The sequence below is a fragment of the Salvia splendens genome, chromosome 4 (assembly GCF_004379255.2).
Source record: "Salvia splendens isolate huo1 chromosome 4, SspV2, whole genome shotgun sequence".
NCBI lineage: Eukaryota > Viridiplantae > Streptophyta > Magnoliopsida > Lamiales > Lamiaceae > Salvia > Salvia splendens.
In genome coordinates this window covers 4,494,925-4,567,013 of record NC_056035.1, presented here as the reverse complement: position 1 = coordinate 4,567,013, position 72,089 = coordinate 4,494,925, and the positions used below count along the sequence as shown (strand labels likewise).

The window sequence follows — 72,089 nt, the reverse complement described above, 5'->3', positions numbered from 1 at the left end:
CGGTTTGGGAGAAAAACCGAACCAAAACCCGAATGCACACCCCTAACTTAATATACTCCAATATTTAATGATGGTCAAAATTAAATTAGATTTGTGGTAATGCTTCACACAAGTATGTCTTGCGCTACATTGCTGGTGGGGGTGCCTGCATTTCATGCCTACCCACATGCTCCTCCATATATTCTGCTTCCCACTTTTATCTTTTTTTTTTCTTTTAAGAATCTAAACTATTCTTTATAATTCAAAATATTTATATACATGTATTTAAATGGAATATATATTGGCTAAACTTCTTGCTCAATCTTATAGTATGAACCAAAACTCAATGGTTGATGAAAATTTTGAAAAATTAGCTAGGCTTAGTTATTAAAAGGAAGTGAGAAAATAATTAATCATAATCGATCTTGAATTAGATCTGATCAAGCTATAATCAAAACTGGAAAGTTGGCGTAGGAATACATGTAATTTGCTAAATTGTTAAACGTAGTGATAATGTTAAAAATATAACATTTGGTGATAGAGTAGGTATAGGATACGACTTGGCTCTGGTAAGTGTGTGTATGTGTGTGTGATTATTATAATTAAGTACTGTAGGTTTTTAATTCTCAGTGTTTTGGATATAGATTCCACATAACACTCCCATTAATTTGAGATAATGTTATATTTATATAACATTATGATCAATTTGATTTATAATTTTATACAATATTTTTTTAATTTGGCCTACCAAAAAAATTGAATAATTAATACAATAATAGTATCGAGATATGTTAATATTTCTTTTTAATTATTTGGATGAATTGTGTCCTTATAAAAGCAACTTTAATTTTGGAAAAACACCATGTTTAACTAAGGATCGAAAAATTGCCGTACCCATCTTATTTAGGGCAAACCAACAAAAGTTGATGTCACCTATCGATCTTAAGCTTTACAAAAAACCTCAAAACACAATTTTGTTGGAAATTTTAGGCCTCGTATAATGATGGGATACGAACTAAACAACTAAACAATAATTGCGAGCCCAATAGCAGTGACGGCCCATCAGCCCAAAACCCAAGGAAGAGTATCAGTTCGGCACAACCAAAGAGTTCGGTCACAGCCTATAGCTCGGTAAAAGCCGACCAATCGAGCTCAACTCTCAGATCGGCAAAAGCTGATCGGCAAAGTTCAGCAGTTCGGTCTCAGTATTCGACCGAACAAGGAGATAGTAACCCAAGGAAGAGTATCAGTTCGGCACAACCAAAGAGTTCGGTCACAGCCTATAGCTCGGTAAAAGCCGACCAATCGAGCTCAACTCTCAGATCGGCAAAAGCTGATCGGCAAAGTTCAGCAGTTCGGTCTCAGTATTCGACCGAACAAGGAGATAGTGAACCCATGCAGGATCTCCACGACCTCCATTACACCCACGATCTATTTAGTGGTATTAAGCAGTTATCAACCCCTCTACCAGGGCTGCAAACCACGATCTTAGTTCGAATGTATAAATAGAACTTAGATCAGATAGACCAGGGTTAAGTTCTCTAGATCCTGAATCTCATATAGCAGATCAGTATTGTAATCTGTAAGCTAGATCAAGCAATACAAATTTGCCCTCTATTCTTCCCGTGGACGTAGATTTACCTCAGTAAATCGAACCACGTAATTTTCAGTGTTGTGATCTTCATTTATTACTTGCATTTATTCCCATCAAAAATTCGCTAAATCATCACTGGCGCCGTCTGTGGGAAAACAGAAAACCAAAACTGTGATAAAAGCGAGTTTTTGATCCTCTTCCACCAAAAAATGCGTACCAGATCACATAATACCCATACTTCCGTCCGTGATGAACGTGAGGAAGCTAGTCCAGCCCGTAGGTCTGGAAAACAGCCTCTGGAGAAATCTGCCTCCAGTTCTCACGGTGAAAGAACAAACCACTCAAAAAGTCATCGCACCGAGCCTCCCCAGCAGCTCGATTTGAATGAGGCTGTCAAGTTGTTCTTGGCTGAGAAGCAGGATGAATTCTTAACATTCCTGCAAAAGAGCCAGAAGCCGGAGAAGAAAACGGCGGATTCTCCCTCCCCCTCCAGACATGAAAGTCACTACCGCAGTAGTGTCGTATCTTCCAGGAGAAAGAATCCTCACCACCGATATGTTCCTTCTCCTCCTTGTTACCGAAATCACAGGAGAACTCCATCTCCACCATACCGTAGAGATGTCGGATTCGCTATGTATGGAGCGCTGAAGACTCCATTTTCGGATGATATCACCAGAACTCCGTTGCCACAGAATTACCGAACTCCGTCAGTGACTTATGACGGGTTAGTGGATCCTCATGATTTCCTGGGACGCTATCAGTATAATATGGCGAACCAAGGTCTCAATGAGGTTCATATGTGTAAGCTGTTTCCTGAGCTGCTCATCGGGAACGCAAGAAGGTGGTTTGATAGCCTCCCTCAAGGCAGCATTAGATCTTACAGAGATCTAATGGATGCTTTTCATAGGAGGTTCTTCCAGAAAGCTGAAACCCGAATCACTTCGGCTCAGCTGCTTTCTATACGTCAAGGTCGCGATGAAAAGATTAGCGACTTCATGACAAGATTCCACAAGGAATGCCTACAAGTAGATGATCTCAATGATCTACTTGTCATTTCGGCATTCCAAAATGGAATTCTGCCAGGAGCTCTCCACAGAAAGCTCGTTGAATGCAGTCCGCAAACAGCTCAAGAGATGTGGGACATTGCGGACCAGTTTTCTCGTGCTGATGAGGCAGACCGTCGAAAACGGTCTTTAGACAGCTCTTCCAGAGGAGACAAGAGGAAGCCCGATCATAGCGATCAGGGACATCCTCGCCGAACTCCTTTTGAAAGAATTCAAAGGGCACCGGTACAAGACAGATTGGGACCACGTTTCAATCCTGAGAAACCACCCGCTCAGTTCGTACCATTGAACAAGTCGAGAGCGGAAATTTTCGAACTGCATTCTGATATGTTCGAAAAACCAAAGCCGATGACGAAATCGGCCACGCGCCGAAGTCAGGATAAATATTGCTCCTTCCATCAAGACCACGGTCACGATACCGAGGAGTGCCGAAATTTGGCAGCAGATATTGATGTTCTTGTGAAAGCAGGGACGTTAAAAAAAAACCAAAGCAAGCCGCCGAAAAAGAATAAGAAACAGAGAAGTGCGAACTGCGCTCCTCAGGATCCTAAAAGGCAACAGGATCCCGAAGACGATGACGAGCCGCAATATGATGGAGTAATCCAGACTATTGACGCTCTCCCAGCCGGGAAGACTAAATCGTCTCTAAAATCAGAGCGCAGAGGCTTCAATCGAGAGGAGCCAACACATAAAAGGCTGAAGAAGGAGGAAGTAATTACATTTTCAGATGCAGATCCCGTCCCGGCCATTTCTCCTCATCAAGACGCCATTGTCATTCAAGCTGGAGTGGCAAACAAACTGATCCACAGAGTGTTTGTGGATACAGGAGCGTCGGTTAGCATTCTTTTTAAAGAATGTTTTGATAAACTGGAAGTGGATCCAGCTCGGCTCAGTCCGGCCCCACTTCCTCTGAAAAGTTTCGCCCAGGAGGACACCCGCCCTGAAGGTATTATCAGTCTTCCGATTACGGTAGGAAGAGCGCCTACTAGCTCCAGTACGGTGATCGAGTTTTTTGTGGTAAAAGCTCGATCCCCGTATAACATTATACTGGGAAGAGACTGGCTCAACACAGTTCGGGCCATTTGCTCTACTTATCACCTCACAATCAAGATCCCCACTAAAGGAGGGATAGCAGTCATCCGAGGTGATCAAAAGAGAGCAAAAGAATGTTTGCAGATTGCGCTTAAAAGTGCCGAACAATCAGATCGGCACCATCAAGCATAGCAATCACAGCAGCCGGAGTCAGAGGCAGGCGAAATGAACGAAGTCACACCGGAGCCGAACTCGATGAAAGTTCAGTTATACGAAGATGATCCATCCAGAACGGTCAAGATCGGTTTCGCGGGAACACCTCTACTCCGGGAAAAGACCATCCAGCTCCTCAAAGAGTACAAAGATGTCTTTGCGTGGTCTCCGTTGGACATGACTGGAGTGTCTCCCGAGGTAATTACACATCGGTTAAATATTGATCCTTCAGTCCGGCCTATAAAACAGAAGCAAAGACTCTTTGCGGCAGAAAGAAATCAAGTCATCCATGACGAAGTCCGCCAATTACTGAAAGCGGATGTATTATTTGAAGTAAAATATCCTTCTTGGGTGGCCAATCCTGTGATGATCAAGAAAAAAGAAGGAGGATGGCGGATGTGCATAGATTTTACGGATCTAAATAAGCATTGTCCTAAAGATTGCTACCCCCTTCCCAACATAGATAAAAAAGTAGAAGCTCTGATAGGCTTCGAAATTTTCTGTTTTCTTGATTTGTATAAAGGATACCACCAAGTTTTAATGGATGAGAATGATGCTTCAAAAACGGCTTTCATTACTGACTTCGGTATTTTTGCTTATAAAAAGATGCCATTTGGTTTAAAGAATGCCGGAGCCACATATCAAAGGATGGTAGATAAGCTATTTCGGCACCTGATCGGAAAAGAGGTTGAAGTATATGTTGACGACATAGTTGTTAAAAGCAGAAGCACTTCGGAGTACGAAAACAATCTCAAATCCACTCTCGACGTGCTCAAAAAAGCCAACCTCAAACTCAATCCCCAAAAATGTACCTTTTTGGTAGATTCGGGAAAATTTCTGGGTTGTTGGGTTTCAAAGGAAGGACTCAAGGCAAATCCCCTAAAGGTTCAAGTTGTTCAGAACATGGCAATGCCGAAGTCCATACATGATGTGCAAAGGCTAACTGGATGTCTAGCCGCACTGAATAGATTCCTTTCCCAAGCAGCCGAAAAGCAAATGCCGTTCTTCAATGTTTTGAAGAAGGCACCAAAGTTTGAGTGGGGAGCCGAACAGAAAAAGGCTTTTGACGAACTCAAAAGTTATTTAACCGAACTTCCTACTCTCTCTGCTCCAACAGATGCCGAAGTGATATTCTTATATTTAGCAGCATCAGATCAAACCATTAGCGCGGTGCTTGTACGAGAAGAAGGCCTAAAACAGCGTCCTATCTACTTTACAAGCCGAGCATTAAGAGGTCCCGAAACAAGGTATCAACCTCTGGAAAAAATTGCTCTGGCATTAGTAAATGCAGCAAGGAGACTGCGGCCATATTTCTATGCTCACAAAGTATGCGTCTTAACCGATCTTCCACTTCGGCAAGTTTTGACTAAGCCAGAAGCATCAGGCAGAATTGCCAAGTGGGCCATAGAGTTGGGAGAACATTCAATAGAATATCTACCTCGGAAAGCCATCAAGGGACAAGCCTTGGCAGATTTTCTTGTAGAGGCAAAGTTCGATCAGGCAATCCCTATTATTGCCGAACAGAAAAATCCTACCAATGATGAACTAACACAGCCCCAGAAACCCGAAGTAGAGCCGCCGGACTGTTGGATTGGATTCGTAGATGGAGCTTCGAATAAGACAGGAAGTGGAGCTGGTATTCTACTTATCGCTCCCGACGGACACGAAGTAACTTATTCACTTCGGTTCTTATTCCCAACCACTAATAACGAAGCCGAATACGAAGCCCTTCTTGCCGGACTTCAGTTAGCGCAACGTCTACTTGTCAAATCTCTCAAAATCCATTGTGATTCACAAGTCATAGTGAATCACATGCTGGGTACAAGTGAAGCCCGTGGTGAAAGGATGAAAAAATACTTGGACAAAGCGCAAAGTATTAGCCGAAATTTCTCTTATTTTCGGATAATCCGCATTCCCAGAGCGGGAAATAGCCGAGCAGATACTTTAAGTAAGTTGGCCTCATATCCGAGCTCAAAGGTGGAGGAATTACCGCACAGAAGCATTGATGAAGCTGAAGTACACTCAGTAACCAGTTCACCAAACTGGATGACGCCAATATTAAAGTATCTAGATCAAGGACAACTGCCCGAGGATAAGAGAGAAGCAAGGAAAATCACATGCCGAGCACGTCGGTATGAACTTCATGAAGGAGTCCTATATAGAAAGTCCTACCTTCAACCGTTATTGCGATGTGTAGGACCCGAAGAGACGGATTACATCCTTAGAGAAGTTCATGAAGGATCTTGCGGTAGCCACATCGGAGCTAGAGCATTAGCTAAAAAAGTTCTGAGATGGGGATATTATTGGCCAACTTTGGTACAAGAAGCAGTACAGCTAGTTAAGAAATGTACGAAATGCCAAATCCATGCAAATATCCCAAGGACGCCGCAGACTGATCTATGTGCTATGCAAAGCCCTTGGCCTTTTATGCAATGGGGCATAGACATAGTAGGACCACTACCACAAGCTCCCCGGCAAATGAAATTCTTGATCGTTGCCGTGGATTACTTCACAAAGTGGGTGGAGGCTGAACCATTAGCTACGATAACAAGCTCAAAGGCATTAGATTTTGTCTGGAAGAACATAGTTTGCCGATTTGGCATACCCCATATCCTCATTTCAGATAATGGGACTCAGTTTACTGACAAAACATTCAAGAATTGGTGCCAAGAGTTGAATATTCAACAGCGGTTCACTTCAGTCTCTCACCCACAAGCAAACGGACAAACGGAAGTAACAAACCGTACTTTGGTGAAAGGATTAAAAACTCGGTTAGAACAAGCCAAAGGACAATGGGTAGAAAATCTTCCTCAAGTCCTATGGTCTTACCGAACTACACCAAAAACCTCCAACGGTGAAACTCCGTACAGTCTAGTGTACGGCACTCAAGCCGTAATTCCGGTTGAGATCGGCATACCCAGCCCCCGAACCCTTCATTTCTCAACAGAACTGAATGACGACGGACTGAGAGCCGAACTAGATCTTGCCGAAGAAAGAAGAGAATTGGTCTTCATAAAAGAAGCCAAGTACAAGGAGCAAGTAACCCGGTATTATAACCAAAGGGTGAAAAAGCTGCAGTTTCAAGTGGGAGATCTCGTATTGAGAAACAATGAAGTAAGCCGAGCAGAAAAGCTGGGCAAACTTGAACCCACATGGGAAGGTCCGTATCGGGTGTCAGAAGTCCTGGGAAAAGGGTCTTATAAATTAACTCACATGTCAGGAGAACAAGTACCCCGAACATGGCATATTTCCAACCTCAAGAAGTTCTATTTGTAAGAGACAAGGTCCGGTCAGTCTTGTGTCTAGTTCGGTCCTAGGGTTATGTGCTTTCATATTTTTATTGTTCTTTATACTTGTCGTTTTTTAAAAGATTAAAATCTTTTTCGTCCTTTTTATTTGTCTCTCTATGTGCGTTTTGTCTCTTACAAATGTTACTGAGGTATATTGTTCCTTAAAGGCTGATCCCCTTTTTTTAGATCATGTGTTAAAGACAATTGTGAGTCCAAGCTTCTAAGGAAGATACAAGATTCCACAATTCAGCTTAAGAAACAAGCAATTCGTCTGAAACGAACTGCAATAAGCCGAAAACCACTCCGGTTAACTAGGGAAAGTCCAATCCAAGCGATAAAACTCGCCAAATAAGGACACTAACTAAGTCCGGTCAAAGAAGAGTTTACTTCATAAGACCGAGGACGAGTACAATAAATGAAATAAAAAATCGCTGAACTGTAAATACGCAGTGATAGAAGCGAAATGAAAAAATTTCATTTACTAAGTCTTGTGGGGCATACAATTCCGCTGCCCTACGAGAATGCGTTACACCATTACAAAGGACTATTCTACTGTCTACGATTGCTAAAGTTGAGCCACCTATCCGAAAAATCCTCATGATGCTGAGTTCGGGCGTTCCGAGCAGTTGAAGAATAAGTAGGTGGACGAGATGCTCTGATCGACCTACCGCCTCTTCCCTGAGTCCGGGAAGTTCTAGCACCTCGGCGGCGAAGAGTCTCTTCACGAAGCATTCGCTGATCTTGCTCACTCATATTCACAACTCCTCTACGAACTTCAGGGCGCTCTTGTCTTGACGTTTCCGGTTGCTCCTGAGTCCGTTGCTGATTTGGAGTAGAATTTTGAGTAAGTGGATTAGAGGTTTGAGTTGGAGTGTGAGCATCTGTTAGCGGGAAACGGCTAAGGAATCTCTCGATTGAGGGACGCCGGGAAAGAATGATGTCGTACAGAGAAGCCAAGCGCCGCAATGATTTCACAACTTGTTGGCAAGCCGAGCTCTCCAGCACATTGTTCTTCCGGAGTACATGAAGCTTCTCCCACAGTTCATCAACTTGATTCTGAACTTCAGATATAGTCATTCCCCCGCGCCCGCAGATGAAATCTTCATATGCAGTCCTCTCAGCGATGACAGTATTCAGCTCGGCCTCCAGATCTTTCTTTATGGACTCTAAGTCCTTATTGTTGGACTCCAGCTCCACTAAACGAGCCAAGAGTTCATCATACTTCATCTGGTCATCTATAGCTTTTTTCTCAGCTTCATTTAAAGCCAAAGAGTATAGCCGCTTCCAGTGAAGTACCTCCAGCTCCTTAGAGTTAAGAATACGAAGCAGCTATGTCAGTTCGGCATTTCAGTTTACCGAGCAGGCAGTAAACCACAATAGGAGTAAAAGAGATTAAGAAAAGCTATAAGGAAGACACGAGTGTAGAAAGAAGAATTTTTTTTCATTCACAAGAAAAAATTTACACAAGGAGGGCTTCAAGGCCATTTTACAAATAGAAAGAAAGAAACTAAACTAAGAGAAGGGAGACGAAATCATACTCCGCCAGTTTCGTCTCCGGCTTCCCTGTGGGTTTCAGCTTCTTTCTCCTTGTCGACCTCGGTCTCAGCCTCGGCCTCCCTCCTCCCTCCCTCCTGCTCGGCGCCCCCATCGCCGATCTGCTGCACCTCTTGCTCGGCGTGCCCGTCGCCGGTCTGCTGATCCTTCTGCTCGGTCTCCTTGCCGGCCTCATTTTCCTGCTCACCCTCTTCTTTGAAAATTGAAGCGGGTGAAACAAGCCCCAAGGAGGCAAAGATGGCCTCCATGTTCTCGTCACGGTCAGCACGGCAATTACGGACTCGTTCAGCAGAAAGCAGGACCGATGAAGACGCAAGCTCCTCAAGGAGCGGCAGACTCTGGAGACGCGCTGCAATTTCTCGGCCATACAGCGGCAAGACGACTTCGGGTTCCTGCTCAACATTATCGGTCATCAATTTCAGCAGATCACCGATAAGGGCCGAAAATTGATTGCTCAAAAAGAGTTTCTCCGTGTAAACACGGAGAGCCTCCCCCTGAGCAACCACGGCAGCCGCCTCCCTCTGTTTCGACCGCTCTCTCTGGATGATGAGCTGGTCTTTGGCACGCTGGGCTTCATCCTGAGCCGAGATCATAGCGGCCCTTGCCCCCTCAAAGTCTGCCCGAGCCTGTTCGGCCTGGTGACGAGCAGCATTCAAATTCCTCTGCATCTCATCATAATCGCTGGACGCTTTAGAGAGTTCAACTGTGACGAGTTTGCAGAGCATATTGTTCCTCTGAAAATGGAAAAAGGAAAAAGTCAACAGAGGGGCCACAAAAAAAATATAGGAAAGAAGCAAAGCCAGAAAATCAAGAAGAAAATTCACCTCTACAAAGTCCTTTGGCCATAAAAAGGGCTCAGAGATATGTTCCGAAGTGGCCGTAACCACTCCGGATCCATAACCCCCCTGGACAATGTCTCTCTCTGGCGCTTTTGGGGGTTTCTGAGTCTTCGCCTTCCCCCTTGCCGAGGTCGAACCCGGCTTTTTTGGATCCGAAGACTGACTCGAAGAGGTCTTCTGCCTCTTCGGATTCTTCTCGGCATCAGACGCCAAGCTGGCGGTTTTCTGTTTCTCCAGCTCCTTTGATTCGGAGGATTTGCGACCAAGCTTGCTTAGCATGTTCACTGCCAAAAAGCAAGAAAACAAAGTTAGTTTTCGCCGCTAAAGCAGTAAAGCATAAAAAAGAAATCCTCACCCTCAGTCTCTTCGTCCGAAGACGAGGAGTCGAACACGAAGTCACCCTTGACGAGCTCAGATTCCAAATACTGTTTCCTAATCATGGGAATCTTATTGAGCCCGCCCTCGAGCTCGTCCAACGGTTCTACCCGAGGATGAGGAATTACGGACTTCGGCCCTCTCCAGGAAAAGTCCGGAGCCGCTGTCCTATTGTAAAAAAAGAAGCGATTTTTCCACATCGGCCATTTGGTTTTACAGAAGGCTCTAAAGGGCTGTAAAGGGATCAAGTAAAACCAGGATCCCTTTCTCTTAAACTGAAAGAAATTAAGGATTGCCCTCAGAGACAGATCCTTTTCTAGTCTACGCAGCTCGGCAGCAAAGGCCGATAAGTGCCTCCAAGAATTTGGAGTCACCTGACCTAAAGGAAGTTGGAAAAAATCAAGAAGCTCTACAAAGGCGGGGGGAAGAGGGAAACGAAGCCCGCATTCTAAGCAGGCTTCGTAAACGGTGGCATAACCCTCCGGCGGCGAGTTAGCCCTATGAGTGTCGTCGGGAATCACCACTAACCCCCCAGGAAGAAAATATTTTCTGTGTAAGGATATCACAGTATCCTTACTCAAAATGCTGTAAAAATATTCTACCGTCTTCTCCCCGGACTTTTTCCGGCCAGAAGATCCCTTACCCCCTTCCTACCACTACCTGATTCAGAAACAGTTTCAGAAGAAGAAGACATGATTCTTACTCTTTGATGGTCGAAAGTCTCTGAAGAAATTCTTGAAGAAGCGGAAGAAAATTTTACGAAAAAGAGAGAGAATGCAGAAGAAATAATCGCAAAAGTGTTCCAATGATGAAGAAAGGAAATATTTTTCAAATTCGTCGCACCGTTTCAAATCCCACTTTTTCTGGATTCTCTGGCCGGATTTGCTGTCACATTTAATGCAGACACGTGCAGAGCACGTCCCCTGACGTCAGCCTCCCCCTTACACTTATCCAAAATGCCGAAGTGATTCACTTCGCTTTTCGGGGGGGTGGTGATGGGATACGAACTAAACAACTAAACAATAATTGCGAGCCCAATAGCAGTGACGGCCCATCAGCCCAAAACCCAAGGAAGAGTATCAGTTCGGCACAACCAAAGAGTTCGGTCACAGCCTATAGCTCGGTAAAAGCCGACCAATCGAGCTCAACTCTCAGATCGGCAAAAGCTGATCGGCAAAGTTCAGCAGTTCGGTCTCAGTATTCGACCGAACAAGGAGATAGTAACCCAAGGAAGAGTATCAGTTCGGCACAACCAAAGAGTTCGGTCACAGCCTATAGCTCGGTAAAAGCCGACCAATCGAGCTCAACTCTCAGATCGGCAAAAGCTGATCGGCAAAGTTCAGCAGTTCGGTCTCAGTATTCGACCGAACAAGGAGATAGTGGACCCATGCAGGATCTCCACGACCTCCATTACTCCCACGATCTATTTAGTGGTATTAAGCAGTTATCAACCCCTCTACCAGGGCTGCAAACCACGATCTTAGTTCGAATGTATAAATAGAACTTAGATCAGATAGACCAGGGTTAAGTTCTCTAGATCCTGAATCTCATATAGCAGATCAGTATTGTAATCTGTAAGCTAGATCAAGCAATACAAATTTGCCCTCTATTCTTCCCGTGGACGTAGATTTACCTCAGTAAATCGAACCACGTAATTTTCAGTGTTGTGATCTTCATTTATTACTTGCATTTATTCCCATCAAAAATTCGCTAAATCATCATATAAAAAAGAGCAAAAATTATATAATTTTTTAACAGCAAACAATATACTAGTATTAATCTTTAGAAAATCAGTTTTCAATGCATTTTGCTGTTGTAATATTAGTTGGTGATTCTTTGTGTAATTAATGTTAGTAAAATACACCCCATGTACTCTAAAACGAATGTTACTTTTATGTATTACAAAACATTCAAGTTTAAAAATAGCGAGCGATAAAATGACATTATAGAACTGTTCAGGATATAAACACCGATCATAATAAAATAGGTATGTAACTTTTTCTATGCAACTGCCGCTTTTCTCTGTTATCTAAGAAATTACAGTTTTGTGACAATAAAATTCATTTGCACATTTTAATTCAACAAATCTTGAAAAATATAGTGCCTAGTCATAATTATTGGAATATTAATCCAACGTGAACTCATATACACTTGTACAGTACTCCACTCCCTTGAATTTATCAGGAATTTTCATGTTGTTGCATTATCATATTATAAGTAACAATCGAAATATCCAAATATATAGTATAATTTATTGACAAAAGGAAAAATAAATAAAAGGTAACTGTGCACTCCAAATCACCCTAAAAAGGTTTAATTAAAACTACTCATTTATACATGGAGTAGCAAAATAAACTTGATGAATAAATATAAATGAGAGACACATCCATTAATTAGTAGACAAAAAGCCGAAATTCTGGTAAATTGTCAAGTTTTGGAAACCCACTTAGGAAAAATAATTTTTGCATGAATTTGTCGAATGGTTTCCCATTTTCACAAAATAAAATCAAAAGTGATGTACAAATCAGCTTCATCTTTGAGGGCACCCGCAACGCTGTGCCGCCCCCGTTCCTATGCCGTGCCGCGTTCCGTTCCGGAGGAACGCGGAACGAAACGTTCCGCCACGCGCCTAGGCGACGTGGAGGCCTCCCATTTGACGCGTGAAGCCCACTCGCTGCCCCGCGAGTGGGCTTCGTCCCGGTGACGCAATAATTCAATTTTTTTTTTAATACGAATTAAATAAATAAATAAATAAAAATTTTTGCAACGGTAATGTGACCGTTTTTTTATATCCGTTTTATATTATTTTTTATTTTTTATTTATTTATTTACTCTATAAATACTCCTATTTCATACCCATTTCAATCACAAACACAAATCTATTCCTCTCTATTTCAACCCCAATTTTCATCTCAAATCAACTCTCGTTTCCTTCTCCCAAATTTAATCAAACTAAGATCATTTTGAACAAATGCGTCAAATATTGCAACAATCACTTGAAGAAGATCGACGACGGGAGGCCGAAGAAGCCGCGCCGCCCCAACGACGCTCCCGTACGTACATCCATCGTAACCGGGAGGAAGCCGCTGCAAGGTTAGTACGCGACTACTTCTCCGATAACCCGGTTTGGGGAGATACGTACTTCCGTCGCCGTTTCCGCATGGGGAAACCTTTATTTCTCCACATCGCGAATACTTTGGCAGCCCGGGAAGAGTTCTTCCAGGAAGGATACGACGCGGTCGGCCGTCCCAGCCACACGACGCTGCAGAAATGTACTGCAGCAATCCGCCAGCTTGCCACTGGACAAACGGCCGACATGTTCGACGAATACCTCCACATCGGAGACAGCACTGGGCGAACGTGCTTGCTCAAATTCTGCAAAGGCGTCCGGGCAGCCTTCACCGACGAATTTCTCCGGAGGCCAAGCACGACCGATTGTCAGTTCCTGCTCGACCTTCACGAAACAGTGCACGGATTCCCCGGGATGCTCGGCAGCGTCGATTGCATGCACTGGCAATGGAATAATTGCCCGGTGGCGTGGAAGGGGTCCTACACGAGCGGCCACAAAGGCACCCACCCAACCGTTATACTTGAGGCCGTTGCCGACTACCGCCTTTGGATCTGGCACGCGTACTTCGGGGTCCCCGGGTCGAACAACGACGTAAACGTGCTCCACCAGTCCGACCTCTTGACCGAAGTTTTGGATGGTAAAGCGCCGGCCATCAACTTCGTCGCCAACAACCGGCTTTATAAAATGGGGTACTATCTCGCCGATGGCATCTACCCGAAGTGGCCTACCTTCGTGAAGACGTGCAGTGGGTCTGCGAACCCAAAGCAGGCTCTTTTTGCGCAGAAGCAGGAGGCTGCTCGCAAGGATGTGGAGAGGGCGTTCGGGGTTCTCCAAGGCTTCAACATCATCAAAGCCCCGGCTCGTACGTGGTTCATGGAAAACATGGTCGACATCATGTATACGTGCATAATCTTGCACAACATGATTGTCCAAGACGAAGGACCCGAGGCGGGAAATTGGTTCGACGACGAATCCCTCGGAAGCTCAACCGCAAGTAGTCCGCCTCGAAGTGGAGCGCATCCGTCTATACAAGAACGGTTATCTATTCGTGCAAGGACACGCGACTCTAGTGCCCACACCCAACTCCAACATGATCTAATTGAGCACATTTGGGCAAATTTTGGCGGATGAAATTATTAAAATTGTGTACTTTTATTTTTTTAGAATTTTAATTGTGTGCTTTATATTTTTTTAAGTTTAAGTTGTAATTTTTTTTAATGTTGTGTGTTTTTTAATAAAGTGTGTTTGTTTTTTAATAAAGTGTGTTTTTTTAATTGAATTTAGTTGGAAATAAAAAAATGAAATTGAATGAATAGTAATTTAAGGAACGGTTAAGGAACGGAGGGTTGCATGTTCCGCTCCTTAGTTAAGGAATGAAGTAAAAAAGTACAGTGGAGCCCTCAAATAGTGGTTTAAGGAACGGTATAGGAACAACGTTGTGGATGCCCTGAGGAATTAAAGAACCTGACGTTGCTTTCCCCACGCCATCGGCAATCTATTTCCCACTAATGTTATAAATTCCGATTTCTAAATTTCAGCATCGTTGATTAATTTAATTATTTACTTGATGGAAATAAATTCGATTTTATTTTGAAATTATAGTACTACTACTAATAATTATTCAGTCAAAATTTTCAAATAGTACGAATTTGTAATTATGTGTATGGAATATCTGTAATCTAATTTTCAAAATATTTTGTTCTATCAATCATACTAAGTAGTGGTGTGGCTTGTCATATCATTACCAAACTCGTTCGTTAAATAAAAAATTGTTTTTGTTAGAGATGATTCAATGTTTTTCTTGAGATTGACACGACATATGTTTTACATATATTAAAAGTGAAATGTCACTGTCCACATGCATGTTTTCACTTAGTAATAGTACTGTAGTATTTAATTTTCAAACATATATACTGTATATAATAATATTTTCCTGTGTTATTTAGTTTGGAACTGTGATATTTAGTTTTGAACTGTGATGTGTTATATAGCCGATTTCATTAGATTCCAATATTTCATACGAATTTATTACTACTAGTACTAAACCATTTGGATGGGCAATTTAAGTTTATACTTTATAGTTATAAAAAAGTGAGATGTTTTAGAAAATTAAAAGATAAAAGGATCAATTTTATACTCTATCCATCTTGGGTTGTCCTAAGGTAATTGAATCATTTTATATTTTGGCAAAAACTTTATCACACCAAAAATAAATATTCCCTACGTAAGTGAAATGTTGTCCAGTTTTTCCATTTTTGTCTGTCCGTGAAATGTTGCTCACTTTGTTTTTTCGATTTTTGGTAAATTGTTCTCACTTTCTACTAACTTTTTACACTCACATTCTATTATAAAACCAATATATAAATGTGGGATCATCATTTCACTAACATTTTCAACTTACTTTTTTTTATATTTCTTAAAAAACCCGTGTCAAGTTATATTTGGACAATATTTCATGGACCGAGTGAGTATATCAAACTAACCATAGAGTATATATAACTATAACGTTATTAGAGCATCTGCAACGGTGGACGGACGCCGTCCGTCCGTCCGTCCGTGTCAGCGAGCAGCTGACGTGTCGCGCAACGATTGGGTAACGGCATAGCCGTTGCCTTTGAATTTTTGTTATATAAAAAATCTGTTTTTAATTAAAAATAAAAAAATATTTTTTCACTCCCAAAAAAAATATATCCGCTTTTTACTGTTTTTCCACTTTTTAATTTTGTTTATTTTTCCCCCAAAAAATAAACATTTTCATTTATAAATACCCCCACTTTCACACCCAAAAATTCACACCACACTACACAATTCTCATCTTCATTCTCCCATATACATTCTCATCTTCATTCTCTCATATCCATTCTCAATCTTTCTTCCACTCCTACAGCATAACAATGTCCGGCCAAAGCGATAACCCCCGGGCTCCCACGGTTGGAACCCCGAATGGTTAAGTTCACAACCGTTTCCTAGTCCGGAAATGAAATATTCGTTCCCTCCTCAAACACAAAGTTCGGGCGTTCCGGGTGGCTACCTGCTATACCCAATCGACGACTAAAATGCCCTCGAAGGGCAATACGGGTGGACACCCGAGCCTAGGTCGATCGTCCCCTCACAAACTCCGACTCCTCCTACTCGCGGTGTCCGCACACCGTACACTCCGGCGGAGATGGATAAATTGTTCACGGCCGCGATGAACTCCTACCAATCCATCAACTACAAGCCGTTCAAGTACCACAATGTTAGGCAGGACACGCGGACGCACCCGAAGTATAGGGGAGGCCTAACATCCTCCTCTAGCGGCTCCTCCATACGGTCAAGGTCGGTATCCCTAGCCGACGCCGGCTCCGAAGAAGTGGCTAGCCAACTCGCAGGAGCTAACTTGGGTAGCCCCGACGCCGGACCGAGCGGTTCCCAACGCCGACCGCTAGAAAGGAAGAAGGCGGTGGCCAACCGTCGTCGCGCCGCTACTCCATCCGGCAATGCTCCCGAACCCGCTCCCGTTCCCTTTGCGCCACCTCCACCCTCGAACAACTCGTTGTGGATCCTCTTAGGCCAACTCCATATGGCCGATAGGTCAACTATGACCCCCGTGCAACTTCAAACGCACGAGACCATGATATTGGGTCTCAAAAAACAATTGGGGTTAGTGCCGACGGATCAATAGTCTTTCAAGGGGTTATTTTAGCCTTTAATTATGTAATTTTCAATTTTTAAGAGTTTAATTATGTAATTTTTAATTTGTAGTAGTTTAATTATGTAATTTTTAATTTTTAGTATTTTAATTATGTAATTTTTATTTTTTAGGATTTTAATTATGTAATTTTTATTTTTTAGGATTTTAATTATGTCTTTTGTATTTTATTTATAATTTGTAATATTATTTCGGTTTTTGTAAGAATTTTAATGTTATGGAAAAGTTTTGATTTAAAATGAATTGTGATAGTCCTTACGGAAGAGCACATCTGTGGGTGTTGTGCTCTTGCCTAAGAGCACACATAAATAGTGGCGCCGGACCCACAACCGTGCTAGTTGGCAAGATGTGCTCTTAGGTGCACAAACAGTGACACTATCTATCCAAATCAGATTCACAATCGTCACCAGTCAAATAAATAAATCACTTTTTAAAATCAACACTAAAATTAGTAAAAATAAATAAAAGAGGGAACATCTTTTTTGGTCCATGAATTTTGCCAAAGTATCATTTTAGGTCCGTGAACTTTGAAAATATCATTTCAGGTCCGTGAACTTTGAGTTAATATCATTTGAGGTAGTTTTTACTATTTCCAAGTTTTTTTGGCCGAAAATACCCTCAATACCTTAAAGTGTATATATTTTTAATAAATTTATCATATACTCATATTTTTTTATATATATCTTTACAATATATTTTTGATAAATTAAATGATAATATTGAAGGTCAAATTATATTTAGAAAATTTGTCAAAAATATATTGTGAAGATATTTATAAAAAATATTTATTCAATTTTATATTATTAAAGAAAAAGTTCTTTATGCGATTTTTAAAAAAAATTAATTAAAAAATTGAAGAATCAATTTTACTTGTATGTCACAAAATAAAGTGATAATATTTAAGGTCAAATTATATTTAGAAAATTTGTCAAAAAATATATTGTAAAGATATTTATAAAAAAAATGTGAATATATGATAAATTTATTAAAAATATATACTTTAAGGTATTGAGAGTATTTTCATCCAAAAAAACATAGAAATAGTAAAAAGTACCTTAAATGATACTTACTCAAAGTTCACGGATTTAAAATAATATTTTCAAAGTTTGCGAACCTAAAATGATAATTTGATAAATTTCGTGTACCAAAAATAGACGTTCCTTCTAAATAAAATGGTCATGGGGAGTCACACGGAGGCACGTGACTACTGCTCGCTTCTGCAACCAGATAGAAAATAATTTTAAATTATTTTCATATTTATGAAATTTTGTTTTCATGTAATGGGCCAAGTATGGGCCGAGGCTCAACAAATATTCTTTACTTACCTTTTCAGCTTTTATTTTATTCCTCTTTATTAATTAAATAATCTTATATACTTACGTCTCTTCAGCAATACGAAGAGTCCGGCGCTGGGCCCACATGTCCACGTCAGACGATATCTTGAGGGGGTGATCTTAAGATTTTCTGACGCCATAAATCTGCTTTATACTTTTTGTCCCACCTAAATAATTTTATTTTCAAAAATATAAATTGAAAGTTTGAAAATGTCTCTATTAAATTTATGAAAGAAATTTATATTTAAGTTTATAACTTTTCTTTAGTTTGTTTAATAGTATTAATTTTAATCTATCATATATATTTTTGTTTTTACAATAAAAAATTATTGCATTTGTCCCACACCATGAGTTACATTTGGTATGAGTACAAGTTTTAATAAATGTAAAGAAAAATAGGTTGAATAAGTTAGTGGAATATACATTTCATTCATATATTAGTTTTATAATAAAATGTGAGTGGAATAAGTTGATAAATTAAGGTGTATTTCTCATTTACCTTCTCAAAAAGGTAATTATACCCTCTTAAAATTAATGAACTTCATGGAAAGAATATAAATTAAAATGACAAACAAAAATACTTTTAAATTTTTATACAAAGAAGAGGTAAAGATACCTTCTAAAATAAAAGAAGCTATAATACCTCTCCAAAATTCCATTTTCATTGAACCATAAGATTTTATGAATAAGAGATAAACATTGTAGTTATTTTTCTTTACCTCTCCATTTACCATTTTGCTTGGAGATGCTCTTACTAATTATGGTAAATGTGAAATGTTATTTTTATTATGGGACGGATTAAAATAGTCAAACATGACTCTTATTGTGAGACTGATATAATAGTAATCTTTTATGCCACCTAAAATTGAACAACTTATACTGAGGGAGTACTTTACATAGCCCCTGTTCGGTTGCTTGTATAAAATAGTACTATGAGATAGAGTATGACTAAATTAATATAGGCAAGAAATAGAGGGGAAGAGAGAGGATGTGAGATAAAATAGTAGGAGGGTAGGGGCTCCGATGAATAGTCTGTATTTCACAGCAGAAAATTAAATCATGTGGACGGGCCCCGCCACGGGCCTATATTTAGTATTGGGCCGACATAATGTCTAATTTTGGCAACCGAACGCAAAAATAGAGTACTATGTTTGTATTGGATAAATCTCATATTGTTATAATACCTCATCCTTGGTAGTATATTTTTATTTATGTGTTAAATTTATTACTACTACTTATTTATATTGTACATTTTCAATATATATAACTACAGTACATATATCATAATTTTACGATATACTACCAAGACTACTAGCAAGGAATACTCATTAATTAGTCACTGTTGGTAAATTGAATTTGTATATTCCATAAGCCTTGCCACATTAATCTCTTAATCATATTCTAGCACTTAAACCATGGACTCTTGTATCAAGTTTTGTGGCACCTCCAAGTCAGTTTAGATTTGATTCACTCTACCAAGTGAATCTTTTACATAGGAGGGATTTTGTTATTATTGTGCCACTTAGAGCATCTCCAGTGTACGGATGTCCCACTCGGACATCCACTAGGACTTCCCAAAAAACCTCATGCCACGTCACTAGGACTTCCCATCCCACTGCTACGTTACTAGGACTTCCCCTGCACAATCCGCTCTTCCCATCGCCCTTCCCACTAGGACTTCCCGCAAAAAAAAAATCACAATTATTTAATTACGTAACGGAATTGTAATTTTGACACGGAATACGGGAAAATTACATAGTCATACATAGTCATACAGAAAAAGGAAAAATACATAGTCATACAGAAAAAAAACATAGTCATACATTCTCGGCTCACTCCTCGTTGTCCTCATCGCCCGTGCCGCCCCCGTCGTCCCCTCCGCTAATCTCGGCGCCATCATCTCCAATGGGTGGCATCCCCAAATCGCGCCGACATCCATCGATCACATCCTTCCACATCCTTTTGTACACCGGATCGGTCGTGCTATGCCACCTATGCATGGTCCGGACCAAGTTAGTCGTTATCTGCGCGCGGGAGAGACGGTCGTACTCTTCTGGGGGAGCAGGGGCCTCCGATTGGACCTCGAACGACCCGCTACCGCTGCTGCTTCCCCTAGCCATCCGCTGCGCAGTCTTTTGCACAATTGGGCGACGACGACGGCGGGAGTCTCGTTGAGGAAGTGGGGACACTTCATCGGCTTCTGGGAGCTCGTGCGAACCCGCACTGCTGCTGTATTCACCGGAAGCGTTGATCTTCGTCCGCTTGGGCCAGCCCGCTTCGACACCCCCATAAAACTTTTGGGAATCCTTCACCACGAGATAGGCCTCCCACTGGTCGAAATCTTTGAACTTCAAGGCTCTGTCGGGGTACTGCGCCAAGGCACGGTTCTTCACATCCTCCTCGGACATACCGCTGGTTGCCTGGCTGAGGTTGTTTTGGTAGAGGCCGACAAATCGACTAAGCTTAGGCCTCAACCGACCCCACTGTTTCCGGCATTGTTCGGGAGTGCGAGGCTTCGCCCCAGCCGGTTTGTGTGTGAGGTAGGCTTCAGCGATGCGATGCCACAGTCTGTCAATATGCTGTTTAGCACCGACATAGGGATCATCGACTACTGAAACCCAAGCCTTCGCAAGCGCGACGTTTTCCCACACGCTCCAGACCGTCCTCTTTCCCGTCTCCTCCTCAGCCTCCTCCTCTGCCACCGTTCGCGAGGAAGAGCCCGTGGTTTTCCCCTTGCCCTTGCCCCTGCCACGGCCCTTAACACAAGTGGTGCGAATGAAATGAAGTTCAACGAGTCGTATATATAGAGTTTTAAAAAAATAAATAAATAAAAATACCGGACGTCCGACCCGCACCACAATGGCGGACGTCCGTCCGCCCGTCGCTCTAACGTCCGAGGACATCCGACGTCCTTACGGGACGTCCGTATCCGACCAAAAAACGCCACAATGGAAGACGTCCCGGTCGCCCGTCGCGGAAGTCCGACCGGACGTCCGCCATTGGAGATGCTCTTATATTCATAATTTTCAGCATTGTTGCAAATTAAAAGTAATTGAAGATATATGTGCATGTTTATGATTCCTCAACGGCATTGAACAGTATGTCAACATTATACTGTATATAACACGTTGGTTTTACTTGTATATATATTATATGCTTTGGATAGCTATAATTGTAGATTAAAAAGAGAGTAGTACTTTTTTTTGGAGGGTGGTGGACAAAAGAGGAAAGGTCAGCTCCTCGTGAAGTCTAGCATTTAGGGCAAGAAAATTGTGGTCCAAATCAAGAGATGCAAGAATTGGAGAATAAGTAACAAAAATACGATTTAGACAGTCAGCCCTCTTTCTGTTACAATTTCCCCCAAAAATGTTTCCTTCATTTTATTAAGGTTGATCTCAATCATGATATATGTGTTCCACGTAATTATTATTACAATAAATTTATCTTATAATTGGCTAGAAAATGTCCTTAGATATCCCTTTTTAACTGGTACGAACTTAAGAATAAACATATTCTTTTCATCCCCTATCAAATGTTTCATAATTTTTTTATATACAGTATTATATAAATCTGAATTTAAATAAGTTTGACCCATCAATTTGAAAACGACACACTCTCCAATGAAATTTGTCATCAATCTTCTGAAATTAATTAATTGTTTGTTACCCACCAAACAATGAATCAAGAGGATATTGCATACCCCACTCCCAGTTTATATATAAATCGTCCCCCAATTATTAGTAGTCACAATTTATGTGAAAATGCAATCTCCCCAAAGAGGAAATGAATTGCATACCCCACTCCTAATTGAAGAACATGTGACTGGATTTGTTAGATTCTTTACAAATTAGGAAGGAATAAATGTCAAAATAAATGGGATTGGGAAATGGCTCAATAACCGTGCACCAGCTTTTATCTCACTAAAAGCTAAGATTCTTGATGAATCGGCGAATTTTTGATGGTGATGAATGCAGGAAGATGCAGATCACGACACAGAGATTTTACGTGGTTCGATTTACTGAGGTAAATCTACGTCCACGGGAAGAAATGAGGGCAGAGTTGTATTGCTTGATCTGTTTTCTACAGCTTACAATACAGACTTGCTATTTTGTATTTGATCTCTAGAAAGCGAGAGAGTCTAACCCTATCTATCTGATCTAGGTTCTATTTATACATTGAACCAGATCGTGGCATGCAGCACCATTTACTAGGTAGTGGATGTCGTGGAGATCGTGGCGATCTTGCATGGGTCCACTATCCTGCATGAGTTAATGACTGCTTGACACCACTAAATAGATCGTGGGTGTAGTGGAGGTGGAAATCCTGCATGAGTCCACCATCTCCTAGTTCGGTCGAATACTGAGACCGAACTGCTGAATTATTGCCGAGCAGCTTTTGCCGATCTGAGAGTAGAGCTTGATGCCGACCTGAGAGCAGAGTTTGATTGGTTGGCTTTTACCGAGCTGTAGGCTGGGGCCGAACTCTTTGGTCATTGCCGAACTGATACTCTTTAGTCATGCCGAACTGATACTCTTTCTTGGGCTTTAGGCTGATGGGCTTTACTGCTGTTGGGCTTGTTTAGTACGTACTCCATCACTACCCCCCCCCGGAAAGCGAAGTGAATCACTTCGGCATTCTGGATAAAGGTACGGGGTAAGTTGATGTTTGTCCTCGGTCTTATGAAGTGAATTCTTCTTTGACCGGACTCGTCTTTGGTCTGATGAAATAAACATCTTTGACCGGACTCGTCTTTGGTCTGATGAAATAAACATCTTTAACCGGACTCGTCTTTGGTCTGATGAAATAAACATCTTTGACCGGACTAAGCTTGTGTCCTAATTTGGCGAGTTTTATCGCTCGGATCGGACTTTCCGTTGTCCTAATTTGGGGATCGGACTTTCCCTTGTCCTAATTCGGCGAGTTTTATCGCGTGGATCGGACTTTCCCTTGTCCTAATTCAGGCAAGTTTTATCGCGAGAATCGGACTTTCGTTGCAGTTCGTTTCAGACGAAGTGCTTGATTCTTAAGCTGAATTGTGGTCTTGTATCCTCTTCAGAAGCTTTGACTCACAATCGTTGGCTTGTTGCAGCTCGTTTCAGACGAACTGCTTGTTTAAGCTGAATTGTGGTCTTGTATCCTCTTCAGAAGCTTTGACTCACAATCGTTGGCTTGTACATGTTCTAAGAAGGGGATCAGCCTTCGAAGAACAAGATACCTCAGTAACATTTGTAAGAGACGACACGCACAGAGACAGACAAAACATACAGACAAAAACGCACAGAGACAAATAAAGACCAAGCAAACCAAATAAATCACATTGACCGAACAGGACTCAAGACTGACTGACCGGACTGTCTCTTACAAATGGAACTTTTTGAGGTTGGAAACGTGCCATGTTCGGGGTACCAGTTCTCCTGACATGTGAGCCAATTTGTAAGACCCTTTGCCGAGGACTTCTGACACCCGATACGGACCTTCCCATGTGGGTTCGAGCTTGCCCAGCTTTTCTGCTCGGCTTACTTCGTTGTTTCTCAAGACGAGATCTCCCACTTGAAATTGCAGCTTCTTCACCCTTTGGTTGTAATACCGGGCTACTTGCTCCTTGTACTTGGCTGCTTTTATGCATGCCAATTCTCTTCTTTCTTCGGTAAGATCTAGCTCGGCTCTCAGTCCGTCGTCATTCATTTCTGCTGAGAAATTTAGAGTTCGGGGACTGGGTATGCCGATCTCCACCGGAATCACAGCTTCAGTGCCGTACACAAGACTGTACGGAGTTTCACCGTTGGAGGTTGTGGGTGTAGTTCGGTAGGACCATAGGACTTGAGGGAGATTTTCTACCCATTGTCCTTTGGCTTGTTCTAACCGAGCTTTTAACCCTTTCACCAGGATACGATTTGTTACCTCCGTTTGTCCGTTTGCTTGTGGATGAGAGACCGAAGTGAACCGCTGTTGAATATTCAGCTCTTGGCACCAATTCTTGAACGTCTTGTCGGTGAACTGAGTCCCGTTATCCGAGATGAGGATGTGGGGTATGCCAAATCGGCACACTATGTTCTTCCAGACGAAATCCAATGCCTTCGAGCTCGTTATCGTAGCTAATGGTTCAGCTTCCACCCACTTCGTAAAGTAGTCCACGGCAACGATTAGGAATTTCATTTGCCGAGGAGCTTGAGGAAGTGGTCCCACTATGTCTATGCCCCATTGCATGAAAGGCCAAGGGCTCTGCATAGGGGATAGATCGGTCTGCGGCATCCTTGGGATATTTGCATGGATTTGGCACTTCGGGCAGGTCTTGACGAGCTGCACTGCTTCTTGTACCAAGGTTGGCCAATAATATCCCCATCTTAGAACTTTTTTAGCTAAAGCTCTAGCTCCGATGTGGCTGCCGCACGATCCTTCATGAACTTCTCTGAGGATGTAGTCCGTCTCTTCTGGTCCTACGCACCGCAATAACGGCTGGAGGTAAGACTTTCTAAAGAGGACTCCTTCATGAAGTTCGTACCGAAGTGCTCGGCACGTGATCTTCCGAGCTTCTCTCTTATCCTCGGGCAATTGTCCTTGATCCAGATACTGCAAGATCGGCGTCATCCAGTTCGGCGAGCTGGATACTGAATGTACCTCAGCTTCATCAATGCTTCGATGCATTAATTCTTCCGCCTTTGAGCTCGGATCTGAGGCCAACTTACTTAAGGTATCTGCTCGGCTATTTTCCGCTCTGGGAATGCGGATTATCCGAAAATAGGAGAAACTTCGGCTGATGCTTTGCGCTTTGTCCAAATACTTCTTCATTCTCTCGTCACGAGCTTCACTTGTACCCAACATGTGATTTACTATGACTTGTGAATCACAATGGACTTTGAGAGATTTGATGAGCAGACTTTGCGCTAACTGGAGTCCGGCCAGGAGGGCTTCGTACTCGGCTTCATTATTAGTAGTGGGGAATAGGAACCGAAGTGAGTAGGTTACCTCGTGTCCGTCGGGAGCGACAAGTAAAATACCAGCTCCACTTCCCATCTTGTTTGAAGCTCCATCTACGAATCCGCTCCAGCAGTCCGGCGGCTCTACTTCGGATTCCGAGGGCTGTGCTAGTTCGGCATTGGCAGAATTCTTCTGTTCGGCAATAACAGGAATTGCTTGATCAAACTTTGCTTCTGTAAGAAAATCTGCCAAGGCTTGTCCCTTGATGGCTTTCCGAGGTAGATACTCGATTGAGTGTTCTCCCAGCTCTATGGCCCATTTGGCGATTCTGCCTGATGCTTCTGGCTTGGTCAAAACTTGCCGAAGAGGCAGATCGGTTAAGACGCATACCTTGTGAGCATAGAAGTATGGCCGCAGTCTCCTTGCTGCATTTACTAACGCCAGAGCAATTTTTTCCAGAGGTTGATACCTTGTTTCTGGACCTCTTAATGCTCGGCTTGTAAAGTAGATGGGAAACTGCTTTAGGCCTTCTTCTCGTACAAGCACCGCGCTAATGGTTTGATCGGATGCCGCTAAGTATAAGAATATTACTTCGGCTTCGGTTGGAGCAGAGAGAATAGGAAGCTCGGCTAGATAACTTTTGAGCTCGTCAAAGGCCTTTTTCTGCTCGGCTCCCCACTCGAATTTTGGTGCCTTTTTCAACACTTTGAAGAACGGCAGTTGCTTTTCGGCTGCTTGGGAAAGGAATCGATTCAGTGCGGCTAGACATCCGGTTAGCCTTTGCACGTCATGTATGGACTTCGGCATTGCCATGTTCTGAACGACTTGAACTTTTGAGGGGTTTGCCTTGAGTCCGTCCTTTGAAACCCAACAACCCAGAAACTTTCCCGAATCTACCAAAAAGGTACACTTTTGGGGATTAAGTTTGAGGTTGGCTTTCTTGAGCACGTTGAGAGTGGACTTGAGGTTGTGCTCGTACTCCGAAGTGCTTTTGCTTTTGACAACTATGTCGTCGACATACACTTCAACCTGTTTTCCGATTAGGTGCCGAAAAAGCTTGTCTACCATCCTTTGATAAGTGGCTCCGGCATTCTTTAAACCGAATGGCATCTTTTTATAAGCGAAAATGCCGAAATCGGTAATGAAAGCTGTTTTCGGAGCGTCACTCTCATCCATCAACACTTGGTGATATCCTTTGTATAAATCAAGAAAACAGAAAATTTCGAAGCCGATCAAAGCTTCTACTTTTTTATCTATATTCGGAAGGGGATAGCAATCTTTAGGACAGTGCTTGTTTAGATCGGTAAAATCTATGCACATCCGCCATCCTCCTTCTTTTTTCTTGATCATCACAGGATTGGCCACCCAAGAAGGATATTTCACCTCGAATAGTACATCCGCTTTTAGCAATTGGCGGACTTCGTCATGGATGACTTGGCTTCTTTCTGCCGCAAAGAGTCTTTGCTTCTGTTTTACTGGCCGGATTGAAGGATCAATATTTAACCGATGAGTGATTACCTCGGGGGGCACTCCGGTCATGTCCAACGGAGACCATGCAAAGACATCTTTGTACTCCTTGAGGAGCTGAATGGTCTTTTCCCGGAGTAGAGGCGTTCCTGCGAAGCCGATCTTGACCGTTCTGGATGGATCATCTTCGTATAACTGAACGGTCATTGAGTTCGGCTCTGAAGTGACTTCGGTCATCTCGCTTGCCTCTGACTCCGGTTGCTGTGATTGCTATGCTTGATGGTGTCGAACTGATTGTTCGGCACTTTTAAGCGCAATCTGCAGACATTCTTTTGCTCTCTTTTGATCACCTCGGATGACCGCTATCCCACCTTTAGTGGGGATCTTGATGGTGAGGTGATAAGTAGAGCAAACGGCCCGAACTGTGTTGAGCCAGTCTCTCCCCAGGATGATGTTGTACGGGGACCGAGCTTTCACCACAAAGAACTCGATCATCGTATTGGAGCTTGTAGGCGCTTTTCCCACCGTGATCGGAAGGCTGATAATACCTTCAGGGCGGGTGTCCTCCTGGGCGAAACTTTTCAGAGGAAGTGGAGCCGGACTGAGCCGAGCTGGATCCACTTCCATTTTATCGAAACATTCTTTAAAAAGAATGCTGACTGACGCTCCTGTATCCACAAATACTCTGTGGATCAGTTTGTTTGCCACTCCGGCTTGAATGACAATAGCGTCTTGATGAGGAGAGATGGCTGGGACGGGATCGGCATCTGAAAATGTAATCACTTCGTCTTTCTTCAGCCTTTTATGTGTTGGCTCCTCTTGATTGGAACCTCTGCGTTCTGCTTTTAGGGACGACTTAGTCTTCCTGGCAGGGAGAGCATCAATAGTCAGGATTACTCCATCATATTGCGGCTCGTCGTCGTCTTCGGGATCCTCATGCCTTTTCGGATCCTGAGGATTGCAGTTCGCACCTCTCTGTCTTTTGTTCTTTTTCGGCTGCTTGCTTTGGTATTTTTTTAACGTTCCTGTTTTCACAAGAACATCAATACCTGCAGCCAAATTTCGGCACTCCTCGGTATCGTGACCGTGGGTTTGATGGAAGGAGCAATATTGATCCTGAGGTCGCCGCACGGCTGATTTCGTCATCCGCTTTGGTCTTTCGAACATATCGGAATGTAGTTCGAAAATTTCCGTTCTTGACTTGTTCAGCGGTACGAACTGAGCGGGCGGCTTCTCGGGATTGAGACGGGGTCCCAATCTGTCTTGCACCGGAGCCCTTTGAATTCTTTCAAATGGAGTCCGGCGAGGATGCCCCTGATCGCTATGATCGGGCTTCCTTCTGTCTCCTCGGGACGATGAGCTGTCTAACGACCGTTTGCGACGGTCTGCCTCATCGGCCCGGGAGTACTGGTCCACAATGTCCCACATTTCCTGAGCTGTCTGCGGACCGCACTCAACGAGCTTCCTGTAGAGAGCTCCGGGCAGGATTCCATTTTGGAATGCCGAGATGACAAGCAGATCGTTGAGATCGTCTACTTGCAGGCATTCCTTGTGGAATCTTGTCATAAAGTCGCTGATTTTTTCGTCGCGACCTTGACGAATGGAAAGCAGCTGAGCCGAAGTGATTCGGACTTCCGCTTTCTGAAAGAACCTCCTGTGGAAAGCATCCATTAGATCTCGGTAGGATCTAATGCTGCCTTGAGGAAGGCTGTCGAACCACCTTCTGGCGTTCCCGATAAGCAGCTCGGGGAACAGCTTGCACATATGGACCTCATTGAGACCCTGGTTCGCCATGTTATATTGATAGCGTCCCAAGAAGTCATGAGGATCCACTAGCCCGTCATAAGTCATTGACGGTGTCCGGTAGTTCCGCGGCAAAGGAGTTCGGGTGATATCGTCCGAGAACGGAGTCTTTAATGCTCCGTACATGGCGAACCCGATATCTCTTCGGTACGGAGGAGATGGAGTTCTCCTGTGGTTCCGGTACCGAGGAGGAACAGGAACATGTCGGGGTTGAGGATTCTTTCTCCTGGAAGACACGTCACTACTGCGGTAGTGACTTTCATGTCTGGATGAGGAGGGAGAATCCGCCGTTGTCTTCTCCGGCTGTTGGCTCTTCTGCAGGAAGGTTAAGAACTCCTCCTGCTTCTCGGCCAAGAACATCTTGACAGCTTCATTTAAATCAGGCTGCTGGGAAGACTCGGTGCGATGACTCCTGGAGTGGCTTGTTCCTTCTTCGTGAGAACCGGAGGTAGATGTCTCCCGAGGCCGTTTTTCAGACCTGCGAGCTGGACTAGCTTCCTCACGGTTATCACGAACGGTATTACGGGTAGTATGTGATCTGGTATGCATTTTTTTGGAGTGAAAAAAGGGTCAAAAATTCACTTTATCACAAATTTGGTTCTCTGTTTCCCACAGACGGCGCCAGTGATGAATCGGCGAATTTTTGATGGTGATGAATGCAGGAAGATGCAGATCACGACACAGAGATTTTACGTGGTTCGATTTACTGAGGTAAATCTACGTCCACGGGAAGAAATGAGGGCAGAGTTGTATTGCTTGATCTGTTTTCTACAGCTTACAATACAGACTTGCTATTTTGTATTTGATCTCTAGAAAGCGAGAGAGTCTAACCCTATCTATCTGATCTAGGTTCTATTTATACATTGAACCAGATCGTGGCATGCAGCACCATTTACTAGGTAGTGGATGTCGTGGAGATCGTGGCGATCTTGCATGGGTCCACTATCCTGCATGAGTTAATGACTGCTTGACACCACTAAATAGATCGTGGGTGTAGTGGAGGTGGAAATCCTGCATGAGTCCACCATCTCCTAGTTCGGTCGAATACTGAGACCGAACTGCTGAATTATTGCCGAGCAGCTTTTGCCGATCTGAGAGTAGAGCTTGATGCCGACCTGAGAGCAGAGTTTGATTGGTTGGCTTTTACCGAGCTGTAGGCTGGGGCCGAACTCTTTGGTCATTGCCGAACTGATACTCTTTAGTCATGCCGAACTGATACTCTTTCTTGGGCTTTAGGCTGATGGGCTTTACTGCTGTTGGGCTTGTTTAGTACGTACTCCATCAATTCTCAATTTTTTTGTTTCAGAAAATCTTGGTGAAGTCAATTATCACACGATATGAAAAATCATTCTCTCTCTATGTATTTGAATGTTTACACACACACTGCAAGTACACAGTCACAGTGAATAATGCTCAAGTGGGTGTGTGTGTGTGAGAGCACCCGCCACGCGTTGCGGTGCCTTATTTCGTTCCGGAGGAACGGAACCGCGGCGGCACGCGTTGCAGCCGCCCGTGTCGTCGCCATTCCGTGCCGGGTGCCGTTCCCGCGAGACGCGGCACGACACGTTCCGCCACGCGCCGAGGCGACGTGGCGGTCTCCCATTCGACGCGTGACGCCCACTCGCTGCCCCGCGAGTGGGCGTCGTCACGGTGACGCAATAATTCATTTTTTTTAAAAAAAATTCGAATTTAATATAAAAAAAATTTTTTGCAACGGTATTGTTACCGTTTTTTTTGCCGTTATTTATTTATTTATTTATTTTTAATTTATTTACTCTATAAATACTCCTATTTCATACTCATTTCACTCACAAACACACATCTATTCCTCTCAAATCCTCTCTGTTTCCACCCCAATTTTCATCTCAAATCAACTATGTTTTTCTTCTCCCAAATTTAATCAAACTAATAGATCCTTCTGAACAAATGCGTCAAATATTGGAATAATCACTTGAAGAAGATCGACGACGGAAGGCGGAAGAAGCCGCGCCGCCCCAACGACGCTCCCGTACGTACATCCATCGTATTGGAACAATCACTTTAAGTTTAAGTTGTAACTTTGTTTTAATGTTGTGTGTTTTTTAATAAAGTGTGTTTGTTTTTTATTAAAGTGTGTTTGTTTTAATTGAATTGAGTTGGAAATAAAAATAAAAAATGAAATTGAATGAATAGTAATTTAAGGAACAGTTAAGGAACGGTTAAGGAACGGAGGGTTGCAGGTTCCGTTCCTTAGTTAAGGAATGGAGTAAAAAAGTACAATAGGGCCCGCAAATAGTAGCTTAAGGAACGGTTTAGGAACGGTATAGGAACAACGTTGTAGATGGCCTCAGGACCACGAGAAGAAGACTAGCCCACAATTGCTATGAAACTGATACAATACAACTTGGTGTGTAAAGACTAAAGCTAGGAGGGATTGAAGAGATTATTACTATATTTTAGTTTATGTGGGTGGGGACAGACTTTGCTTCTTTTTTTTCCTGAAATTTTGATCATTTTTCGAATTTTGGATATTAAAGCACAAAAATTTGAACAAATGTGTTTTTTTCCCTTTCTTTGTTACCTTCTTGTGTATCATAACTATGATTTGTTAGTCCTTTTTTGATGAGACGAAATGGGATTGGGATAATGTACGGTCATTTAATTTTAGTCAGTGAAAATAAAAAGATATCCAGACTTTTAAAAATACGTAAAATAATAAATAAAGAAATTAGTATTACTCATACTACGTTTGTTGAATATAATTTGCAAAGGTGGGGGAGTAATATTTAATTGTATTTTTGATATTGGGTGTGTTTCTTTTTTGTCTCCCCAGAAAACTGCATGATGGGATATGAATTAGTTAGATATTTAGTTAATATATATGCTGGATTCACTCACCGACTTCAGATATTTTGATCTCCTTTATTTAATTTACTAATGTAAGGTGTTTTTTAGGGGATTGGATCCTCTACTTGCAAAGGAACGGCGTCGTTTTACACTTTCTTATTGCTTCTTCTTCTTTTTATTCTTCATTTAGTTTTATGTACCGTAGTATACAAATAAAAGCGGCGCATTCTTTTTTTTATGTTTCTATATTCTTTGATAATTAAATTTGTGATTAGGTATTTTATTATATTTTTGTAACAAGCAAATGAAAGCTAGTTTAATATTAATATCTTCATAATACTAGTATTTTCTCATGATTATTGCTATCTACAATATTTAATTTTAGTCAACAATTTTACAAAATGTGTTAATTATAGAGAAATGCAAGCTTGCAAAATAGGTTTTTTTTAATATACTAAAAATACTAATCTGAAATTAAAATTTACTAATAAATTAAAAGCATAGCAAAATAATTTTAAAAGTTCACTGTTCTAACATATGACCTTTACTTCTATTGGTTTAACAAATTTATTTATTCTCCAAAGTGCTATAACCAAATTAAATTACGTGTTTAGTTAAAAATATAATTAAAAGGTCATTCTTTATGAGCCCAAAAAGGCCGATCAGCTTCTGTTGTTGTCTATTGGTAGTTTTTCTAAACTCTACAGTCTGTTTAATTAGGTTTCATTTTTAATTTAAATGTTTATTTTTTTCTTTATTGGGAGTGAATAATGAATTAGAATCAATAGTAGGGCAAATATTTTGATCAAACCATAAGGTTATACTTAATGAAGGAGTATAAAATAAGACTGATATTTGAGGCAAAAAATCACGTGTGTTTTCGCCACCTACCAAACAATTCGGCAGTGATTAAATGTTATATCTGAAAACTTCATGAATATTTGTTTGGTTAGTAATTTCTCTACTCTACCATTATCAATAGTAGTACTCCTACATGGTAAGAGATGGAGAGAGAGATAATTGACTAATCACCTTTGCTTAATTATATATAGCAACATAAAAAGATGATTGCTCAATTTTAATGCCACCTAACTAACGAACTAACCATTCATTAAACCAACTTTTCATGATGCTTGCTTTTCGAAGAATCAATCCAAAATGGAAATATAGGTAGCAAAACAACTAGAAAAAAAAGAGATGAAATATTAAAGGGGAAACTAAGATTGTTGTAATAAAGCAATCAAGAATGAAGGCATCAAAGGGAGATCGAGGAAAGAATCAAGAAGGGATCAAGCCCAAAAAGTAAAAAATCAAGAATTAAATAAATTGATGTACACACCTTAATTGTATTGAATTTTTTTAATTAAAATCTAAAATAATACAACTAATTTTAGTGTTTTCACGTATTTTAATTTAATTTTAATTTATATGAAAGATGGAGTTTTGATTGAGAATCCTTTAATTTATTATCGCTACTTTGATTTGTTGGTCACTACAAGCAAAATTTATTATGGAAGTCCTCAAAAAGTTTATTTGTAAGATACATCAATGGAAATCTATTGACGATTATTTTTATTCTTATGGCAAAGACAAATTTATGTTTTTGTTAAAGTATTTAATTTATTATATATTCGTTGATATATATACTCTTATTTAATGTTCTTCGAAGGGATATTGGTCCCTAATATCATGAACTTTGCTCAAATTTTGGTATTTACCATAAACTTTAGAATTGGTCTAAAAAATTACTACAAACTTTACATTTTGTTTGTTATTTCCCATGGCAACCTAAATAAGAAATCTTCAGCAAAAATCTTATTATACATGGCAATCGTGAAATGTTTATAATATTTTAGATTACTTTTTAAGTTCGTGACAAGTAAGATAAAAAGCTATGTAGAAAATCAAATTGATTTATTAGTGTCAAGTAGGATAAAAAAAATGCACGGAAGTTGGTTGGATATGTTGATTGACCCGCCATGGGAAATAACAAATAAAATGTAAAGTTTATGAATTTTTAAACTAATTTTAAAGTTCATGGGAAATATCAAAATTTGAGCAAAGTTCATGATTTTTAAAGACCAATATCTCTTTTTCGAATTAAGAAATCTTTTAGTTTTGGATGAATAAAAAATGTCTTGTGGGCCGATTTTTGGGCTCATGATATTGGTCCCTAATATCATGAACTTTGCTCAAATTTTGGTATTTACCATAAACTTTAGAATTGGTCTAAAAAATTACTACAAACTTTACATTTTGTTTGTTATTTCCCATGGCAACCTAAATAAGAAATCTTCAGCAAAAATCTTATTATACATGGCAATCGTGAAATGTTTATAATATTTTAGATTACTTTTTAAGTTCGTGACAAGTAAGATAAAAAGCTATGTAGAAAATCAAATTGATTTATTAGTGTCAAGTAGGATAAAAAAAATGCACGGAAGTTGGTTGGATATGTTGATTGACCCGCCATGGGAAATAACAAATAAAATGTAAAGTTTATGAATTTTTAAACTAATTTTAAAGTTCATGGGAAATATCAAAATTTGAGCAAAGTTCATGATTTTTAAAGACCAATATCTCTTTTTCGAATTAAGAAATCTTTTAGTTTTGGATGAATAAAAAATGTCTTGTGGGCCGATTTTTGGGCTCATGGTGAAGTGCATATTTTTTTCAAGTTGTAATATATTAAGTGTACAAATAACTAATGGATCAAAAATATCTTAGAATCTTAGTCTTTTTCTTTTGTGTGTTTGACATAAATAAAGTTTCAAGCCTCTTAAAAGAGGGCAAAATATTTTGTCTGAATTTATAAGTGATCCATTTAATGAATCTTGATATGACCCATATCCGTAAACTCTGAATGGGCCGATAAAATTGTTATAATCACCTTTATTAAACTTGGGCCCCTGCCGATTTATTTCTTTTGGAAGTTGAGTTTTAACTAAACATGCCACTGCCTATATAGAATCCCAATTTCCAATATTATTGGGAATTTTCATGAAAAGATTATTTTTAAAAGTAAAAATAAATTCAAATAAAAAAAGACTATCGTTTATGGTAAGATATCCATTTATTATATGATTAGTGTACATTTTTTGAGGTAATAGGTGCATTTATTAGACATATGTGATTTTTTTAACGGAGATATGAGCAAATAATTCCCTTTCTTTTTTAATTTTAATATTTTGACAATAATAGAGCCAACAAAATGAAAGTGGAATCCATCACATTTTTTTACTTTTTTTGGCACTAGATGGGTGGTGCTCGACCCACGTATATTTTCGAAATAGCTTTGAGCTTAAATGAGTGAGTGGATACATATATATACAAGTGAGATGTAAGTTGTAAAGTTTCACGCCTTGATAGTGCCATGTGTTTATGAGTAGTCTACGAATATAAAACGGCTTCGTCTCTTAAGTAGTAAACACCACATATCAATACGATGTAAGTTGTAAAGTTTCACGCCTTTTTAGTGCTATGTGTTCATGAGTAGTCTACAAATATAAAACGGCTTCGTCTCTTAGGTAGCAAACATCACAAATTATACGAGCTCCGACGAACTCAAAGTAGTGATGACATAGGTTTGACAATGAATGTAGAAAGCATTTTTGTAGCCTTGTATAGTTGTATGTTAATAAAAAACATGTGTTGATGCAAAGACATGACTGCCTTATTTATAACACATTATTTGTGCACATAATTATCAATGGTGAACCTTCTTAAATAAATACTTAATTAATAAAGATTTACGGAGTATTAATCAATGTAGGATTAATCACACAGCTCTATTTTAATGGGACAAACTTTAAACCACTATTTTTCACTCACCAAGAAATGATTTAGAGAAACTGAATATGTCACAATCATCTACTCAGAACGTACATCGATATTATACCGGAATTGATTTAGAAAAACCAAATATGTTACGACCATCTGCTAGGAACGTATATCAATCATATACCATTTTATTTATCAAAATCAATTTTTTTTTCACTCGTACAACCCGATCAAACAGGTTTGACCATATACGATTCCGACACAAAATTCATGTTGTCATTATGGAGAAGATAATTTTATTTCTTTAAGCTAAGACTGCCAAGAAAAAAAATGCACAAATTAACCACAAGTGGTAGGTTCCAGTGTAATAAAGCTAAGAACTTTTGAAAGATGAAACATTTGTAGTATGGGATAGAAAATACAAAGTCTGCATTTGCAACAACCTATCTTCTAATATAGAAAAGCAATCATGCATCTACATGTGTTTTTTTAAGGTAATGCGAAACGATAGAGTTTTTTTTTTTGCTATTTTCACCCCCAATACAAAAGTTTTCTTTTTTGGAACAAGAAGATTAATTTTACACCATTTCAAAGTTTACAAGTAGGGTTTGGACAGCCTTTCTCTTGTCATTGAGCAAGCAATAGTACAAAATAATGGAGTATAATTTTCAATCGGGACCATGAAAAGGAGAAGATAAAAATAATACTAATGTTAAAGAATTACAGTACAGTTGCTAGTGGCTGAATAAGTGCATATATTTCGAGCAATTTGAGCTGTTTTGATTGAGAATGGAGAGAGTACAAAAAAAGTGTTAAGGGATAACGAAAGGAGGGAGATATGAAAATGACATTCAGTCCAAAAAATAAATTAAATGGAGTAGTATTTTTTTTTTATCTCAATCGATATTTTACTTCTTGTCTGAAAACTATACTACATATATAGGAGTAATTCATTACATTAAATATATCAGATATCTAAAATGGCATCGTTTTCATTGAATGGATAGTAAATCTACATCACACGCTTAATGCATCGGACTGCCACGTCAGAATTAATTTGGCCACGTAAGATTTAATTTGACCGAAATTATGGAGCGTAGAGAATGAGAGAAAGCTCAACTGAGGGCGAAATGGGTAGAATTTACAGGCCAACAGTCCGACCAAGGCATGGCGGTGATGGCGCCGCCGTTAGAATGCAAATGTTTTTTGAAGTTATGTAAAAAGGAACTAGAGTAGATTTTTAACACTTTTTTTTATTTTCAGATTTTTTATGTTATACTTTACCTCAAAAACCAATCCAGACGAGAACAGGTTATGCTACATACAAAAGTTGTTCCTTTTCATTAATAATAATAATAAAATAATATATAAATAAACCTTTTCATTACCCTTTTTTGTTGTTAAAATATCCTTACTTTTTATTCATCTATCAAAAGTTGAGAATCTTCTTAAATTCTTTGCCCCTTTCCATAAGAACGAATTGCTTGCATTCTTGGATAGGAGTCCTCCAGTGACCTTTCAGGCTCGAAACCTGCATGTGTTAGCCAAAATTTGAAAATTTTGAAGGGTTTAGGAAAGGACCTCAATTCTCCAAAGCGGGTAGCGATGGCCGATGAGTGGTCTATTCTAGCACCCGGTGGAGGAAAGCGAGCTGAGATGAGGTAGTCTGCGTTGTGCCATCCCTCGTTCACCATGATTCTATCAATCTTGCTAAAAACCCGACCATTCGTCTAAGTGAACGCACAGCCTGTGGCTGTAACATCCTGCAGTCCAAGCAACGCACATGTAGCAATCAACTCTTTGGATTCTTTATTCGGTGTGCGTCTTGTTCCCCCGGTTCTTTCCTTCGGAGACATGACACAGTTGAAGTCCCCCCACTGATGAGGAAGGGATCCGCCTGTCCACATAAATCAATAACCGAGCTCCAAATTTGGTCTCGTTCCTTGTCATTGTAGAGGCCGTAAACAATAGAATAGTTGAACTTATTCAAAGTATGAGTGCACCTAATTCTTGTGTGAATAACCTGCTTTTCTATTTTCACAATGTCAACCTTTGTAGTTTGAGGATTCCAGATGAGAAGCATCCTTCCACCTGTGAGCTGTGAAAGGTTGTGTGTAAACTGCCATGAAGGAAAATACTTTCCCATAAAGGTCTTCATACTGTCGGCATCCATCTTTGTTTCAAGGAGGCCGATGACATCCACTCTTTTTTGTTTAATGAAGTCTACAACTGACGGTTGCTTCTTGGGGCGCTTCATACCCCTCACATTCCACGTTGTAACTATCATCAACATTTCTTAGATCCGGATCCACCCTTCATGTTCTTTTTCTTGTTGGAAGTTTGATGACCATGCTTTTGATTCCTTTTATTTTTAGCATGTATAATTTTCTGAATCGTTTGTACAACCACCTCTTCTACATAGTTTAAGGATTTAGGCTTTGCTGTTTTACCCCCTTCGAGCAGCCTCCTGCTTCTGCGCAAAAAGAGCTTGTTTTTTGTTCACCGGCCTGTTGAACTTCTTCACGAAGGTTGGCCACTTCGGGTAGATGTCGTCGGCAAGATAGTACCCCATTTTATATCGCCGGTTGTTAGCGATGAAATTGATGGCTGGCGCTTTACCATTCAAAACTTCGGCGAAGAGGTCGGATTAGTTGAGCACGTTGACGTCGTTGTTCGATCCGGGGACCCCGAAGTACGCCTGTCAAAGACTCAAATCCATAGTCGGTAGTCAGCAACGGCCTCGAGTATAACGGTGGGGTGGGTGCCTTTGTGTCCGCTCGTGTATGACCTCCTCCACGCCACATGGCAATTCTTCCATTGCCAATGCATACAATCGACACTGCCAAGCATCCCGGGGAATCCGTGCACTTCTTCATGAAGATGGAACAGAAACTGACAATCTGTATTGCTTGGCTTCCGGAGAAATTCATCGGTGAAGGCTGCTCGGACGCCTTTGCAGAATTGCATCAAACATATTCTCCCAATGCTTTCTCCAATGTGGAGGTATTCGTAGAACAAATCCGTCGTTTGTCCAGTAGCAAGATGACGGATTGCTACAGTACATTACTGCAGTGTCATGTGGCTGGGACGGCCAACGGTGTCGAACCTTTCTTGGAAGAACTCTTCCTAGACTGCCAATGTATTTGTGATGTCGAGAAATAGCGGTTTCCGTATGCGGAAATGGCGACGGAAGTAGGTATCTCCCCATACCGGGTTATCACAGAAGTAGTCGAGTACTAACCTTTCGGCAGCTTCCTCCCGGCTACGATGGATGTAAGTCAGGGATCGTCTTTGTGGCGGCGCGACTTCCTCCGCCACCCTACGTCGATCTTCTTTAAGCGATTCTTCCATTGTTCGACACATTTGCTCAAATGGATCCATAAATGGATTAACTTTGGGAGACGAATAAAAGAAATGATTTGAGATGGAAATTGGAGAGGAAATATAAATGATATGAGAAGAATAGATGTGTGTTTGTGTGAATGAAAGAGGAGTATTTATAGAATAAAAAATAAAAAATAAATAAATAATTGAAAATGACCGTTTTTGTTTTAATTTTTTTATTAAATTCGATTTTTTTTTAAAAACGATTTATTGCATCAGCGTGACGAAGCTCACTTGCGGGCCGGCGAGTGGGTGTCACACGTGGCGCCGGCGCGTGGTGAGACAGCTCGCCATCCGTCTCGGTGGGATGGGTGTCTCGGCGGGATGGGGACGAGATGGGACTCTGCAACGCGTCCCGCGCCCGTCTCGTCTCGGAGGGACGAGATAAGGGACACCCGCGAGACGCGTTGCGGGTGCCCTTAGGGAGAGAAATGGACGGTTGCAATTATAGGCTTTTGACCTTAATAAATAAACGAAGTCATATCAAACATCACAATAATTTTGTTCGGTGTATATTTCTTTCACACAAAAAGGTTGAAACCCAACCCTAAGAGCCTCCCATGTCTCAGTCCGACAGTATTGTGAGGGGTGTTAAATCAGAGTACGCAGTGACCTGTTATGAGGAGGGCCTAACCCACTGAATACCAGAAGCTCACCTCTCAAGGTGTTGCAGCTACACGACAATAGTGGGATTTGATTCTTAGCCATTCATACAAATCTACCCATCCGGAACCAATTGCAGTGTAATTTTGAAATAACCTTTATCATACACCAAAAACCCCACCAATTGTAACATAGACAAGTTATTTTAATCATTAATCTTTATATTAATATTGTTACACATTTTATTTCATCTGCAATTAGTAAATAGGGTTGGAGGTTGTGGTTTCTATCTAATGGATTGAATTTATTTTTACATTATAAAAAATTTATGTAAAACGAACGAATGACTGCTGATTGAATGTAAATTACAACAAAATAAAAATTGAAGACCGAATCTGCAATTTTATAAAATAAAACGTGAATGGAGATGGTGATCAGTACAATCTGAATATTAGTGGTCCCATACATTATAATATCAAATACTAGTATATTTTTCATAAAAATGGAAAATAAAGCATAGTGCGCCACCGCCCTGAATGTGTCATTCGTTTGTCATTATTTAATTTTGTCAAAGTCAATTATAAAATTTCAACTACTTCGCTCCCACACAAAGACAAATTTCAATTATTTTGTACTAGTACATTTTTTTCGTACTAATCTTAACAAACAAGCAATTCCTATGTGAGTCCTTTCTATTTTTGTTCTAGCCCAGTAATGGAGTTCCATTTTAATGAAGAAGATTAGATTTATTCCGAGTGGGGGAGTGACGCACAAGGGTTATGCGTCGTTATTAATGAAACGCGCAACCCTTATGCGTCTTTGGTTAATGACGCACAAGGGTTATGCGTCGTTCAAAGAAGCATAAGCATTATGCGTCTTACCTTAATGACGCATAACCTTTATGCGTCACGCTGGTAAGCATTCCCGCCTGTCGCGCAAGTGACCTGGGTTCGATCCCCGACAACCGTGCATTTTTGTAAGTGATTAGTATTTGATAAAAATGAGTTATTCTAAACATTTATTTTTGGCAAATAGATATTACTCATATAAACGAATTAATTAAAGAAGTTAATTGGAATTATTTTACGAATTTGATAGACACTTCGCATAAGCTTCTTTTGTTACAAACATGTCTCAAATAATTTCATTTGTATAATGACTTCGTATTGATATTCCACCCTGATTTGGCGTATTAAAGAAAATGCAAATGAAGACGTATGGGGTTGTATCTATCTTCTACTACTAAGGAGCTGAAGGAGCTGGAGAGGGGATATGAAGGTTTGTTGGAAGATAATTGTAGGGTTTTTACAAGGTATTTTAAGCAAGTGCTGAGAAGAGGTGGTGGAGAGGAGATGATTTTGCCACCTAAAATAGTATTTCATGAATGTGAAATTGATGATCGTTTAACTTTGTGGGATGGAGATGATGAACAGAGGATCAAAAGCCATGTATTTCAGTCTCCAAACAGACGGTATAATGTAATGCTTTGTTTCTTTTTTTTTCTTTCATGCAAGATTTATCTTACAAAAGTGGATAAGAAAAAGAAAGTATAAATTTTTAATCATATTTAACTACTCTTCACCTTTTTTTATATGTGAATATAGTGAACAAATATTTTCCAACAGTTTTTATTAAAGATAACACATAGTAGTAATTATGGTATAATGTAATGATTTGTTTTCTTGAGTTTGAATTGTGGGGGTGTGCTTTTTATTGTAATTGAATATATTATAAAAAAATGAGGTATGAGAATATATAGAAATTTTGTTACTACATTTTAATTATTCTTATATGTTCTACCTCATTCTTTAGGATGAAAAATAAAATTAGTCACGCCAGTTTTTCTCATGATAATGTTTTAGGTATATCATATGAAGTCCGATGATAATATTATCAACAGTTGTAAAAATGAGAGAAAAGATCCCATCTCTATAAAAAGCAATTCTACTCATAAAATGGCGTTTAGATCATTGTTGATCAAGATGAATTTGTTTTCCAGCTAATTTATATGAGATGATACTATTTACAACATTTATTAAATATTCTAACATTGCAAACTAGAAAAATATTTTGTAGTAATCAATTAAGGAACTTAGACTTAGTTGTAAAGCCTCTTCTTAACCGTTGGTAAGCGGATTTTAGTTCTCCTATTAATCCTTCCATTCACGAAAAATATATCACAATTTTTATGATTTTGCCAAAAATAAATGTTTAGAATAATACGTTTAAAAAAATGAAGAGTTGTCGGGGATCGAACCCGGGTCACCAGTTGTCGGGGATCGAACCCGGGTCACCCGCGTGACAAGCGGGAATGCTTACCAGCGTGACGCATAAGGGTTATGCGTCATTAGGGTAAGACGCATAATACTTATGCGTCTTTAAACGACGCATAACCCTTATGCGTCATTACCCAAAGACGCATAAGGGTTGTGTGTTTTATTAATAACGACGCATAACCCTTGTGCGTCACTCCCTCATTCGGAATAAATATAATCTCCTTCATTAAAATGGAATTTCATTAGTGGGCTAGAACAAAAATAAAATTGTTTCGCAATACATTCGTTTTCAACCCTTTACCTAAGGATACGAGCTTTCGTGTTTTGATTGAGGTTGTATAGGTCATTTTTCAATTATGTGTCACAATTGTGATATTATATAACAATATAGTAATATAATGATAGGAAAAATACAATAATTACCAGGCCCGGAGACTTTAAAGTTTAAATAACCTTGTTTCTTAGAGGCTCCCAGTCATAAGTGGTGCTATGATGTGACATCAAATTAATAATTTTATATATTAATATTAGTAACAAATGGAGTATACCAAATTGTCAATTTGTATAAATATTTATTTAAAAGCTTCTGTTATTATAAAAAAGCATGTGAATATAATTACTCGGTTCAAATTTAAAAAATATATTTAATCCTTGTTTGATAGTATAGATAAGACGAAAATATATAAGTTATATGGGTTAATTTGGCTATTTGGTAGATAAAATAGGTCCATGTTAGGCCATCAAAGCCTAACTCAGCCCGCTAAAGGGTGAATTATTTAACAACAAAAAAAAAGAGATAGTTATTTTAAAGTACATGTTAATTATCTTGTGCTAAATTAACAAGCCTACCAAACATGCATGTACTAGTTTGTGTTTTTGTTATAATCATCTTAGTTGGTGTTCATTTTCCTAGATAAAATAGTAGCTAAATATAATCTAGGATTAAGTTGTGAGATTATTTAGTATGAGAAGGTTGGTTATGACTAACTATCACATGACTATCCATCAATGATTAAGTCATGAAATTTAATTTCATGAATCAAACACAATACAATTTTGGATATAATCTTACAAAGTGGCGTGATTTGTAGTACTCACATCAGTTTTTACTATTATCAATTGACACTCGCAATCCTATTAGTAGCTATCACTTTATATCATGTGTCATCTCGTGAGAACGGGCACCTCCAATGCATCCCTTACCCGTTCCTTCCTGGCGTGATTTGTGTTGTGTTATACTCCTTTCGTCTCTTAAATTTTGTCATACTTTGACCGGGTACGGATGTTAAAAAATTTAAGGGAAAGTGAGTTGAAAAAGTTAGTGGAGAGTGAATCCTAATTTTATATACTATTAGTTTTATAATAAAGTTTGAGTTGAAATGAGTTAGTAGAATATGTGGTCCACAATTAAAAATAGTAAAAGTGAAATGTGATAAATTTTATTAGATGAGCTGTAATGGAAAAATGTGATAAAATTGAAGAGACTAATGGAGTAATGAATTTGATATTTCTATCATATCGTATCATTTAATAACATATGTTCTTGTTTTCAAATTATAAGTAAAATTTATAATGAATGCATATTAATTTGATTTGCTTTCACCTTTGACTAAATAACATAAAATAAAATAAAAAATTCACTCTCTAGATTCAATTATATCCCACTATTTCTATCCCAATCACGATTCCATTGTCAGGATCAGCTAAACAATTATTCTTAATCTAGGGATCTACGTTTAATAACTTATCACATGGTTCCAAAACGACACCGTACTGATTTAATGGGCCTTGGCTCAAGAAATAAAGGGTAAATAAATATATACTCATTCCTTTTTGGGAGTCCCAAGTTACTTGCACTCTTTCATTTTTTAGTAAAAATTTTCACCTACAGCCGTCATTTTTGACTTTCCTATACACTCATTTCTTAATTTCCGTGCCGAAAAGGAAAGGGGCGAGTAGCCCGGGACGGGAGGAGTACAATTTTCCGTTATTAATTTACTACTATAATTAATCACAAATATTTAGATACATACACGCCATCTGTATGTATGCGAGGAGAGAGAAAGTTGACTATGTGTGTTGGAAGTGATTGTCTTTTTCACTTGATATTAAAAACGCCATACATCGCAGCCATCTCTCTCTCCCTAGAATCCTCTTCCAAGGATGCGTTTGTCTGTTATCGTATTCATACGTATGTGAATCAGCTCAATCGCCTCCATGCTGTGTCGTTTAGCCGGCTGAGATATCGCCACCATTTTTTATCCGCTTCTACCTATACTGAAAAAAGGGTAATCCTCTCTGATTTTGTTCTTTGAGGATTTGTGGCAGAATTTTAGGTTTCTGAAAAAGTATTGTTAAGCTGTATTTCGTATTGTGTGATTTTTGTACGCTAAAATTGCGTATTCGTAGATTTGGGGTAGATCGTATTTTTTTAATCTTTTGGAGATGGATGTCTTCTTTTACTGTTCTTCCGCTGATTTAGGCTGTTATGATTGTCTCTTTTCGCACCTTTTTCTCTCGATTGTTTTGCTTTCTTCTTTCAATTATTGAGCATCTTTCTGAAATGGTCCAGCGAAAGGGGATTTTGGCAGTCTTTTTTTGTGAATCGATTAAATAGGTATTTGAGTATTTCGGTATTTCTTATTGAGATTTTGGTTATTAGGGAATATACTCAAGCCTCTCAAATTTTGAATTTGGGGAATTATTTTTTAAAATTAAGTGGGAGAGGGTTTTAGGAGATTTGGCTTGTTTAGATCTGAATGCTAGAGAATGTGTCATACAGAGGAGCTGGCAAATTATGTAGTTGGGCAGTGGGGTTTTTGACTTTGAAGCTTGAAATATAGATTAAAAAAAGTGAGTGTATTTTAGCTGTTAAAGATTTGTTGGGATGTTTGATAAAAGTGGGAGACTTTATCTTTGTCCTCTTCTTCACCTTTAGACAATGGGAAGATTCCAAAGCTCAAGTCTACTGTCTTTGCCCAATTTTTTATAGGTTACTAGTATTTATTTATTTGTGTAAAAGAAATTTGCTAATTGTTGTTTCTTTTGTTTCTTCTAATCTAAAATAAGCACGATGTGTAGCATTTGCATTTGCGATTCACACTTAAAAAAAGATTTCTCCCATAACAGAACCGGTGAATTGGTGAAGATATACACCTTAGCAGCCTTGTCTGGATATCAATAAAATGTTGTTCATCAGCAAAAGGAAAGTAGAGGTAATCAGTTTGTGGTTTTTAAGGTCTTCATTAGTTAATTTTTTTTAAATTTTGCTCTCTTAAGAGCAATCAAGGCCAGGAAGCATTCATTGTTTATGGATATGCTCTAGGATTATTCTTGGATGCAGCTTTTATTTGCAGTTGCAAACATATGATACTTTAACTTTGTGAACCTTATCCCAGAATTATATGGCCTTTGATAGATTTTAACTTATAGAAGGTACTATGAGAATAAGATCGGTCCATTTTAATTTGTAATTATCGTTTTAATTTTTTTTCCTGTTATAGGGATGACTTTTTTTCTGTGATTATCTATATGCTTGGTTTCTGAATGCTGCTTTATATAAAGCTTACGTATTATAGCATGCTGGTCTCTATGTTTTTAGCAATCTATCATCTATTACCGATTCAGTTTTGTATTACCTTACCAATTTGACTATCTCTCAACTATTATATTCTTAAAATTTCAAACAAAAATAAGCGTCGGAAGCTGTACGTGCATTTTTCTGAACCTTTGCCAAATGCATTTGGCAGCATTCTTGACCTGCTGAAGAATCATGACCATGAAGGAAACTTGGAAGGAAACCACGTTTGATTCAAGATGTGTAGATGGGGAGACTGATGCCCTGACATTCGGAAGTAAAGAAAGGTATGTGTTAAATGATTCTAGAGTTGATGCCAGTATTACAGAATTAGAGGCAAAAGATCGAGATGACTGTTCAAATTTTAAAGTTGCGGATGACTCCTTTGTTGATGATGAAAATGGAACGTTGGATTCTCCTTGGAAGGAAGGTCAAAATGGACTCTCGCATCATCTAATCACAGATAAGGGAAGTAAAGATGGACAAGCACGTCATGTAAGCAGTTTGGATAAGGATGCAGATTCATTGTCTTCTGACTCGTGTGATATGGACAATGAGCAGGGAAGTCCAGACCGTAAAAGTTTTGACACAGTTGAAGAGTTAGCTGACTGTAATGGAAGGGATTCCAGAGATTCCAGAGATTCGAGATCTCCGTTGTTTACTGATAAGAATGTATTGGAATGTGATCCACCAGTATCAGAGGTTTGCTATAGAGAGATTGGTTGTCAGATGTTGAAGGATATATGTGTTGATGAAGGGAGGTTTGAGAAAGATTCAAATGAAATAGAAAGTCGTATGCCTCCCCTGCCTCCTAATGACAATGTTGATCTTGAGACTAAGGAAGATCCATCAATGGATGCCAAGAGCATTACTGGTGATCAATGTGGGAGTAAAGAAGAAAATGACAGAGTGAAATTCATCTCTCAGAAAAAGCTAGATTCTTACCTAGAGAATGCAGTGGAGGCGAGCGGAGCTTGCTTTGATGGAGCTTCCAAGGCTGGGACTAATTCTTCAAATGGCTCCCTTGCAGATAGGAAACTTCCAAATGAAACTTCTGGTTATATGCCTGACCAGGTTTTTGTTCCTCAACTATGCTTCACCCACCATTTTTGTACTAGCTGATTGGTTGCTCTGAACTTTGCTATATGTCACCAATTATTGTTTTATTGTATTGCTTCCTAGTCGCCTGCCTTTCTGTCTGTAGCATGAACTACTTCATATTGACATATAATCTTGTGATGTATTATTATATTTGCTATACTTCCCCTATCAGGTTCTTGATCAAGAAGCAGTACCTGAATGTCCTGCTGCATCATCAGCCAAAGCAGAAGGCACGAGGAAAGATGTTCAAGCTAACCGCCTAGCATATAATAGAAAGGTTGACGATGGAACCATTATTTTCCACTTCAGGTCCCCGGATGGGGTGGTAGTTGGAAACAGCGTGACTGAAGATGTTACGGAACAGTCCGCTGAAGATGTAAATGCTGAAGATCTTCCAGCTGCTGTGGAAGCGAAAGTTCCGTTCACAAGCAACAGAGATGATTCCCTGCAACAATCCCTAGTAAGCAATGCAGGGTATTCTGATAGTGGGCCTGCGACAAATGAAGGATCCCTGATTCATAAGGAAGAGGATTCTGATGATATTCCCCCAGATGATGGCCCAGTCCAGTCTCCTAGCAACAAAAGCCCAGTAGCCACAAACGATCCCCAGGCTTCTGAGGCAAATGCTCCAAACCACGATAAAAAGGATTCTGGAGACGTTCCAGTTGCTAACCAGTTACAACATGATATGGGGGAGACAAGCTTCTCTGCAGCTAGCATGATCGCTTATTCTGGACCAATAGCCTTTTCCGGAAGTCTCTCTCATCGATCCGATGGCAGCACAACAAGCGGGAAATCTTTTGCTTTCCCAGTGTAAATATCCTCTTCCTATCAAATGTGGTCTCCCCTAGTTGTTTATTCACCGGTGATCTCATTAGCCATGTCTTATATCTCCTCTTTGCAGATTACAGTCGGATTGGAATAGCAGCCCGGTTCGAATGGCAAAAGCGGATAGGACAAGTTTTAGGAAACACAAGGGTTGGAGATCTGGTCTTCTCTGCTGTAGATTCTGAGTGCTTTTATGATAGCTTTAGTAGTGAACAAATATACGTCTGAAAATTTCAGAAATGGAGTATTGTAAGTATGTGAGTCGATATTTATACGACAGGTTTTTTATTGTCGTTTGCAAAGTTGAAATCATTGTTTTGAGTTGTGCTGTTGTAATGGGTCTTGGGCTTTGTTAAAGAAGAGATCCCAAGCCTTCTTCATTTGGGCTTTGTAGAAGGGGAAGGTTATTCTCTTTAATGAAAGAAATTCGACCTCAACTATTTTCGTCATTTAAGTTTGCCATCACTGGAAATCTATTCCAGAGCATATAACAGATTAAATCCCAAATAGATTCTGCTAACTTTTACTGAAGATATTTGAGCTATGCTACTATTTGGTATTTGGTAATGAAATCTTCAAACTGGTTCTAACTTCCTAGTTACTATAGCACTCCCATCTTCAAGAAAAATTGATATATTGTCATATAGGTGTGCCAACCAATCACATTACAGAAACAGAGAAAAAATCGCAATTGTAGAAACAAAAATAAAAAATGAGAGAAGTCATTTCTGCAATTATGATTAATTAATGGTTGGACAAACCGTAGTTGCTATGCTATTTTCATTCTATAAAAAAATTTAGCCATCCCTATTCGAATTGATGAAGAGCTAGATAACCAACTTAATTGATTCAGTTATCCTAATCATTAATTACTACATCATATAACTGTAGGATTTCATGACACGCGTGTGATTAACCTATAATACAATATAATACTATACACGTAAAGTGATAATTTTTGGACCACACTATATAATTTAGACCTCAATTAGTATTATGGAAAACTGTACAACTTAATTAAAAAATGTAAATAATCTTTATGAAAGCCACTGACATTATATTATTCAAACAGAACCCCTATATTTACCCTTGAAAATATAAAAGGAATTAAGTGAAATATTAATGTTGTCATTAATTAATAGACAATGAACTAATTAAGGTAGCATTGTGTGTGAGTTGGATGGTTCATTAAGAAGCGTGTAAGTCAACAAAAATACGCAGTAGGTGACAAGAATTCAACCCAAATTGCGTGAATAAGTTCCGTTTCCTTAAAAAAGGAAATATAAAAAATTAGGGTTTCTGTGTACTTAGTTTTGGAACTCTGAATTTTGTGCTCTGTGTATGTTCTTGATTCTCTCCCTCCCTCCCTCTCTCTCTGCTATAAATCCCATGTTTCTGAAATCAAAAACTGGAAAACCACACAACAAAAAGTCTTTTTGAATCTCAGTTATGGAATTGCTAACCCTAATAGTCTCAGTTCTACTAGCTATGTCATTTCTGTCGGCACCATGTGCTTCCGACCAACTCAATCTCAACAAACAAGGTAATAGTATTTGTCAAGTGTGTGTGACCCCTTTTTTTTTTGCTTATTTATACTTCAATTTGTATCAATTGTAACCTTTTATTGGGAATTATATATGCAGATGATCATGCAATGTATGCTCAGCCTTCACTGCCAAGAAAGCTCATGAATCTCAATCATGAAATAGTTAGTAATTTTTCGGCTCTCTTCTTCTTTTCTCTTTTGATTATGGCTTGCTAACTCGAACTTCATCTGTCATTCAGGCGAAGAGCGCTTCTTCTGAGGAAGATTTAGCCGCGCACGGTGAATTTCCACAAGCTTCATCAGGTATACTACTATACATTTCTTGAGATGAATTAATTTATGCATGAATATTTTCATTTTGAGGTTTTTGCACCATGTGTTTGATCAGAAACAGACATGTATCAGCTCGAGCAACTTTTAGTTTGGCAATTTAGAAGAAAAGAAAAGACTGATAATTTAAATTCATCAGATTTCCTTTTTTTAAATAAGACCAAATTTCACTATGCGTGAAATGTTTCATTTTATGAGTTTTGCACCATGTGCACCATTGGTAGGTAGCTAGTGAACATATATTTAATACTCCATTTGCATGATCATGTTTCAATATGGATGGTTTTGCCAATTTTAGTTAATTAACAACAAGATAGTGATGATATTGCTAATCTATTCAAACTCAAATGCTAATTAATTCTAATTATAAAATAAGCTCAAGATATGGAGCGTGCCAATAGTCCAGAAGCTATCACCACAAACAGCAAGCAAGGATCAATCAATGTTGATATAAATCCATTACATTTGGATAATTTTGTCACCGTTTCATTAATCAAATTTAATTTGTCTTATACTAAGTAAAAATTGATAATCTTTGTCTGCAGGTACCAAACAACATGAAAAAGAAGAAAAAATTATAAATGCAGAAGAAGAAAATGAAGAAGAAGAAGAAGAAGGTCCCAACAAATCGGAATATTTTACAATGGATTATAGGTGGGTCAGAAGAAGACGTCCCATACATAACAAGCAAATCCCATTTGTCCCATAAAACATGGGTTTTTGCTACTAATTTAGGGAGGCATTTGAGCCAATTTTGATGGACATAATTACAAATTCTCAGCCAGATAAAAAAAATAGTAATTGATGTTTAGTTTTGTACTTGTATCTTTCTTAAGATTAGTTATGTGTATGGTTTAAGTATATTAGGGAAGAGAATGAGGGAATTATGTCTCGTTTTGTGGCCGACAATTTTGTAACAAATTATACTATACCGTGTATGGTGTAATAATCTAGGAGTTTATTACTATCACTTGTTCAATGCTCAAATTTATTTACTTTTTTTTTTGTCCCGTTTTCGATGTGGTCAAAGGGGTCTAATTAATTTCTAAAATCTAATAAGCCCTCAATTACATTAATATAGTATAATTGTATGATTGTGCTACTAATTTATTAGATGCCGTACATTTGGGGCATGAATCAAGAATGTGTATGACTTTGGTAAGACCGCTGCTTATTGATGTTTGTGTGAACATTTTGAACCATGGAATCTTGTTACCAATTAAAAAATTAAGTGAACACAACTCTAACTCTCCAAATTACACATAAAACTAGTTAAAAGAACTCTCAATCAACAACATCATTAGATTTCGCATATCTAAGGGCAAGTACTCCGTAAACAACATTCAGCAAGCTACTAACACTTCAAGAAATCTATCTTCTAATGTCGACAAAAAATTAGAGACGTACTACTATTTACATTGTAAAGTTTCTGGAGATTCGAAGGAAAAAAAAAATTTGGACCATTTCTCGATTTATGCGTGTCATCCTTGCGCAGGGGCCATGCTAATCTTCTCTGTATCGTTCCAATTTTATCGGATGTCCCCGAAGGGACAACTTGCATAGTAAGGTTCAGTAATATATACACACGCAAACTTCTTTGTTTGTTCGATGTGGGATCAGAACCACAATTTGGAAAATTGAAAATTAGGCTGGGCTTTTGTAGTTAAAGCCTTTATTAATTTGAATCTATAGATTACTGTAATTTATAAACATTTTATCAGAAAATTAGTTATTAATTAATCTGTTCGTGATATCATTGTTTAACAAAATAAATACCCCTTCAAACCCAGTATTTCAACAATGAATTATGTGAAAAAAAATATAAATGAAATCATCGAATATCAAGTTTAATGTTGAGGAACTTTTACAGTAGTAGTACGGAACAACATAATCATTTTTTATACTATTGCTGAATAATTCAACTAACAGCTTATATTTGTTTGATTTCAAAACATACAATATATAGAGACTAGTCTTTATCTATTACTAGTCCCTAGTTTTGTGTCATCACCAAAAATGAATTGTTTGCTGGGAAGTACTGAAGCAGAAAGTTGCTATACATATAAGTAATGTTCATATTTTCATTCCAAAATCCATAAAAACAACTAAAATATATCCCATCACACCAGCCGTTTTGTAACGCAAGACACATAAATAAGCTAAAAGATTAAATAAATCAACAAAGAAGAAGAAATATACAATGGTGAAAATACTCAGCAACCAGATTTATCGGAAGAAAATGGATCTTTTTGAAGCCGGGCCATAGCGTTATAATCAAATCTTTCGTCTTTTTTGAGCTAGATCAAAGTCTTCGCTGCTTGTGGCCTCGTGAAACGTCCCGACAGGTTGGTTGCTGGATGGTGTAGGAATTATATGATCCTAATGACAAGCACGAAGTTATAGTTTCGTAAAGAAGAAGAGGCAGAAGAAGAAGATCTGTATCGGGTAAACACTAACCTTAGCTGTTGGTGTGGCTCCTCTGTTAGCTCGTTTTCCAAGATTGATCTGGACTGAGATGCAGGCTTGAGAGAGATCCACGCCCGTGCTCTGAAGTGCTTGAGTCAATGTAGTCAATAATCTGATCACAGATTACATATCCCATTAGCTAACAATTTAAAAGATAGAGTTCTATCTACATCCTAAACAGTCTATCTGCATGCCAACCAAATATTTAAAATAGATAAATCAAGATGTAGATTTTAAGATGGTGTAAATCAGTAAAATGTTTAGCAGATTCATTCAAAATGCCTAACAAGTTGATAGAGTTGGTTCAAAATTCAAGGTTGTGCAAATACAAGAATAGAGCTATCCAATTAGTGAGCACCAAACAAAAAACCCTTTTGAAACGAGAGAAGGCATGTAAACAGCGAATCAAGAAATCAGTTTTGCAGCTCAAAGTTCAAACAACGACAAGAATAAAGCTTGACAGGTTTCCAAAATGCATGCTAGACTTACTAAAACATGATTCTATGGCAAACAGACAGAAAAAGAAGCTCACCCTTCAGAGTATACACTGGAAACGTTGATTGTGCCACCCTCGATTGTTAGCTCATCTTGAAGGTTAAGTGCATCAGCAGTGCTGGGACATTCTGATGATTGCGCCTCTGATGGTCCGAATGTGTGGGAGAATGGTCCGTCGTTTCCCATGGAAACTGGAATAGGCAAAGGCATGCTCATTGATTTGTTTGGAAGTTCAGAGTGTAGATCCATCGGTCTACCTTGGGAATCCATAACATGATCGGGCTCAATAGGATTTGTCTGGCCTGGTTGCATGGTCATAGGGACTCCTAAACTATTTTCATCAAACCTGCCAGGAAAGGCAGAACCAGGAGCAGAACCATTCTTTGCCGTTGGTGGCTGACCGACAAAATTCTGAACGCGCCAATGACTGTTTCTCTGTTCCAATAAAATAGGAATAAAATTCAGAAACCGAGAATGTCTCCTGATGCGAATCTTGGAAAATGTTCTCTGAAGTGTCCTGAATTTCACACTGATGTGTCTTCCCTTATAAGCTCTTAACCTAATCTGTCTAGTCTAATTCCGAAAAATTGTTCTGATTCGACAAAAGTGGCACCTATCCACACCGTGGAACCTGACTAGAACAGTAAGTGTACAAGGACACAATTATAATACTCCATAATCTTGTTATTATGGGAAATTAGGCATCCTAGGCGTATGTCTAAAGGGGCTCGTGCCAAAGTTTCTGACTTCTACTTGTCAAATCAACTAATATGCAGCAATTGTGTTGCGTGACCTTTCTTGTATAGGAAACACCAAGGGGTATCAAGGAAATGGCCCCAATTGAACTTTGGACATTGGAGTTGTCTACAGTTTCATAATGACGGAAACATAAAACATTTACAGCGTATAGAATTAAGATAAAAATCATTGAAACTGTGTCATTCGATATCAAGATATTATTACCCATGGCATCAGTTTTGTGGGCTCTGAATTCCAAGGTTGATATGAACCCTCATACTTCTGAACCTTCTCTTGTAGAAACTGCACATACTGAATCACCTGCATGCCAAAATCACTGTTTAGGAAACAAAGTTGTAAAGGATGATCTCCAACTGCAGGGCACCACATCACGTATCTATAATCAATTGATATACCTCTACCAAAAACGAAGCAGTGTCTCTCTTCTGATCACTATGCGGTATAAGTTCTCTCAATATCTGAAATCTGAGGATAGAAGGATAGTTTTAGGTTGAAAAAAAACGCACGTTAAACCATAAAGAAGCATCACACAATATCCTGGTTGATTATCATGTCAGGACTGGATGTAACAGACTTTGCTATCACATTCATCAAGTTCGATATAGAGGCATAGATTAAGTCGGATACGAAATATACATTCAACAATACCACTCCGTCCTTTATCATTGATAGTGAGAATCACGAGCGATGCTAACCAAACATGATTCGACCAAAATGTCAGAAAATTGGCGAATGACTGCATTTGAACAGTATGAATTCGGATAGAAAATCATTATTGGAAAAGAAAGAAGGTACAAAACCAACTCTACCACTACATTCAAGTGAAATAGGGCTCAAGATACACCAATTTTGGAGATGCTAATGCACGATAACTAGAACTATCTACTGAGAGATTACTGGTTGAAATTCACCCACAACATGAGATACTATTAGTTAACTTGTTCCTATACTTTCACCAAACTGCTAAAACTACACACATTTACATACTAAACAATCACCTCTCATTGATCTTGCTCCTCCTTCGCTGCTCCGTGACAGAATGTTTTGACCTTATAGCATTTGCTTTGTCACTGTTCTTCACATCTGCTTCCACAAAATTCAATCCAAATGCAAAAATCACAATGAATTCAATTCCAACACTCAATTCCCATTTAGCCACACCCTCCATCAACACTCAACCCCCACCCTCAAAATTCTAACTAAAATAAAAATGAAAGAACGAAAAAAAAAGTACTCTAATAAAGATATCATAAAGATTCATGTGTATACCTTTGCTGTTATTAGCAGATGACGTGGCGTCCTTCTTCGCACCAAACTCTTCCTCCTCCTCCTCCTCTTCCTCTTCTTGATGCCCTTTCCCAGATTTCATTTCTATTTGATTTTTCCCCCAAGATTGAATCTTTTTACTCAGACAACTGTATAAAATCCAGTAATCGAAGATTCGAAACAGACCCACAAAATTTAAACGGATGAATCGCCTGAAAAGGGCAGGCCAGCAAAGATCCGTTGAAACCCAGAAATAGGAGAAAGAAACAGAGAAAATAAAACCCGCAAAAATGGAAAAAAGATTACAGCTTTATTTTAAAAAAGAATTGGGTGAAATTGGAGCTGTGATTTTCTTGTAGCAATGGCAATAGCTGTAACAACTACACCGGCTTTATTGTTTGGTACGTGACACCCAACTCTGCTGCTGTATTTTACTCTCTCCAATTTATTGATTTTTTTAATGTAGTTATTTTTCATGTGTTGATTTTCTATTCTATCCCATCCAATTTTATGTACTGTTTTTGTTTTTTAAGTCAATTTTGTGTTAAAGTGGCTGAGAAAGTAGAATTGTCACGAGATGTACTTCGAAAATTTATGAATTTGTGGAGTATATAATTTCCGAATCATAAAAAAATCAATAATCGTAGTACTTCACAAAATTATTTTACATGTAATCGTAGGCAATTATTCAAGCCATTATTTCATGAGAGTGGCCAAAATTTTATTAGTTCACTTTTTTTTGTAATATCCAACTTGGGCGTGCTTCCACTTTCGCTGCCTAACTCATTGACAAATGCCTAATTCATTGAGAAGGATACTTGATGATTGATTGTTGATGATTTAGCGAATTTTTGATGGGAATAAATGCAAGTAATAAATGAAGATCACAACACTGAAAATTACGTGGTTCGATTTACTGAGGTAAATCTACGTCCACGGGAAGAATAGAGGGCAAATTTGTATTGCTTGATCTAGCTTACAGATTACAATACTGATTTGCTATATGAGATTCAGGATCTAGAGAACTTAACCCTGGTCTATCTGATCTAAGTTCTATTTATACATTCGAACTAAGATCGTGGTTTGCAGCCCTGGTAGGGGGGTTGATAACTGCTTAATACCACTAAATAGATCGTGGGTGTAATGGAGGTCGTGGAGATCCTGCATGGGTCCACTATCTCCTTGTTCGGTCGAATACTGAGACCGAACTGCTGAACTTTGCCGATCAGCTTTTGCCGATCTGAGAGTTGAGCTCGATTGGTCGGCTTTTACCGAGCTATAGGCTGTGACCGAACTCTTTGGTTGTGCCGAACTGATACTCTTTCTTGGGTTTTGGGCTGATGGGCCGTCACTGCTATTGGGCTCGCAATTATTGTTTAGTTGTTTAGTTCGTATCCCATCACCACCCCCCCGAAAAGCGAAGTGAATCACTTCGGCATTTTGGATAAGTGTAAGGGGGAGGCTGACGTCAGGGGACGTGCTCTGCACGTGTCTGCATTAAATGTGACAGCAAATCCGGCCAGAGAATCCAGAAAAAGTGGGATTTGAAACGGTGCGACGAATTTGAAACGCCTCTGCGAATCTGATAAATATTTCCTTTCTTCATCATTGGAACACTTTTGCGATTATTTCTTCTGCATTCTCTCTCTTTTTCGTAAAATTTTCTTCCGCTTCTTCAAGAATTTCTTCAGAGACTTTCGACCATCAAAGAGTAAGAATCATGTCTTCTTCTTCTGAAACTGTTTCTGAATCAGGTAGTGGTAGGAAGGGGGGTAAGGGATCTTCTGGCCGGAAAAAGTCCGGGGAGAAGACGGTAGAATATTTTCACAGCATTTTGAGTAAGGATACTGTGATATCCTTACACAGAAAATATTTTCTTCCTGGGGGGTTAGTGGTGATTCCCGACGACACTCATAGGGCTAACTCGCCGCCGGAGGGTTATGCCACCGTTTACGAAGCCTGCTTAGAATGCGGGCTTCGTTTCCCTCTTCCCCCCGCCTTTGTAGAGCTTCTTGATTTTTTCCAACTTCCTTTAGGTCAGGTGACTCCAAATTCTTGGAGGCACTTATCGGCCTTTGCTGCCGAGCTGCGTAGACTAGAAAAGGATCTGTCTCTGAGGGCAATCCTTAATTTCTTTCAGTTTAAGAGAAAGGGATCCTGGTTTTACTTGATCCCTTTACAGCCCTTTAGAGCCTTCTGTAAAACCAAATGGCCGATGTGGAAAAATCGCTTCTTTTTTTACAATAGGACAGCGGCTCCGGACTTTTCCTGGAGAGGGCCGAAGTCCGTAATTCCTCATCCTCGGGTAGAACCGTTGGACGAGCTCGAGGGCGGGCTCAATAAGATTCCCATGATTAGGAAACAGTATTTGGAATCTGAGCTCGTCAAGGGTGACTTCGTGTTCGACTCCTCGTCTTCGGATGAAGAGACTGAGGGTGAGGATTTCTTTTTTATGCTTTACTGCTTTAGCGGTGAAAACTAACTTTGTTTTCTTGCTTTTTGGCAGTGAACATGCTAAGCAAGCTTGGTCGCAAATCCTCCGAATCAAAGGAGCCGGAGAAACAGAAACCACCAGCTCGGCGTCTGATGCCGAGAAGAATCCGAAGAGGCAGAAGACCTCTTCGAGTCAGTCTTCGGATCCAAAAAAGCCGGGATCGACCTCGGCAAGGGGGAAGGCGAAGACTCAGAAACCCCCAAAAGCGCCAGAGAGAGACATTGTCCAGGGGGGTTATGGATCAGGAGTGGTTGCGGCCACTTCGGAACATATCTCTGAGCCCTTTTTATGGCCAAAGGACTTTGTAGAGGTGAATTTTCTTCTTGATTTTCTGGCTTTGCTTCTTTCCTATATTTTTTTTGTGGCCCCTCTGTTGACTTTTTCCTTTTTCCATTTTCAGAGGAACAATATGCTCTGCAAACTCGTCACAGTTGAACTCTCTAAAGCGTCCAGCGATTATGATGAGATGCAGAGGAATTTGAATGCTGCTCGTCACCAGGCCGAACAGGCTCGGGCAGACTTTGAGAGGGCAAGGGCCGCTATGATCTCGGCTCAGGATGAAGCCCAGCGTGCCAAAGACCAGCTCATCATCCAGAGAGAGCGGTCGAAACAGAGGGAGGCGGCTGCCGTGGTTGCTCAGGGGGAGGCTCTCCGTGTTTACACGGAGAAACTCTTTTTGAGCAATCAATTTTCGGCCCTTATCGGTGATCTGCTGAAATTGATGACCGATAATGTTGAGCAGGAACCCGAAGTCGTCTTGCCGCTGTATGGCCGAGAGATTGCAGCGCGTCTCCAGAGTCTGCCGCTCCTTGAGGAGCTTGCGTCTTCATCGGTCCTGCTTTCTGCTGAACGAGTCCGTAATTGCTGTGCTGACCGTGACGAGAACATGGAGGCCATCTTTGCCTCCTTGGGGCCTGTTTCACCCGCTTCAATTTTCAAAGAAGAGGGTGAGCAGGAAAATGAGGCCGGCAAGGAGACCGAGCAGAAGGATCAGCAGACCGGCGACGGGCACGCCGAGCAAGAGGTGCAGCAGATCGGCGATGGGGGCGCCGAGCAGGAGGGAGGGAGGAGGGAGGCCGAGGCTGAGACCGAGGTCTACAAGGAGAAAGAAGCTGAAACCCACAGGGAAGCCGGAGACGAAACTGGCGGAGTATGATTTCGTCTCCCTTCTCTTAGTTTAGTTTCTTTCTTTCTATTTGTAAAATGGCCTTGAAGCCCTCCTTGTGTAAATTTTTTCTTGTGAATGAAAAAAATTCTTCTTTCTACACTCGTGTCTTCCTTATAGCTCTTCTTAATCTCTTTTACTCCTATTGTGGTTTACTGCCTGCTCGGTAAACTGAAATGCCGAACTGACATAGCTGCTTCGTATTCTTAACTCTAAGGAGCTGGAGGTACTTCACTGGAAGCGGCTATACTCTTTGGCTTTAAATGAAGCTGAGAAAAAAGCTATAGACGACCAGATGAAGTATGATGAACTCTTGGCTCGTTTAGTGGAGCTGGAGTCCAACAATAAGGACTTAGAGTGCATAAAGAAAGATCTGGAGGCCGAGCTGAATACTGTCATCGCTGAGAGGACTGCATATGAAGATTTCATCTGCGGGCGCGGGGGAATGACTATATCTGAAGTTCAGAATCAAGTTGATGAACTGTGGGAGAAGCTTCATGTACTCCGGAAGAACAATGTGCTGGAGAGCTCGGCTTGCCAACAAGTTGTGAAATCATTGCGGCGCTTGGCTTCTCTGTACGACATCATTCTTTCCCGGCGTCCCTCAATCGAGAGATTCCTTAGCCGTTTCCCGCTAACAGATGCTCACACTCCAACTCAAACCTCTAATCCACTTACTCAAAATTCTACTCCAAATCAGCAACGGACTCAGGAGCAACCGGAAACGTCAAGACAAGAACGCCCTGAAGTTCGTAGAGGAGTTGTGAATATGAGTGAGCAAGATCAGCGAATGCTTCGTGAAGAGACTCTTCGCCGCCGAGGTGCTAGAACTTCCCGGACTCAGGGAAGAGGCGGTAGGTCGATCAGAGCATCTCGTCCACCTACTTATTCTTCAACTGCTCGGAACGCCCGAACTCAGCATCATGAGGATTTTTCGGATAGGTGGCTCAACTTTAGCAATCGTAGACAGTAGAATAGTCCTTTGTAATGGTGTAACGCATTCTCGTAGGGCAGCGGAATTGTATGCCCAACAAGACTTAGTAAATGAAATTTTTTCATTTCGCTTCTATCACTGCGTATTTACAGTTCAGCGATTTTTTATTTCATTTATTGTACTCGTCCTCGGTCTTATGAAGTAAACTCTTCTTTGACCGGACTTAGTTAGTGTCCTTATTTGGCGAGTTTTATCGCTTGGATTGGACTTTCCCTAGTTAACCGGAGTGGTTTTCGGCTTATTGCAGTTCGTTTCAGACGAATTGCTTGTTTCTTAAGCTGAATTGTGGAATCTTGTATCTTCCTTAGAAGCTTGGACTCACAATTGTCTTTAATACATGATCTAAAAAAAGGGGATCAGCCTTTAAGGAACAATATACCTCAGTAACATTTATAAGAGACAAAACGCACATAGAGAGACAAATAAAAAGGACGAAAAAGATTTTAATCTTTTAAAAAACGACAAGTATAAAGAACAATAAAAATATGAAAGCACATAACCCTAGGACCGAACTAGACACAAGACTGACCGGACCTTGTCTCTTACAAATAGAACTTCTTGAGGTTGGAAATATGCCATGTTCGGGGTACTTGTTCTCCTGACATGTGAGTTAATTTATAAGACCCTTTTCCCAGGACTTCTGACACCCGATACGGACCTTCCCATGTGGGTTCAAGTTTGCCCAGCTTTTCTGCTCGGCTTACTTCGTTGTTTCTCAAGACGAGATCTCCCACTTGAAACTGCAGCTTTTTCACCCTTTGGTTATAATACCGGGTTACTTGCTCCTTGTACTTGGCTTCTTTTATGAAGGCCAATTCTCTTCTTTCTTCGGCAAGATCTAGTTCGGCTCTCAGTCCGTCGTCATTCAGTTCTGTTGAGAAATTAAGGGTTCGGGGGCTGGGTATGCCGATCTCAACCGGAATTACGGCTTCAGTGCCGTACACTAGACTGTACGGAGTTTCACCGTTGGAGGTTTTTGGTGTAGTTCGGTAAGACCATAGGACTTGAGGAAGATTTTCTACCCATTGTCCTTTGGCTTGTTCTAACCGAGTTTTTAATCCTTTCACCAAAGTACGGTTTGTTACTTCCGTTTGTCCGTTTGCTTGTGGGTGAGAGACTGAAGTGAACCGCTGTTGAATATTCAACTCTTGGCACCAATTCTTGAATGTTTTGTCAGTAAACTGAGTCCCATTATCTGAAATGAGGATATGGGGTATGCCAAATCGGCAAACTATGTTCTTCCAGACAAAATCTAATGCCTTTGAGCTTGTTATCGTAGCTAATGGTTCAGCCTCCACCCACTTTGTGAAGTAATCCACGGCAACGATCAAGAATTTCATTTGCCGGGGAGCTTGTGGTAGTGGTCCTACTATGTCTATGCCCCATTGCATAAAAGGCCAAGGGCTTTGCATAGCACATAGATCAGTCTGCGGCGTCCTTGGGATATTTGCATGGATTTGGCATTTCGTACATTTCTTAACTAGCTGTACTGCTTCTTGTACCAAAGTTGGCCAATAATATCCCCATCTCAGAACTTTTTTAGCTAATGCTCTAGCTCCGATGTGGCTACCGCAAGATCCTTCATGAACTTCTCTAAGGATGTAATCCGTCTCTTCTGGTCCTACACATCGCAATAACGGTTGAAGGTAGGACTTTCTATATAGGACTCCTTCATGAAGTTCATACCGACGTGCTCGGCATGTGATTTTCCTTGCTTCTCTCTTATCCTCGGGCAGTTGTCCTTGATCTAGATACTTTAATATTGGCGTCATCCAGTTTGGTGAACTGGTTACTGAGTGTACTTCAGCTTCATCAATGCTTCTGTGCGGTAATTCCTCCACCTTTGAGCTCGGATATGAGGCCAACTTACTTAAAGTATCTGCTCGGCTATTTCCCGCTCTGGGAATGCGGATTATCCGAAAATAAGAGAAATTTCGGCTAATACTTTGCGCTTTGTCCAAGTATTTTTTCATCCTTTCACCACGGGCTTCACTTGTACCCAGCATGTGATTCACTATGACTTGTGAATCACAATGAATTTTGAGAGATTTGACAAGTAGACGTTGCGCTAACTGAAGTCCGGCAAGAAGGGCTTCGTATTCGGCTTCGTTATTAGTGGTTGGGAATAAGAACCGAAGTGAATAAGTTACTTCGTGTCCGTCGGGAGCGATAAGTAGAATACCAGCTCCACTTCCTGTCTTATTCGAAGCTCCATCTACGAATCCAATCCAACAGTCCGGCGGCTCTACTTCGGGTTTCTGGGGCTGTGTTAGTTCATCATTGGTAGGATTTTTCTGTTCGGCAATAATAGGGATTGCCTGATCGAACTTTGCCTCTACAAGAAAATCTGCCAAGGCTTGTCCCTTGATGGCTTTCCGAGGTAGATATTCTATTGAATGTTCTCCCAACTCTATGGCCCACTTGGCAATTCTGCCTGATGCTTCTGGCTTAGTCAAAACTTGCCGAAGTGGAAGATCGGTTAAGACGCATACTTTGTGAGCATAGAAATATGGCCGCAGTCTCCTTGCTGCATTTACTAATGCCAGAGCAATTTTTTCCAGAGGTTGATACCTTGTTTCGGGACCTCTTAATGCTCGGCTTGTAAAGTAGATAGGACGCTGTTTTAGGCCTTCTTCTCGTACAAGCACCGCGCTAATGGTTTGATCTGATGCTGCTAAATATAAGAATATCACTTCGGCATCTGTTGGAGCAGAGAGAGTAGGAAGTTCGGTTAAATAACTTTTGAGTTCGTCAAAAGCCTTTTTCTGTTCGGCTCCCCACTCAAACTTTGGTGCCTTCTTCAAAACATTGAAGAACGGCATTTGCTTTTCGGCTGCTTGGGAAAGGAATCTATTCAGTGCGGCTAGACATCCAGTTAGCCTTTGCACATCATGTATGGACTTCGGCATTGCCATGTTCTGAACAACTTGAACCTTTAGGGGATTTGCCTTGAGTCCTTCCTTTGAAACCCAACAACCCAGAAATTTTCCCGAATCTACCAAAAAGGTACATTTTTGGGGATTGAGTTTGAGGTTGGCTTTTTTGAGCACGTCGAGAGTGGATTTGAGATTGTTTTCGTACTCCGAAGTGCTTCTGCTTTTAACAACTATGTCGTCAACATATACTTCAACCTCTTTTCCGATCAGGTGCCGAAATAGCTTATCTACCATCCTTTGATATGTGGCTCCGGCATTCTTTAAACCAAATGGCATCTTTTTATAAGCAAAAATACCGAAGTCAGTAATGAAAGCCGTTTTTGAAGCATCATTCTCATCCATTAAAACTTGGTGGTATCCTTTATACAAATCAAGAAAACAGAAAATTTCGAAGCCTATCAGAGCTTCTACTTTTTTATCTATGTTGGGAAGGGGGTAGCAATCTTTAGGACAGTGCTTATTTAGATCCGTAAAATCTATGCACATCCGCCATCCTCCTTCTTTTTTCTTGATCATCACAGGATTGGCCACCCAAGAAGGATATTTTACTTCAAATAATACATCCGCTTTCAGTTATTGGCGGACTTCGTCATGGATGACTTGATTTCTTTCTGCCGCAAAGAGTCTTTGCTTCTGTTTTATAGGCCGGACTGAAGGATCAATATTTAACCGATGTGTAATTACCTCGGGAGACACTCCAGTCATGTCCAACGGAGACCACGCAAAGACATCTTTGTACTCTTTGAGGAGCTGGATGGTCTTTTCCAGGAGTAGAGGTGTTCCCGCGAAACCGATCTTGACCGTTCTGGATGGATCATCTTCGTATAACTGAACTTTCATCGAGTTCGGCTCCGGTGTGACTTCGTTCATTTCGCCTGCCTCTGACTCCGGCTGCTGTGATTGCTATGCTTGATGGTGCCGATCTGATTGTTCGGCACTTTTAAGCGCAATCTGCAAACATTCTTTTGCTCTCTTTTGATCACCTCGGATGACTGCTATCCCTCCTTTAGTGGGGATCTTGATTGTGAGGTGATAAGTAGAGCAAATGGCCCGAACTGTGTTGAGCCAGTCTCTTCCCAGTATAATGTTATACGGGGATCGAGCTTTTACCACAAAAAACTCGATCACCGTACTGGAGCTAGTAGGCGCTCTTCCTACCGTAATCGGAAGGCTGATAATACCTTCAGGGCGGGTGTCCTCCTGGGCGAAACTTTTCAGAGGAAGTGGGGCCGGACTGAGCCGAGCTGGATCCACTTCCAGTTTATCAAAACATTCTTTAAAAAGAATGCTAACCGACGCTCCTGTATCCACAAACACTCTGTGGATCAGTTTGTTTGCCACTCCAGCTTGAATGACAATAGCGTCTTGATGAGGAGAAATGGCCGGGACGGGATCTGCATCTGAAAATGTAATTACTTCCTCCTTCTTCAGCCTTTTATGTGTTGGCTCCTCTCGATTGAAGCCTCTGCGCTCTGATTTTAGAGACGATTTAGTCTTCCCGGCTGGGAGAGCGTCAATAGTCTGGATTACTCCATCATATTGCGGCTCGTCATCGTCTTCGGGATCCTGTTGCCTTTTAGGATCCTGAGGAGCGCAGTTCGCACTTCTCTGTTTCTTATTCTTTTTCGGCGGCTTGCTTTGGTATTTTTTTAACGTCCCTGCTTTCACAAGAACATCAATATCTGCTGCCAAATTTCGGCACTCCTCGGTATCGTGACCGTGGTCTTGATGGAAGGAGCAATATTTATCCTGACTTCGGCGCGTGGCCGATTTCGTCATCGGCTTTGGTTTTTTGAACATATCAGAATGCAGTTCGAAAATTTCCGCTCTCGACTTGTTCAATGGTACGAACTGAGCGGGTGGTTTCTCAGGATTGAGACGTGGTCCCAATCTGTCTTGTACCGGTGCCCTTTGAATTCTTTCAAAAGGAGTTCGGCGAGGATGTCCCTGATCGCTATGATCGGGCTTCCTCTTGTCTCCTCTGGAAGAGCTGTCTAAAGACCGTTTTCGACGGTCTGCCTCATCAGCACGAGAAAACTGGTCCGCAATGTCCCACATCTCTTGAGCTGTTTGCGGACTGCATTCAACGAGCTTTCTGTAGAGAGCTCCTGGCAGAATTCCATTTTGGAATGCCGAAATGACAAGTAGATCATTGAGATCATCTACTTGTAGGCATTCCTTGTGGAATCTTGTCATGAAGTCGCTAATCTTTTCATCGCGACCTTGACGTATAGAAAGCAGCTGAGCCGAAGTGATTCGGGTTTCAGCTTTCTGGAAGAACCTCCTATGAAAAGCATCCATTAGATCTCTGTAAGATCTAATGCTGCCTTGAGGGAGGCTATCAAACCACCTTCTTGCGTTCCCGATGAGCAGCTCGGGAAACAGCTTACACATATGAACCTCATTGAGACCTTGGTTCGCCATATTATACTGATAGCGTCCCAGGAAATCATGAGGATCCACTAACCCGTCATAAGTCACTGACGGAGTTCGGTAATTCTGTGGCAACGGAGTTCTGGTGATATCATCCGAAAATGGAGTCTTCAGCGCTCCATACATATCGAATCCGACATCTCTACGGTATGGTGGAGATGGATTTCTCCTGTGATTTCGGTAACAAGGAGGAGAAGGAACATATCGGTGGTGAGGATTCTTTCTCCTGGAAGATACGACACTACTGCGGTAGTGACTTTCATGTCTGGAGGGGGAGGGAGAATCCGCCGTTTTCTTCTCCGGCTTCTGGCTCTTTTGCAGGAATGTTAAGAACTCATCCTGCTTCTCAGCCAAGAACAACTTGACAACCTCATTCAAATCGAGCTGCTGGGGAGGCTCGGTGCGATGACTTTTTGAGTGGTTTGTTCTTTCACCGTGAGAACTGGAGGCAGATTTCTCCAGAGGCTGTTTTCCAGACCTACGGGCTGGACTAGCTTCCTCACGTTCATCACGGACGGAAGTATGGGTATTATGTGATCTGGTACGCATTTTTTGGTGGAAGAGGATCAAAAACTCGCTTTTATCACAGTTTTGGTTTTCTGTGTTCCCACAGACGGCGCCAGTGATGATTTAGCGAATTTTTGATGGGAATAAATGCAAGTAATAAATGAAGATCACAACACTGAAAATTACGTGGTTCGATTTACTGAGGTAAATCTACGTCCACGGGAAGAATAGAGGGCAAATTTGTATTGCTTGATCTAGCTTACAGATTACAATACTGATTTGCTATATGAGATTCAGGATCTAGAGAACTTAACCCTGGTCTATCTGATCTAAGTTCTATTTATACATTCGAACTAAGATCGTGGTTTGCAGCCCTGGTAGGGGGGTTGATAACTGCTTAATACCACTAAATAGATCGTGGGTGTAATGGAGGTCGTGGAGATCCTGCATGGGTCCACTATCTCCTTGTTCGGTCGAATACTGAGACCGAACTGCTGAACTTTGCCGATCAGCTTTTGCCGATCTGAGAGTTGAGCTCGATTGGTCGGCTTTTACCGAGCTATAGGCTGTGACCGAACTCTTTGGTTGTGCCGAACTGATACTCTTTCTTGGGTTTTGGGCTGATGGGCCGTCACTGCTATTGGACTCGCAATTATTGTTTAGTTGTTTAGTTCGTATCCCATCAATTGTGTCACATTCCTAATAGTTTTATTAAGTTTTGTTTACTTATTTATAAGCCGTAACCAATTGAAAAGCGACAATTATCATTGCCTTCTTGTTTTTATTTTAATTTAAACGAAGTCTAAAGGACATTTAAAAAGGTAGCTAATAGATCCAAATTATTAATATCATACTACTCCAAGTTGAGTGTGAAAAGATAATAATGTACTAATAGATCCAAATTATTAATAACACTTTAGAAAAAGTTGGCTCTATTAATATGGGTTGTAGACTTGTAGTTTTAGGAGTATATATTAACTACCACATAAATAGGCTGGGCCAACATTATTGACCAACTTAGGCATAAATATGGGCTACGACCCATAACTCAATTTCATGGGCCAATTTTGTGGCCCAGCCCGCTTTATAGCATTAATATTTGCAGTGCCACGATTCATAATTGAATGAATTTTTGTTTAGGGTTATTTTCCGTAAGAACACAATCTTTCAATATTTTCTAATTTTAAATTTTGGATCTACATATATCAATTTTCTTCAAATTGAAGCGACATGTTCATCAAAATTGCTAGTGTGACAAAAAGCGGCAAGTTGGAGCCGGAATGCAGTCGATAGTTTTTTATCGATGACTCGCCCGTGAAATTGGAACAACATAAAAATAGTTTTTAGGGCTGCCCATTTTTGCAGTATAAATACATATTCAAAAGAAGTTTGTTTCAGATAGGGACTCAATCATATTATTTTTATCACTTTCGCTTCTTATTATAGATAATGAACAAAAACTATTATTGACATGTCACGTGAACTCAAACTCGAGATTCAGACATTAATCACGTTATCATTTGACTAACAAACTTGCGATTCAACTATTAATTGCTTTACCGCTAGAATAACAATTGCACCCAAAACATATGCAACACAAGTATATGAATCCGAGATATTTGGTTTTAAACATTAATCATTTTATTACTAGGTCGATGTAGCATACCAATTTCAATTTTAATAACATGTTAGGATAAGTAACTCAAAAAAGAAATTGTATATGTTTGGAATTTTGATGAAGGGTTATGTAATATAATATTTTGTAATAAGTGAATGGCTATTGAAAATTTGTATGGCCAGTTTTGTGAAAGTGCAGACAGATAATAGAAAAAATGATTGATGTGTGTAGTGCCATAACCAACCCATACAAGCTTTTTTAGTAATTTACATAATTTGTCTTTTTCATTTTTTTTTACTTTTCAGGCCATTGAAGGAATGAATTTTGAGTGGAATGGTATTTATACGTCAATAGGCCATATATTACTGTTATAATTTCATATATAGATTATTATTATTATTATTGTTGAAATAATTCACATGCTTATGAAAATGAGTTAAATCGATTATCACGCACTTTTAGTGTTAGTGTTAACGCATTCTTAATTAAAATTAATGTTTATTTTCTCGTCTTTTGATAAAGCCACCCCTATCTAGTTTGTTTTATTATAATTTTACCGTTATGTGATACCTATATGATTATGTAATTCAAATATTAAAGGGTAATTGTCATTTATCATATTTTTAAAAGAATAATATATTTTTTATTTTTTCTTAATTGTCTATGGTTAAAATTGAGAGTGATGTGATCAAATTAAATATGATATGTGTTGGGTATCGGTGGTGCACACCCGAACTCCACATTAGTATGATATTGTCCGCTTTAGGCAAAGCCCTCACGGTTTTGCTCTTGGGGTACTCCCCAAAAGGCCTCATACTAATGGAGTTGGGGTAGCCCATTTATATGCTTGCAACTTTTGTTCATTCTCCGATGTGGGATATGGTTTGCTTCACCACAATCCTCCCCTCAAACCAAGACCACCAGACCAAGACCACATGTTTGTGCCCCATGTTACAGGTCGCCAGGTCACCACAAGTCTTGGTCGAGCTCACGCAGAGACATCGGAGAACTTGCAAGCGCAACCCATCGAACCCCGAGCCACACAGGCCCAGCCCCTGAACCAGGGCTCTGATACCACTGTTGGGTTCCCGGTGGTGCACACCCGAACTCCACATTAGTATGATATTGTCCGCTTTGGGCAAAGCCCTCACGGTTTTGCTCTTGGGTACTCCCCAAAAGGCCTCATACTAATGGAGTTGGGGTAGCCCATTTATATGCTTGCAACTCTTGTTCATTCTCTGATGTGGGATATGGTTTGCTTCACCACAATCCTCCCCTCAAACCAAGACCACAAGACCAAGACCACATGTCTGTGCCCCCACGTTACAGGTCACCAGGTCACCACAAGTCTTGGCCGAGCTCACGCAGAGACATCGGAGAACTTGCAAGCGCAACCCACCGAACCCCGAGCCACACAGGCCCAGCCCCTGAACCAGGGCTCTGATACCACTGTTGGGTTCCCGGTGGTGCACACCCGAACTCCACATTAGTATGATATTGTCCGCTTTGGCAAAGCCCTCACGGTTTTGCTCTTGGGGTACTCCCCAAAATGCCTCATATTAATAGAGTTGGGTAGCCCATTTATATGCTTGCAACTCTTGTTCATTCTCCGATGTGGGATATGGTTTACTTCACCACAATATGTCAATAATACCGCGTCATTATATTTGCAATGTTGATTAAAATATGTTGATATATTCAAAATGATGTGGTGTTTTTAATTATTTTATGTTTGATTTTGGCATATTAACTTCAATTTTGACCATCATGCAACAAATGCCAAAGTTTGAAAATTTGTGATTTTACATTCCAATTTAAAAATTAAATGATTAAGCAAAAATTAGTTGTATGTGGGATTAGTTCCATGAGCTGTGGAGTGATGAGAATAACGTCACTTTATTGTTTAGGGGTAATTACAAATAACCAGCACGGCATTGTCTAATTACTTACATACATTTGCATTTTTTATTTATTTATAGGATACTTTAACTTTTATTATTAACACTCTCCCTCTTCCATCTACTAAATTAGTCCAATCTAATTAAGAAAAATTTTCTTCAGAATTTATGACTCATATAAATTTATTTATTTACTCATTCCCATGAGTTTTACTGGATAATAGACCTCACATAGTTAATAATATACTATAGTGAATTTTTTTAAAAAAAATAAAATATGACCAATTTTAGTGGACAAACCAATTAAAAAGAGATTATTCTTGGAATGGAGAATGCAACTTATACCCTTATAGTCCACCACTTTAAATATATTTTTATATCTAATTCCTTAACCTCTTTTGTTTCTTCTTTCTTACTATATCTTAGCAATTGAGTATTAGATTAAAACTCGTATTAATTATAAAAATATTTTTCATAAACGAGCAAAATAAGAATTATTTTGAAAAAAAAATAGCACTACTACTTACTAAGCAATAATGAGACTTACTATAAAAGAACTGTTTTGGCCGTTTAGCCATACCTTGTTGTCCCTTATCCCATTCATAAATAAAATTTAATGTGAATAATAACGTCGATATTCAATGTTTCTATATCCAGGTTCATACTTGTATTTCATACAATTATCAAGCTAGATACGGAATTAAAATAATGAAGAAAAAGCACCACAGAGACTAGAACAAGTGTTACTCCTTCATAAATCATCATAATTCAACAGCACGTGCTTGCTAGTTTTTTGCAGTCATAAAATGGTACTATTAAATTTTCCATTAATTAATCCTTATTGGTGGGGATTATATTAATTATCCCTAATCTCAAAATATCTACCCAAGTCCATCTACAGCCGACCACTTGTTTCCTTCTTATTTTATGGCAAAACAGGAAAACAAATCTTCTTAAAAAATTGTTGTTACGAAACCGATGAAGCCGCCCAAATTTCAGTGCACTAAACATGGCTTTTAAATACAATAATTTTTTTACCATTATTATTATTATTATTAAATGAGAATAAATCACATAACGTTTTCATAACATAAAGTAGTATTATTGCTTTATATTTTGTGTGATTAAAGTTTTCTTTATTAGTACTAGTAAAATTTATTGCAGCAAAAAAAGGCGATTCCCCCAAGGCCTAACACTCGTGCAACAATCACGACAGTAGTGAGATTCAAACTTAGGCTCATTGCAGCAAGATCTGCCCCTCCGTTGCCAACTGCGCTGCCCCTGTCGGCATACTAGTAAAATTTACAAAGACAAATTATGAGTGGCATAAAAGTTGTACTCATGTGTATAAAAGTGCAATATTACCTTAACCGTAATGACGTTTATAGATTTTAATACTAGTGATAATAACTCAAGACATTTAAATTGACCGTAAAATGCAACTTAACTACTAGCTAGCTATTAATACTTTTTTCCTTTTAATCAAAAGATTGAATCATCACCACCACTACAAGTCTACAAGAGTAAACAGGGAATTATCATTAAAAAAAATTCTAAAAATTCTCATTTTAATTCTCAGAGATGAAAAAAAAACTCAGGAATTGAATTTGCTTTAAATTCTTTCTCATCTGCTCGAGTTTAATACGTGCCACCTGCCAATCTACTACCCAAATTAAATTTCAGAATTTTATTACTACGGATTTTGCTACAAAATAAATTTGATTTATTTTGAAGCGTTTCTTTTTGTCACATGATTTAAGAAAGTTGTGTCTAATGAATTAAATAAAGTACTTAAAATTCTACTCTTCTATGTTATTTAAGGCGTTTCTTTTCGACACGTGATTTAAAAAAGTGGTATCTATTGAGTTAAATAAAATATTTAAAATAAAATAAAAGAGAAAAATGATTTTTTAAATAAAACTTTTACTTACTAAATGCACTCACACAAGATTACAAGTCCTATCAATTAATTCCATTCCACTAGCCATCTGCCCCTCTTTAATTTGACCTGATGGTTTCCGTCAACAAATGTTTGATGTATATATATAGATGCTATTCGGTTTTTTAAATAAAATAATATTTCTGTTAAGATATAATTTAGAATTAAGTCGTGAAATTATTTTAGTTATAGGGATTTAGCTATGACTAATTATTTCGTGATTATTTATTTAGGATTAAATTATGGAATTAGATTTCATGAACCAAACACACTACCTATTTAATTTGAATCCTGAGATACAATCTTGCAAACCGAGCACCCATAATAATACTCCATTAATACATTTCTACTACTAGTATTTAACTTTAGCTGGTTAGATTTTTTTGATTGCATTGCATTTGAATATTACGTGACACGATATAGTATAAATACATAAATACAACAGCTAGAGTTCAAACACCAATTAATAAAAGTAATTTCAAACGGAATTAGGAAGCATAATTTTTGATTGGATAATATCGACAGGTGATGTAAAACAACTTGGGATTTTATAAAATTAAATTTCTGTATATTTTAGTTTGGGGTTTTGCTTTCACGTGCATTTAGGTTGAAGTTTTGCTATCACGTGCAACTGGTATATGCAGATGGAACAATACAGTCACATCTACGTATTGCTACATGTAAAGTAATGTACTCGTATGTAGTACTATAAGTTAGTCTTATCCATTTCCACTATTTACCTTCAAATCACTAACTAACTAACCGTTTTATTCTTATCCACCACTAGGTTTGGTTCCAAATAAGTAATGTTTGTCCATAATCATATTATTATTATTATTAGTAGTAGTAGACACTAAAATAGGGTTTACAAATGAATCTAACGATGAACAAGCAATAGACAAGTCAAAAGAGCAAATCAAGAGCGTGTGAACCACGGATGTCGTGCAAGACATTTTTAGCCATTTCAGCTGAAGATGGCATAAGTTAATACTATATCATATATGTACAGAATTAAATATTACTGTATCATTTTACTTGTACTCTTGAAAGTTAATATTTTTATTGTAGGAATTTGTTATGATTCAAAATTAAAATCAAGTAAACATACCCTCAATGACTGGATAAAAACGAGTAAATGCTCAAAATAATGGACATAATCGAGTAGACTACTATAAGTTTTGCAAATTGCACCTCATACATAATTGTCATGTAGATAATCGACGTGCATGTAAATTTGTCTATTAGGCCGATATTCCGATCAAGAAAATTTTCTGCAATATATTTATTCCTAAAGTGAAACACTGCATACTAAATGGTACTCCTATGACATTTTCAAGTATATGGTCAAAGAATGAGACAAAATCGATCATTTATTTTTTCATTTTCAATTACATACATCCAAACTAAACCACTATATATTCAATATTATGAAGTTAATATGGTACTTAGCCCATCTGCCCATGAATGTAGAATTGTAGAGTTGTTTGTCGAAATTTACTTAGTATAATTGTTTATAGACTTGTTTAAGCAATAGTAATTGTAAAGGAAAACAATTGTTATGAAAATGACAGACGATTACAATGAAGTGAAGCATGGCATTGTAAAGAACGAGGGGGGCCATAGTGATTTCGATGTTAAGATAACTAAATTAATAGTAATTAAATATCAAATGGCACTAACCAGTCAAGTAACAGTCATAACATCTTATGACATTTGCTTTCAGAATTTATATTATATAGGTCAGCAAAAACTTAGATATAATTATTTTGATTAGATTGATGAAGGCGACGTGCTTAATTAAGAAGCATTATCTACCCATCCCATTCCCATGTATGGGACAAGAAAGTCTAGTTTTTGACTTCACATGTGTTCTCATAATTAAAAATAAAACATTAGTATTTCAATGTGATGATGGTATAAACGTTGATCATACACTCACACACATTTGACACAGTCAACTTATGATAAATCCACATTTTTTTGGGATAAAATTTATAGAGTAATTAACGATTTAAATTGGATACGTTTTAAAAAGTGAAAAAAACTTGTCATCACAGTATATACGAGGGTAGTCATATCAAATAATTAAGGATAAATCCACTTAATAATTTAATTAAGGATAAAGAGTGTTTAACCTAGTTGTTTTTGCTTATATATTTTCTACTCCATCTAGTAATCTTTAAACCATTTTAAGCTAAAAGATAGTACTCCTCCTGTTTAGTGGTCAATATGACAAACTTTTAATTCATTTTACACTCCATAATATCAGCTTTGAATCTGATTTTCATATTATTAGTATGTATAATGTATTCATTTAATTGTAAACCCGGCTCCTTGTATAACATTAATCGTGTCACCATAAATTAATTATTTACTAGTATTAAAGTAAGTAGTTTTTTATCTAACAGAAGTCAATAGTAAATTTGAAAAAACAAAAAGAATATTTTAAAAAATAAAAGTAATAGGAGTACACAAATAGGCATAATCATAAACCATATGGTCATGTTCCCAAAAGCATCCTTGAAATGATTGAAATTTAACCTTGAAGATTATCTTTTTGATTTCTTTAATATTTTAATAATGCTCTCAATTACACTAATAATTAATAACGACAAGTCCATTGAAGCTGATTTTTTATCGCACAA

At 39.4% G+C, this 72,089-nt stretch overlaps 2 protein-coding genes, 1 non-coding gene and 1 pseudogene across 7 annotated transcripts; 2 read left to right on the top strand and 2 right to left on the bottom strand.

Moving 5' to 3' along the window:
• The first annotated feature begins 43,155 nt into the window (after positions 1 to 43,155).
• Positions 43,156 to 47,035, top strand: LOC121798014 (dentin sialophosphoprotein-like). Of its 5 annotated transcripts, none has more exons than XM_042196826.1 (5): positions 43,156 to 43,380; positions 44,222 to 44,307; positions 44,842 to 45,743; positions 45,943 to 46,583; positions 46,675 to 47,035. In XM_042196826.1, exons 3-5 carry the CDS (start codon positions 44,865 to 44,867, stop codon positions 46,781 to 46,783), a joined length of 1,629 nt encoding a protein of 542 aa, XP_042052760.1. In that variant the 5' UTR covers positions 43,156 to 43,380; positions 44,222 to 44,307; positions 44,842 to 44,864; the 3' UTR covers positions 46,784 to 47,035. The 5 variants fall into 5 exon arrangements, with proteins under 5 accessions (XP_042052760.1, XP_042052764.1, XP_042052763.1 ...); XM_042196829.1 differs by lacking the exon at positions 43,156 to 43,380 and adding an exon at positions 43,415 to 43,709; XM_042196828.1 differs by lacking the exon at positions 43,156 to 43,380 and adding an exon at positions 43,733 to 44,084.
• Positions 47,036 to 47,929: 894 nt separating this feature from the next.
• Positions 47,930 to 49,473, top strand: LOC121800467 (protein GOLVEN 6). Its single transcript, XM_042200040.1, has 4 exons — positions 47,930 to 48,141; positions 48,242 to 48,306; positions 48,384 to 48,447; positions 49,020 to 49,473. The coding sequence occupies exons 1-4, from the start codon at positions 48,048 to 48,050 to the stop codon at positions 49,181 to 49,183; spliced, it is 387 nt and encodes a 128-aa protein (XP_042055974.1). The 5' UTR covers positions 47,930 to 48,047; the 3' UTR covers positions 49,184 to 49,473.
• A 450-nt stretch (positions 49,474 to 49,923) lies between these two features.
• On the bottom strand, positions 49,924 to 50,026 carry LOC121801699. Its single transcript, XR_006050636.1, has one exon. It is a non-coding gene; the product is annotated as a U6 spliceosomal RNA (small nuclear RNA).
• Positions 50,027 to 50,537: 511 nt separating this feature from the next.
• Positions 50,538 to 53,897, bottom strand: LOC121801230 (annotated as a pseudogene).
• Positions 53,898 to 72,089: the final 18,192 nt, after the last annotated feature.

Coding starts and splice junctions, on each gene's coding strand:
- LOC121800467 (XM_042200040.1), top strand. CDS start 48,048: ATGGAATTGCTAACCCTAATAGTCTCAGTTCTACTAGCTATGTCATTT. Junction 48,307..48,383: donor TGAATCTCAATCATGAAATA/GTTAGTAATTTT, acceptor TCTGTCATTCAG/GCGAAGAGCGCTTCTTCTGA. Junction 48,448..49,019: donor ATTTCCACAAGCTTCATCAG/GTATACTACTAT, acceptor CTTTGTCTGCAG/GTACCAAACAACATGAAAAA.
- LOC121798014 (XM_042196830.1), top strand. CDS start 44,865: ATGACCATGAAGGAAACTTGGAAGGAAACCACGTTTGATTCAAGATGT. Junction 45,744..45,942: donor CTGGTTATATGCCTGACCAG/GTTTTTGTTCCT, acceptor TTCCCCTATCAG/GTTCTTGATCAAGAAGCAGT. Junction 46,584..46,674: donor AAATCTTTTGCTTTCCCAGT/GTAAATATCCTC, acceptor TCCTCTTTGCAG/ATTACAGTCGGATTGGAATA.